At 35.0% G+C, this 72,089-nt stretch overlaps 1 protein-coding gene and 1 pseudogene across 1 annotated transcript; both read left to right on the top strand.

The window, feature by feature from the left end:
- The first annotated feature begins 31,606 nt into the window (after window positions 1-31,606).
- On the top strand, window positions 31,607-58,287 carry LOC119526191 (complement factor H-related protein 2-like). The gene is made up of 5 exons (XM_037825117.1): window positions 31,607-31,782; window positions 35,096-35,290; window positions 36,334-36,510; window positions 55,013-55,195; window positions 58,053-58,287. Exons 1-5 carry the CDS (start codon window positions 31,725-31,727, stop codon window positions 58,247-58,249), a joined length of 810 nt encoding a protein of 269 aa, XP_037681045.1. The 5' UTR covers window positions 31,607-31,724; the 3' UTR covers window positions 58,250-58,287.
- Window positions 58,288-59,838: 1,551 nt separating this feature from the next.
- On the top strand, window positions 59,839-62,120 carry LOC119511786 (annotated as a pseudogene).
- Window positions 62,121-72,089: the final 9,969 nt, after the last annotated feature.

The following is a 72,089-nucleotide window of genomic DNA, read 5'->3' as shown; positions in this document are numbered from 1 at the left end:
TGCGAAAGGTGGAGGTAGCCTAAGGGTACATCGACTGAGGAACCAAATGGTGAACTGTGGTGTATGCACACAAAATGCAATATTGAGCAACAGCATGGAGTGAAGCTGTGAGACATGCAAGGGAGGTGAAAGGATCCTGTAGACAGCCTTTTGACTGAAGTACACCAGAAACAAAGGCAAACATTATAATGCCTCACCAATAAGGACTAATTAAAATGTGTAAACTCAGAGTTGAATCTTAGAACACAGCTTATCAGGGCAATGCTTATTGTAATGGTCCCTAGATTGTAAGCTCTTACAGCAGTCATATCTAATTCTGAATTGTAATGGCTATCTCCAAATTCTGAGATGCTGATACCTTTGTTTATAACCTGATCTGTCTCTGGAAATATGGGTATCTGTGTGACTCCCAAAACTCAGAGCTAGAGCTCAGCAGATATAAATGTCAGTTTTAACACATACAGCAACTGATAAAAAAGCTTAAAAAGGGTCCAGACTTCAATTAGAGATGTGAATGAAGCAGATCTAGTTAGGACTAGGGCAAATCAGGCCAAAGAGTAAAGGACGATACTGACTGTATTTTAAAATGTGAACTTCCTTGTGAGACCAAGGGAAGATATGCTTATTTGGTGTAGGATCTATATTTTCTGTAGTACACTAAAAAATTTAACTTGTACAGTCAGCTTGTTCAAACACCTAATTACATGGAAATTTGAATAGGAAGTGAGACCTAGTAGGGTTGTACAGGTTAGTGTGAAATAGTGACATATTCCAAAGTAATTTGGGCAGAGAATAAAAATAAATATGCAGGGGCCCCCTGGGGAGCTCTGGGGAAATGCAGATGTGTTGGACTCCCTCACCTGGATTGTTGCTGATGTTCTCACAAACATTGACGACTGACCATTTGGTATGCCAAGCTCTCTATCTTGGAGCTTGCCTTATGGAGCTCATTGCTGCAAAGAAGAAGCTATATCTTCTTATAATTGCACCTAAGTGTCTCCCCCTAGTACCTCTTTTTTGCTCAGATGTGGCCATTTCTCTCTAGCTAAACCAACTTGGCACATAACTTGCTGCCCTCCCCAGGTGGAACCTGACTCCCAGGGGCATAAATCTTCCTGGCAATACAAGATGTGACTCCTGAGGATGAACCTGGACCTGGCATCATGGGTTGAGAACATCTGCTTGACCAAAAGGGGGAAGTGAAATGAAAAAAAAGAAAGTTTCAGTTGCTGAAAGATTTCAAATGGAGTTGAGAGGTCACTATGGTGAGCACTCTTATGCACTATATAGATATCCCTTTTTATGTTTTAGTATGTTGGAATAGCTAGACGTAAATACCTGAAACTATCAAACAGCAACCCAGTAACCTTGACTCTTGAAGAAGATTGTATAACTATACAGTTTACAAGGGTGAGAGTGTGATTGTGAAAATCTTGTGGGTCACACTCTCTTTATCCAGTGTATGGATGCATGAGTAGAAAAATGGGAACAAGAACTGGATGAAAAGTAGGGTGAGATGGGAGAGATGATTTGGGTGTTCTTCTTCAGTTTTATTTTTATTCCTATTTTTGTTCTTTTGGTGTAAATGAAATGTTCAAAAATAGTTTGGGGTAATGAATGCACAACTATAGGATGTACTGTGAACAGTTGATTGTATACCATGGATGATTGTATGGTATGTGAATATATCTCAATAAAACTGAATTTTTAAAAATGAGACAGTTTAAAATACTTTCAAACAGACACTGAGACAGTTTGTGAATAAGAGACATGCTCTACAAGAAATACTAAAGGGAGCACTACAGGCAGATAGAAAAAGACAGAAGAGAGGGGTTTGGAGAAGAGTACAGAAATGAATATCAGTAAGGGTTAAAAGAGAAAGAGAGAATTTTGAGTTAAAGTTGAGAGCACACATTATCAGGAGATAGAAAAAGAGTAGATATTGGGTATTGGATGCTGAAGGAGTAAAAAATATTCAACAGGATTGATTGTAAAGGTCCATAAATGGAGAGCACAAATACACTGAGTGAAGTTGAGGGTGAGTATGGTTGAAAGATGTAGGGTAGGGGCATGTATGACACCAGAAGGAAATGTAGAAGATAAAGACTGGTACTGTTTAACTTAGGGAAACCTAGAGTGGCCAATGATGGTGATTAAATGTACAAATGTAAGAATATTTTTATGTGAAGCAGAACAAATGAATGACAACATTGCAAGGTGTTGAAAATTGAATGGTATATGGAAAAATACAATCAACAGAAATTAGTCTGTAGTTAACAGAAGCATTGTAATATATTTCCAAGAAATGTAACAAAGGCAATATTCAGAAGCTAAATGTCAGTAAGAGGGGTATATAAGCATGGGTAGGGGATTCTTTTTGTTGCTGTTGTTGTTTTACCTTTTATTTTATTTTATTTTTTTATGTTTTATTCTTCATTATGTTTTCCTTTTCTTTTTTGTGTAAGAAATGGAAATCACCTCATATAGATTTTGTTGGTGATTATATCAGGAATCATTGATTGTTTACTGAGGATGGATTGTATGGTATGTGAATGTTTAAAAATAATCAGAAAGACACAAGTGCTGGAGAAAATGTGGAGAAAACTGTTGGAGGTGAGTAGAATGTTGCAGCCCATCTGAAGGTCAGTGTGGTGGTTCCACAGGAGGCTAAGTACAGTGTTCCCATTGAAATTACAATCCTGTTATTAGGTATATAGTTGGAAGAATTGAAAGAGGAACATGAATGGACATTTGAACACTGGTATTTATTGCAGCAGTCATCACAATCTGCAATGGATGGAGGTGACCTATAGGTACATTGACGAATGGAAAGTTGAAGTGTGGTGTATACATAAAATGGAATATTGAGCTGCACAAGAAGGAGTGAAGTTGTGAGGCATGCAACCAGGTTAATGAACTCTGAAGATAGTATGTTGAATGAAAAAAGCCAGAAACAAAAAGGCAAATATTATAACACTTCACTAATACAGACTAAATATAATGTGAAATCTCTAAGAATTGAATTTCAGAGCATAGGTTGTTGGGGAAGTCTTGCTGAAGAGGTTCCTAGCTTGTAAGCTCTTACAGCAGTCACATCTATGCCTGAGTTGTTACAGTTATTTCTAAATTCTAAGCAGCTGAGCTCTTTGTTTATAACCTGATCATTCCCTGGAAATTCAGATATCTGTGAGACAACTGAGACTCAGAGCTAGAGTTCTGCAGTTATGAAAGTCAGCATTACCCCATACAGCAACTGTTTAAAAATCTGAAGAGATCAGCCTTCACTTAGAGATATGAATGTAGCTGATCTGATGTAGAATAAGGGTAATCAGACTAGAGGGTAAAGGACAATATTGCTAGTGCTTTAAAACTTCAGCTTCTGTGTAAGACCAAAGGAAGAAAAGTTTATTTGGTGCAAAATCTATATTTTCCATTGCACATTATCTAATTTAACTTGTATGGTCAGTTTATTCAAACACCCTAGTTACATGTAACCTTGAATAGGAAGTGAGATCCTGTTGGTTGTACAGGTTAGTGTGAAACCCCAATACATCTCAGAGTAATTTGGGCAGAGAATAAAAAAGTATTTTCAAATCCCCCTTGAGGGGCTAGGGGAAAGATGGGAATAATAACCTTCCCACTTGGGGAGTTCCTGATATTCTCACAAGCATTGGGGACTACCAATTTAAATAGGTCAAGCCCTTGATCTTGGGGCTTGCTCTTATGAAGTTTCTACAAAGCAGAAACTAAGCATGTTTATAATTGTGCCTAAGTGTCTCCCCAAGAAAACTTCTTTTCTTGCTCAGATGTAGTCTCTCTCTCTAAGCCAACTCTGAAGGTAAACTCAGCCCTTTCCCCAGGGTGGGACATGACTCCTATGGGTGTAAATCTCCCTGCAACATGGGACCTGACTCCTGGGGATGGACCTGGTCCTAGCTTTGAGGGATTGAAAGAGGCTTCTTGGACCAAAAGGGGGATGAGAAATTTAACAAAATAAGGTTTCAGTGGCTGAGAGATATCAAATAAAGTCAAGAGTCATTCTGGAAGTTATTGTTGTGCATTATACAGATGTCCCTTTTTAGTTTTTAGTTTATTAGAATAGCTAGAAGGAAATACCTGAAATATTTTTTTCACATGTAAAATACTCTTTTTATCCTGTCATTTAGTAAGATTAAGGTGGTCTGGCTCCCCTAGGTCCCAGTTTTACCCCTCCAACTTTTCATAGCCATAGTTCCCAGGGACTCTAACATCTGGCTTTTCTCCTCTGACCACTCTCCTCCTCATTATTTTCTGGTGCCTGGAGTCTGGCACCAGAAACACAGTGGGGCAATGGGCTTCCTGGACCCCAGGGTCTCAGTGACAGAGATGCAATGACAGACCTCCAAGTACTGTTGAACTGCAATCCAGTAGTCATGATACTTGAAGATGATTGTTTGACCATATGTGACCACATAGCTTTTATGGTGTGCCTGTGTAATTGTGAAAACCTAATGACTGACACTCCCTTTTATCCACTGTATGGACAGATGATTAAGAAAATAAAGACAAAGATAAATAAATAATAGGGGGGAATAAGGGGTATGGGAAGTTTTGGATGTTCTTTTTTATTTTTACTTTTATTCCTATTTTCATTTTTTGTTTTGAAGTAAAGAAAATGTAAAAAAATTGATTGTGGTAATGAATACACAAGTAAATGATGATACCATGGGCCATGGATTGTATACTTTGGATGATTATCTGGTATGCCAATATATCTCAATAAAATTGCATGAAAACCACAATGAGATATTATTTCACACCTATTAGAATGGCCACTATTAAACAAACAAGAAACTACAAGTGTTTGGAGAGGATGTGAAGAAATAGGAACACTCCCTCTCTGCTGGAGGGAATGTAAAATGATACAGCCACTGTAGAAGACAGTTTGTCATTTCCTAAGAAAGCCAAGTATGGAGTTAACCTGTGATCTAGCAATCCCACTACTTTGTATATACCCTGAAGAACTGAAAGCAGGGACATGACCAATATTTTCACACTGATATTCATAGTGGTGTTATTCACAATTGTCAAAAGATGGAAACCCCCCATATGCCCATCAACTGATGAATGGATAAACAAAATGTGGTATATACTTTCAATGGACTTTCCTTCAGAAGTAAGAAGGAATGAAGTCCTGAAGCATGTGACAACAACCTAAGAACATTATGTTGAGTGAAATAAGTTATCCACAAAAGAACAAATACTGTATGATCTCACTAATGTGAACTAATTATAATTTGTAAACTCATTGACATAGAATCTAGAATGTAGGTTACTGAAGGATAGAATGAAGCCAGAGAATTGGGAGTGGCTGCTTAAGATGTACAGAATTTTTAACTAGCTAGAATTTAAATGTGTGGAAATGGATAGAGAAGATGGTAGCACGTTATTGTGAGTATAATTAACAGTGCTTAATGGTGTGTGAATGGGGTGATAGGTGAAGTTTAGAATCATATGTGTCATCAGATGGAAAGCCAGAGATTATGACATAGAACCATATAGAGCAATAAATCTTGTTGTAGGTGATAACTGTGATTAACAGTACAAATATAAAATATTTCTTCCATGAACTGGAACAAATATACAAAATTATTATAAGGAGTTAATAGTAGAGTGATACATAGCAAAAAAGATACACCTATTGAAAACTATGGACTATAGTTAACAGTAATAACTTAATATTCTTTCATCAAGAGTAACAAATGTACCACACCAATACAAGGGGTCAGTGATAGGGGGTTAGGGATATAAGAACTTTTAAGCTTTTCGTTTTCTATTTTTGGAGTAATGAAAATATTCTAAAATTGTGGTAATGAATGCACAACTATATGATGAGACTGAGTCACGGACTGTATACTTTGAATGGATTGCATGGTGTGTGACTGTATCTCAATAAAATTGTGTTAAAAATAAACTATCATTTTAAAAAAGAATAAATGATCTGGAAAATAAAACAATGCATTCAAGGGAGCAAATTAAATATATAGAAAAGGTAAGAGTATAGGTAAAGATATCTCATGCCAACATTAACCAAGGAAATTCAGAGTAGTTGTATCAATATCAGAAAATGCAAACTTAATAACAAAGAAAATTATCAGCAATAAAAAAGGACTTTATTTAATGATAAGGGGTCAATTCACTAAGAAGATACAACCATTCTAACATGTATTTGCCTCACAACAGAGCTTTAAAATACGTAAGCCAAAAACTGAGGGAACCAAAAAGAGATATTGACAAATTCAAGATTGTAGATACAGACCCTAAGACTTGTCTCTAAGTAATTGATAAAACTGATAGACAGAAAGTCGGTAAGGGTATAGTAAACTTGAACAACACTATTAATTAGTTCACATCCATAAAACACTTCATTCAACAAAAATTATATAACATTCTATCACATGGAAATGTTCTGTTCACTAAGATAGATCATATTCTTGGCCATAAAATAATCCTAACTGATTTAAACCCTTAAATCCATAAAATAAAACCTTAAATAAATGTATTTAAAATTTATTTTAAATAAATAAAGTTAAAGAAATAGAAATGATAGAAAGTATGCTCTCAACCATAATGGAATTAAACTAGAATTTCATAGCAGAAAGAGACTCAGATAATCCTAATATTTTGGAAATTGAACAACTTATTTCTAAATAACCCATAAGTCAAAGTAGAAGTTTCAGGGGTAACTAAAAATATTTTGAAGTGAATCAAAATGAAGACAGAGCTTATTAAAATTTTTGGAATGAAAATAAGCAATGCTTAGAGGAAAATTTGTAGCCAAAAAGGCTTATATTTAAAAAGCAGAAATGTGTCAAAACAATAATCTAAGCTTTCAACTTAAGAAACTAGAAAAAGAGTAAATAAAATGCAAACTAAGCAGAATGAAATAATAAAGGTTAGAGCAGAAATCAATGAAATTGAAAACAAAAAAATAATAGAGAAAATCACTGAAATGAAAGTTGGATACTTGAAAAGATCAATATAACTTGGTCAAACTGATGAAGAAAATGAGATAGAAGTCACAAATTAACAACATCTGGAATGAACAAGGGGAAACCACTACTGACACCACATACATTAAAAGGATAAGAACAGAAAACATTAAACAACTTTATACCCACAAATTTGACAAGGTATGAAATGCACCAATTCCTTGAAAGACAAAACCTACTAAAACTGACCTAAAGAGAAATAGATAATCTGAATCAATTTGAATTTTAAAACTATTCCAAAAAAAGAAAATTCCAGTTCAAGATGGCGTCATCGAAATTCTACCAAACATTTAAGGAACAAATGATACCAATCTTACATAAATTCTTCCATCAAATAGAAGAGGAAGAAAAACTTTCATGTTTTATGAGGCCAGCATAACAAACCAGACAAAAACACTGCCTGATTTCAAAATCTATTGCAGGCCATTACTAGGTATATACTCAGAGGAAATGAGGGATAAGACATGAATGGACATTTGTAAACTTATGTTTATAGCAGCATTATTCATGACTGCCAAGAGATGTAAACAGCCCAAATGTCCATCAATGGACAAGTGGATAAAAAACTGTGGTATACATACATGATGGAATATTATGCAGCTGTAAGACAGAACAAAGTCACACAAAACATAATGTGGATGAACCTTGAGGATGTTATATTGAGCAAAGTTAGCCAGAAACAAAAGCACAAATACTGTATGGTCTCACTAATATGAACTAACATTAATGAGCAAAATTTGAGAGTCAAAAGCTGAGAACACAGGTTATCAGCAGATAGACAGAAGGTAGAGATGGACTTGATGCTGAAGGAGTACAGAATGTTCAACAGGATTGATTGTATAGATCCAGAAATGGATAGCATAATACTGTGTGATGATAGCACAATATTGTAAGTACATGGAACAAAGATATCTATGAGTAAAGCTGAAAAAAGAGTGCTAGGGGCAATTATGGCACCAGAAGGAAAGATAGATGATAAAGATGGGAACTGTATAACTTAGTGAAACCTAGAGTGGTCAGTGATGGTGACTAAATGTAAATACATAAAAATGACAAATGAATGTCAACCTTACAAGGTGCTGAAAAAGGGATGGTATTGGGGGAAGATATAATCAAAGCAAACTGGAGTCTGTGGTTAACAGAACATTGTAATATGCTTCCATTAAATATAACAAAGGCAATACACAAATGCTAATTGTCTATGAGAGGATGATGTAAGAGAGGGGTATGGGATTCTTGGTGGTGGTGTTTTCTGACCTTATTATATTGTATGGGATTTTAATTTTTTATCTTTTTTATTGTGCTTTTTAAAAATTATTTTGAAGTAATGAATATGTTCAAGTGCTGACTGTGGGGATGAATACACAACTATATGATGATTTGTGAACAATTGATTGTACACTGTGGATGAATTTATGGTATGTGAATATATCTCTCAAAAATTACAGGGGAAAATAAAACAGGGATACAAGTGCTGGAGAAAAACATGGAGAGAGGGATGTACCTATTTACTGTTTTGGGGGAAGTAGAATGGTGTAGCCTATTTGGAGGATACTGTAGTGGTTCCACAAGAAGCTAAGTATGTGGTTGACATCAGGTCCTGCAACCTCATTGTGGGGCATATAGTAGAAAGATCTGAGAGCAGGGACACAAATGGACATTTGCACAGTGGTGTTGATGGCAGCAGTACCCAAGATTTGCAATGGATGGAGATGGCCTAAGGGTACATCAACTGATGAACAGAATGGTGAACTGTGGTGTATACATACAATAGAATATTGAGCAGGTGCAAGAAGTAATGAGGCTGTGAGACACACAACTAGGTGAATGGATTTTGAGGACAGCATTTTGAGTGAAGTACACCTGAAATTAAAAGATAAACATTATAATGCTTCACTAATATGGACTAAGTATAATGTGTAAACTCTGAGAATTGAATCTTATAGCACAGCTTTTCAGAAGAATGTTTTTTGTAATGGTCCCTAGATTGCAAGTTCTTACAGCAGTCACATCTATTCCTGAATTGTAATGGATATCTCTAAACTCTGAGATGCTGAGCTCTTTGTGCATAACCTGGTTGGTATTTGTGTGACACCTGAAACTCAGAGCTAGAGCTTGGCAGCTATGAATGTCAGTATTACCTCAAACAGCAACTGTTAAAAAAGCTGAAAAAGAGCTCAGACCTCAATTAGAGATATGAATGAAGTGGCTCTGGTTAGGACTAAGGCAAATCAGACCAAAGGGTAAAGGACAATACTGACTGCATTTTATAACTTCAATTTCTTTGTGAAACCAAGGGAAGAGATGTTTATTTGACACAGGATCTATATTTTCTACAGCACACTAAATAATTTAACTTGTATGGTCAGTTTATTCAAACACCATAACTACATGGAACATTGAATAGGAAGTGAGATCTGTTAGTTTAGTTTTGCACAGGTTAGTGTGAAATCCCAATATATCCCAAAGTAATTTGGGCAGAGAATGAGGATATATTTGCAGGGCCTCCCTGGGAAACTGGAAAAGAATGCAGAAATGTTGGACTTCCCCACCTGGGTTGTCACTTCTCACAAACATTGAGGGCTGACAGTTTGGTAGGACAGATCCTTGATCTTGGGACATGCCCTTGTGAAGCTTGTTGCTGCAAAGGAGATGCTAAGCCTACTTACAATTGTACCTCAGAGTGTCCCCCAGAGAATGTTTCTGTTGCTCTGATTTGGCTCTCTCTCTAAGCCCATGTGGCAAGTGAACTCACTGCCCTACCCCCTATGTGGGACATGACACCCAGGGGTATAAATCTCCCTGGCAATGTGCAACATGATTCTGGGGATGAGCCTGGACATGGTATCTTGGGATTGAGAAAATCTTCTTAACCAAAAGGGGGAAATGAAATGAGAAAAATAAAATTTCAGTGGCTGAGTGATTTTATATAGAGTTGAGAAGCCCCTCTGGAGGGCACTCTTATGCACTATATAGATATCCCTTTTTAGTTTTTAGTGTATTGGAATAGCTAGAAGGAAATATTTGAAACTGTCAAACTGCAACCCAGTAGCCTGGACTCAAAGATAATTGCAAAGCTATGTAGCTTACATAGTGTGACTGTGTAATTGTGAAAACCTTGTGGCTCACATTCCCTTTATCCGTTGTATGGACAGTTGAGTAGAAAAATGGGGACAAACACTAAATTAAAAATAAGGTGGGATGGAGGGGGATGGGATGCTTTGGGTGTTCTTTTTTACTTTTCTTTTTATTCTTATTTTTATTCTTTTTGGGGTAAGGAAAATGTTCAAAAATTGGGGTGATGAATGCACAGCTATATCATGGTACTGTGAACAGTTGATTATACACTATGGATGTTTATATGGTATGTGAATATATCACAATAAAACTGAATTTAAAAAAAAATTTAAAATATTATTACAGAGGTACAGTAATCAAAACTATGTGTGGTATTGGCACAAGGATAGACATATAGACCAATGGAATACAATTGAGAGAATTCAGAAATAAACCCACAGATCTATGGCAAATTGATTTTTATCAGCTGTGCCAAGTCCACTAACTGGGATAATAATAGTTTCAACAAATGGTGCAGTGTAAACTGGATATCTACATACAACAGTGTGAAAGTAGACCCTTACCTCACACCATATACAAAAATTAACAACAAAAAAAATGGATTAACAACATAAATGTAAGAGCTAAAACTATAAAATTCTTGGAAGAAAACCTAGGGAAGTATCTTCAGGACCTTGTAGAAGGCAATGAATTCTTAGACTTTTCCACAAAAGCATGAGCAACAAAGGAAATAATAGATCAATTGAACTTCATCAAAATTAAAAACTTATGTACATCAATAGGCATTATTAAGAAAGTGAAAAGAAAGCCTACGTAATGGGAGAAAATGTTTGGAAACCATTTATCTGATAAGGGCTTAATAATAATGCAGGTAAAATAGGAGCCCTTGTAAATGGTTGGTGGGAATGTAAAATGGTGCAGCAGTTGTGGCAAACATTTTGATGGTTCCTCAAAAAGTTAAACACAGAAATACTGTGTAGTCCAGCAATCCCACTTCTAGTTATATACCCCAAAGAATTGAAAACAGTTACTCAAACAGATATTTGTACACCAACATTCATAGCAGCATTATTCACAATAGCCAAGAAGTGGAAGCAACCCAAGTTTTCATCAACAGATTAATAGATAAACAAAAGGTGGTTTATACCTATAATGGAATATTAGGTGTAAAAAGAATGAAGTTCTGATGCATGCTAAAACATGAGTGAACATTGAAGACATCATGTTGAGTGAAATAAGTCAGGCACAGACAGACACAGAGACAGAAATAAGTCAGAGAGATATTTTATGACTCCACTAATATGAAATAATTAGAATATGCAAAGTCATTGAGACAGAATGCAAAATATAGGTTTTCAGGGGCAGTAGGAGGAAGGGAGAATGGGGACTTAATGCAAGGTCTCTCTCTGTGCCTACAAAGAAGTTTCAATAAAGGATGGTGGTGATGGTGGCACAATATTTTGAATGTGACTAATACCACTGAATTGTATGTTTGAAATAGGAAATTTGATGTTTTATAGATGTTACCACAATTTTAAAAATAGAGAGACTAAATGAACATGACAATTACATGCAATACATGATTCTGAGATAGATCTAATAAGGGAGGATAAAATGCCCCAAAAGTTATTATTGGGGCAGATTAAAAAATGGAATATAGACTGTATGATTTATATCAAAGTTAAATTTTTTCAACTTGATAATTTTACTTAATGTGGTTACATAAGTGAATATCTTCACACTTAAAAATATGCATGGAAGTATTCATAGTTAAAGGAACATAAAGTATGCAGTCAGCTTACAAATGTTATGAAGATAGATGAACGGCTAGATATAGATAGATGATACATTGATAAAAACAAATGTGGCAAAATGTTAAAGTTTGGTAAAACTGGGCATTTGGCACTATATTGGAGTTCTCTGTATTGTTTTTGTATGATAATGCAAAAATTCCCATAAGTTGGAAATAATTTCAAAATTAAAAGTTTTTCAAAATAAGATTCTTTAGGACTTTCTCATAAAGTTGCACTTTTTTTTTGACCAAGCAATCCTACTTTCTAGATATTTACTCTACTGAATTGAAAACTTACATTTACACAGATATCTGTAAATGGATGTTTATAGTTGCTTTATTCACAATACCCCAAAACTGGAAACAACCAAGATGTTCTTTAACAAATAACTGGATAAACAAGCAATAGTACACCCATACAATGGAATATCACTTAGGAAAAAAAAAGGAATAAGCTATTAATTCACAAAATAATATGGATAAACTTAAATGCATTTTGTCAAGTGAAAGAAGCCAGTCCCCAAGGTTACATATTTTATCATTACATTTACATGCAATTATGGAATAATCAAACTATAGGGATGGATACAGGTGTTGCCAGGGGTTAGAGGCATGGAAAGTGGTTGACTACAATTGAAAGAAAGGAAGAAAGGAAGAAATAAAAATAGTTTTTTACTATAACCCAAGGAATATAATTAATATTTCCAAGTCCATACTAATATAAATGATACAATTAGATGAATTTTAGGGTTATGGAATTCTTCTGTAATGTGCTGTGGTGGTGCATACATGATTTTATGCATTTGTCAAAACTGACAGAACAATACATCACAAATAGTGAACTATATTGTGTGCAAGTTTTAAAAAATTAACCAGGATCACCAGCGATACCAGGATAGAATTCTGACTGTGAAAAATATATCTAACTGTATTACAAATTTATGGCATAACTTCATTGAATGGGGAGGGGAAAATAGGAGTTGATAAGTCACTTTGGAAAACTGTGTCTTGACTTGATTCTTTTAAGGCTAAAGATGAAAAGAACTGAATATAAACTCTGTACTCTAATTGCTACTTTGTTTAACATAGGAGTATTTCCTAGAAATTCTGAAACTACTTAACAAGCATATTAGGGTTGAACTAATCAGTAATTAAATTGTAGACAAGGGTAATGTTAGTTTCCTAATTTTGGCAGATGTACCCAAACTCAGTTATGTTAACATTAAAAGATGCTGGGTGAAGGGTACATGGTAACTTTCTATACTATCTTTGTAAATTTTCCTATAACTACAATTGAAAATTGTTTGATTATTCAGATATTGGAGGAAACATATTTCTCAATTAGAAATACTACTTTCCCCAATTCATAAATTTACCGGAAAAAAAAAGATTATGATTTTGGGCTCTGAGAAACAGCAAACTTGCCTGGAATTGCAAAAGGAGTAACATAGCCATCTACTTGGCCCTTTGACCCTAATGCTGAAACGATCTCAGTGTATGAACTACACAGACTCATGCTGATTGTGATCTCTGGAAAAAGCCCATGATTATCAATCAACCTTTGGCGAGGGCTGCAATTTTGTATCAAAAAGCTACTTGATCAACCCACTCATCACCAGTCATCTGACACGTCATTGGGTATTGATTGAAACAACTCCAGTAACAGAAGGATATAAATTATTTTGAATCCTGTAATACTCACAATGTCAGTTTTGTCTGAGAAATATTCCAAAGGAAAAGTTAATACACAAAAGAGTTTACTTAATAAATATAAATTGTATATACAAGTAAATACTGCAGGAAGATACAGCAAGGATCTTGGTCATATTCATGAGCAAATACCTTCTCTTTTCCCAGGACAAACCCCTGAGGATCTTCCCTAGGCTATTGCAGAATGGAACCCTCCAATTAGAACCAGATGCCATAGCTAGATGATCAGCCTGTCTTTCTGATGGCAGTTATGAGCAGAGAGTTACTTTTCTGTCTGGAAAGCTGTGGCACTTTTTATGGGAATTTGAAGAAATAATTAAAGTGAGATATGTTTGTGCTGGCCAAAATAAAAACCCCAGTATCAGAAATTGCCTGGAAAAACAGATACTTTGGTTCATTTCCTACAAGTGGCTACTGTGTACATAAAATGAGTGTACACAAGCCAGCCCAGCCCCAGCAAAGGCACAAACTGTTAATTGTAATTGCCCAGTTTCCAGGCAGGAAAGATAGATTACAAAATGCATTGGGACATCTAGAGGAGTTAAAGACCTGCACACATGTGGCAAATAGATTATTTTGGACCCCTGCCCTTAGCACAGGGAAGAGTAAAGTCAGTTTTGACTGGTGTTTTATTTATCCTGTCATGGAAATTAAAGCTAATAACATAATTTAAAAATTGTAACAAAAAAATAATGCTTTGGCCCAGCAAGCTGTATTTCCTTTGACCAAGGAGCTCAATGTACAGCAAGGGGCAAAGAAACACCACAATCAGTGGACACACCATATCCCTTACCATCCATAGAACAGTGAGAAAATTTACGATGCTTAATTGAAGTACCTCAAAAAACAAAACAAAAAAAAAAACAACTAGAGGAGTAATAACAGACAAAAAGGCTGATTTACATGTTTACAGGACTGTGCATTAAAATTAATCATAATAGAAACCAAAGATGGCTCATTATCAGGCAATTATATACATATATATGTGGGTAAGAGGAAGAAGGGTTTGGGAATAATCTTACCACTTTTCTACTAGTCTTCCCAAACTCATTGCAATTTTTTCTCTCTCTGAGCCTGCAATTCCTGCTCCCAATTTAAAATTAAGAGTGCCTAAAACTGCAATCATTCTCACATAGGATACACTGACTACACATTTTAATTCAGCTGTTTGAATTCAAAAACATTTGCTAGGCTAGGTGAGGGACCTGCAAACTATGACCTAAAGGCAAAATCTGGCCTGCTGCTTGTTTTTGTAGAGGTGTGAGTGATAGATTGATAAGTAGAAGAAACACTCAATATAATTCTTTAGTGGAAAATACTTAGTATAGTCTTCAGTAGCAAAACAAAACAAAACAAAAAAACTGTTTACTGAGATCACATTACTCAAGCAGGCTTTAGTTATTCTAAGCATAAAAAACCATTGTTAAAATAACTTGCTTTGGAAACCATGTACCTGACAAAAGACTGATATCTTGCATATATAAAGAAATCCTACAACTAAATGACAATAGTACAGACAGCCCATTTAAAAAATGGGCAAAAGATGTGAAAAGGCAATTCTCTGAAGAGGAAATACAAATGGTCAAGAAGCACATGAAAAAATGTTCAGCTTCACTAGCTATTAGAGAGATGCAAATTAAGACCACAACAAGATACCATCTCACACCAATTAGAATGGCTGCCATTAAACAAGAAACTACAAATGCTGGAGAGGATGTAGAGAAATTGGAACTCTTATTCATTGTTGGTGGGACTGTATAACAATTCAGCCACTCTGGAAGTTAGTCTGGCACTTCCTTAGAAAACTAGATATAGAGTTACCCTTTGATCCAGCGATTGCACTTCTCGGCATATACCTAGAAGATCTGAAAGCAGTGACATGAACAGATAATCTGCACACCAATGTTCACAGCAGCATTATCCACAATTGCCAAGAGATGGAAACAACTCAAATGTCCTTCGACAGATGAGTGGATAAATAAAATGTGGTATATACACACGATGGAATACTACGCGGCAGTAAGAAGGAACGATCTCGTGAAACATATGACAACATGGATGAACCTTGAAGACATAATGCTGAGCGAAATAAGCCAGGCACAAAGAGAGAAATGTTATATGCTACCACTAATGTGAACTTTGAAAAATATAAAACAAATGGTTTATAATGTAGAATGTAAGGGAACTAGCAATAGAGAGCAATTAAGGAAGGGGGAACAATAATCCAAGAAGAACAGATAAGCTATCATGGGTAAATTTAACATTCTGGGAATGCCAAGGAATGACTATGGTTTGTTAATTTCAGGTGGGTATGGTAGGAAAAAGTTTATAGAAATGTTGCTTATTAGGTTATTTTCTTGGGTTAGAGTAGGAACATGTTGGAAGTAAAGTAGTTATTTTAGGTTAGTTGTCTTTTTCTTACTCCCTTGTTATGGTTTGTTTGAAATGTTTTTTTATTGTATGGGTTTTTTTTTTTAATTTTTTTGATATAGTTAATAGTTAATTTAAAAAAAAAAAAGAGTTAATTTAAAAAAAACAAAAACAAAACAATGAAAAAATATGCAGATCCCCCCTGAGGATATGGTGGAGAATGCAGGGGTGTTGGGCTTGCCCACCACAATGGTTGCTGATGTGCTCACAGACATAGGGGACCGTTGATTTGATGGGTTAAGCCCTCTACCACAGGACTTGCCCTTGGGAAGACTGTTGCTGCAAAGGAGAGGCCAGGCTTCCCTAAAATTGTGCCTAAGAGCCTCCTCCCGAATGCCTCTTTGTTGCTCAGATGTGGCCTTCTCTCTCTAGCTAAGCCAACTTCACAGGTGAAATCACCACCCTCCCCCCTACATGGGATCTGACACCCAGGGGAATGGCAATGTGGAATATTACTCCTGGGGAGGAATGTAGACCTGGCATCATGGGATGGAGAACATCTTCTTGACCAAAAAGGGGATGTGAAATGAAATGAAATAAGCTTCAGTGGCAGAGACATTCCAAAGGGAGCCGAGAGGTCACTCTGGTGGACACTCTTATGCACAATATAGACAACCCATTTTAGGTTCTAATGACTTGGAATAGCTAGCAGTAAATACCTGAAACTATCAAACTACAACCCAGAACCCTTGAATCTTGAAGATGATTGTAAAATAATGTAGCTTATGAGGGGTGATAATGTGATTGGGAAAGCCATATGGACCACACCCCCCTTTGTCCAGTGTATGGATGGAGGAGTAGAAAAATGGGGGGAAAAAAAGGAACCCAGTGGTCTTCTTTACCTTAATTGTTCTTTTTCACTTTAATTTTTATTCTTATTACTTTTGTGTGTGTGGTAATGAAAATGTTCAAAAATTAATTTTGGTGATGAACACACAACTATATAATGGTACTGTGAACAACTGAATGTACACTTTGTATGACTGCATGGTGTATGAATATATCTCAATAAAATTGAATTAAAAAATCAAAAAAATATAATTTGCTGTTGCTCTAATCTCAACAAAAACAAAAGCATGCTTACTCTCTGTTCCCAAAATTTTCCCAACATTGCCTGCAAGAAAATGCAAGGGATATCACCATATGGTCTAATAACCAATGTCTTCTTGAAAAACAATCCTAAATAATGGAAGGACTTTGAGATAACAGGAGATTCTGACCAAACAACTTTTTCTCTTCTATTTTTTTTTCCCTTCTGCTTTCTTCTGGATCCTAGCCATTCCTTTGTCTGTTCGGGGTTATAAAAGTCCAAACCACTCTTTTTACTCTGAACTGGTCTTTGAAAGTTTTTGCATCTTCAATAAACTCACCTTCTCACCAAAGCAAAGAGACTTGTTTCTCTTTTTGAGGTGGGATCAGGTGGGTCTGAATATTTAAGACTGTGTTTTCTGATGGTAACAATTCAGTGACGGCGGCAGGACCCGTGATGTCTTTAGTGCAGCCCAGGTTTCTTGGCTGCAGGGATCCCTGAGCCCCTCAGCTCTGGGTCTAGCAGCTTCCCAGGATGGACACCAGGTTCATCTGCCCAGGAGGACCAGGAATGGAAGGTCCAGATGGAGGCTCCTGCCCTGGGCAGACACCAGGAGCATCTGGGTGAAGGTGACTTTGCAATTGATACTTTTCCTGTGCTGAGTAAGTGTGTGATCTTATGTTTGTTGTGTTCACTTTGCTTCCTTTTATTTCAATTAGCCTATTATGTGAAAAGGCTAATTGAGTTGATTCAGGGATCATGCATACTGACTTGGAAAGTTTGAGCCCCACTATCTGTGACCCCAGATTTCTGGTTCTCCTTTTGAATTTGTGCAGTTTGCACAGTTTTCATTTGTGCGGGGAGCCAGTTGGATTTGAGGAGCTCCTACTCTGATGTTCTGTCCTCATGATTTCAGTTGGTTTTGCCCAGCCATGGGAAACTCTCAAAGTGTGTTGGCTATATCTCCCTTGGGAACTATTCTGAATAATTGGTCTAAATTTGGAGAATATCATTAAGAAATTGTTAGTACATCATTGCAACTCTGTGTGGACACAATATAAGTTAAGTAAAGGGACAGAGTGACCAGAAGGTGGGACTCCTGACCTCCAGGTAATTATCCAATTATAAATATATTACAAGAACAAATGTTTATGAAATTTAGTAAAAATGACAGACAAACCACAGCTGTAGTCAGCTGGCCATTATGTGTGGTACAGCTAGATATAGCAGACTATCTCAAGAAAGAAAGAGAAATCTTCAAGTTAAAGGAAAAGTTACAGTTAAAAAAATATTCAGACTTCCACCTCTGCTTTAGTGGCAGGCCTTCCAGAGCAATTAGATAAGAGACATAATGATATAGAAGCACTAGCCTGTCAGTTTTTAGAATTAAGAAGTCAGATAAAAGGACCTGGCCAAGGCGGGGCAAGATGGAAGACTGGTGAGCTGTATGTTTTAGTTACTCCTCCAGGAAAGTAGGTAGAAAGCCAGGAACTGCGTGGACTGGACACCACAGAGCAATCTGTCTTTGGGCATACTTCATACAACACTCATGAAAATGTCGAACTGCTGAGATCAGCAAAATCTGTAAGTTTTTGCGGCCAGGGGACCCGCGCCCCTCCCTGCCAGGCTCAGTCCCGTGGGAGGAGGGGCTGTCAGCTCCGGGAAGGAGAAGGGAGAACTGCAGTGGCTGCTCTTATCGGAAACTCATTCTACTGATCCAGACTCCAACCATAGATAGACAGAGACCAGACACCAGAGAATCTGTGAGCAGGCAGCCCAGCAGAGAGGAGACAGGCATAGAAAAAAAAAACAACACGAAAAACTCCAAAATAAAAGCAGAGGATTTTTAGAGTTCTGGTGAACACAGAAAGGGGAAGGGCGGAGCTCAGGCCCTAAGGCGCATATGCAAATCCCAAAGAAAAGCCGATCTCTCTGCCCTGTGGACCTTTCCTTAATGGCCCTGGTTGCTTTGTCTCTTAGCATTTCAATAACCCATTAGATCTCTGAGGAGGACCCTTTTTTTTTTTTTTTTTTTTTAATCCTTTTTTCTTTTTCTAAAACAATTACTCTAAGAAGCCAAATACAGAAAGCTTCAAAGACTTTCAATTTGGGCACATCAAGTCAAGAGCAGAACTAAGAGAGCTCTGAGACAAAAGGCAATAATTCAGTGGCTGAGAAAATTCACTAAACACCACAACTTCCCAAGAAAACGGGGGTGTCCGCTCACAGCCACCATCCTGGTGGACAGGAAACACTCCTGCCCATCGCCAGCCCCATAGCCCAGAGCTGCCCCAGACAACCCAGTGTGACGGAAGGGCTTCAAATAACAGGCACACACCACAAAACTGGGCGTGGACATTAGCCTTCCCTGCAACCTCAGTTGATTGTCCCAGAGTTGGGAAGGTAGAGCAGTGTGAATTAACAAAGCCCCATTCAGCCATCATTTGAGCAGACTGGGAGCCTCCCTACACAGCCCAGCAGCCCAGAACTGCCCTGAGGGGATGGCACTCACCTGTGACATAGCACAGTCATCCCTCAACAGAGGACCCGGGGTGCACAGCCTGGAAGAGGGGCCCACTTGCAAGTCTCAGGAGCCATACGCCAATACCAAGGACTTGTGGGTCAGTGGCAGAGACAAAGTATGGCAGGACTGAACTGAAGGATTAGACTATTGCACCAGCTTTAAAACTCTAGGATCACCAGGGAGATTTGATTGTTAGGGCCACCCCCTCTCCCTGACTGCCCAGAAACATGCCCCACATACAGGGCAGGCAACACCAACTACACACGCAAGCTTGGTACACCAATTGGACCCCACAAGACTCACTCCCCCACTCACCAAAAAGGCTAAGCAGGGGAGAACTGGCTTGTGGAGAACAGGTGGCTCGTGGATGCCACCTGCTGGTTAGTTTGAGAAAGTGTACTCCACGAAGCTGTAGATCTGATAAATTAGAGATAAGGACTTCAATAGGTCTACAAACCCTAAAAGAACCCTATCAAGTTCAGCAAATGCCACGAGGCCAAAAACAACAGAAAATTATAAAGCATATGAAAAAACCAGACGATATGGATAACCCAAGCCCAAGCACCGAAATCAAAATACCAGAAGAGACACAGCACCTAGAGCAGCTACTCAAAGAACTAAAGATGAACAATGAGACCATAGTACAGGATATGAAGGAAATCAAGAAGACTCTAGAAGAGCATAAAGAAGACATTGCAAGACTAAATAAAAAAATGGATGATCTTATGGAAATTAAAGAAACTGTTGACCAAATTAAAAAGAGTCTGGACACTCATAGTACAAGACTAGAGGAAGTTGAACAACAAATCAGTGACCTGGAAGATGATAGAATGGAAAATGAAAGCATAAAAGAAAGAATGGGGAAAAAAATTGAAAAAATCAAAATGGAGCTCAGGGATATGATAGATAATATGAAACGTCCAAATATAAGACTCATTGGTGTCCCAGAAGGGGAAGAAAAGGGTAAAGGTCTAGGAAGAGTATTCAAAGAAATTGTTGGGGAAAACTTCCCAAATCTTCTAAACAACATAAATACACAAATCATAAATGCTCAGCGAACTCCAAATAGAATAAATCCAAATAAACCCACTCCAAGACATATACTGATCACACTGTCAAACACAGAAGAGAAAGAGCAAGTTCTGAAAGCAGCAAGAGAAAAGCAATTCACCACATACAAAGGAAACAGCATAAGACTAAGCAGTGACTATTCAGCAGCCACCATGGAGGCGAGAAGGCGGTGGCACGATATATTTAAAATTCTGAGTGAGAAAAATTTCCAGCCTAGAATACTTTACCCAGCAAAGCTCTCCTTCAAATTTGAGGGAGAGCTTAATTTTTTCACAGACAAACAAATGCTGAGAGAATTTGCTAACAAGAGACCTGCCCTACTGGAGATACTCAAGGGAGCCCTACAGACAGAGAAACAAAGACAGGACAGAGAGACTTGGAGAAAGGTTCAGTACTAAAGAGATTCGGTATGGGTACAATAAAAGATATTAATAGAGAGAGGGGAAAAATATGGCAAACATAAACCAAAGGATAAGATGGCTGATTCAAGAAATGCCTTCACGGTTATAACGTTGAATGTAAATGGATTAAACTCCCCAAATAAAAGATATAGATTCGCAGAATGGATCAAAAAAAATGAACCATCAATATGTTGCATACAAGAGACTCATCTTAGACATAGGGACACAAAGAAACTGAAAGTGAAAGGATGGAAAAAAATATTTCATGCAAGCTACAGCCAAAAGAAAGCAGGTGTAGCAATATTAATCTCAGATAAAATAGACTTCAAATGCAGGGATGTTTTGAGAGACAACGAAGGCCACTACATACTAATAAAAGGGGCAATTCAGCAAGAAGAAATAACAATCGTAATTGTCTATGCACCCAATCAAGGTGCCACAAAATACATGAGAGAAACACTGGCAAAACTAAAGGAAGCAATTGATGTTTCCACAATAATTGTGGGAGACTTCAACACATCACTCTCTCCTATAGATAGATCAACCAGACAGAAGACCAATAAGGAAATTGAAAACCTAAACAATCTGATAAATGAATTAGATTTAACAGACATCTACAGGACATTACATCCCAAATCACCAGGATACACATACTTTTCTAGTGCTCACGGAACTTTCTCCAGAATAGATCATATGCTGGGACATAAAACAAGCCTCAATAAATTTAAAAAGATTCAAATTATTCAAAGCACATTCTCTGACCACAATGGAATACAATTAGAAGTCAATAACCATCAGAGACTTAGAAAATTCACAAATACCTGGAGGTTAAACAACACACTCCTAAACAATCAGTGGGTTAAAGAAGAAATAGCAAGAGAAATTGCTAAATATATAGAGACGAACGAAAATGAGAACACAACATACCAAAACCTATGGGATGCAGCAAAAGCAGTGCTAAGGGGGAAATTTATAGCACTAAATGCATATATTAAAAAGGAAGAAAGAGCCAAAATCAAAGAACTAATGGATCAACTGAAGAAGCTAGAAAATGAACAGCAAACCAATCCTAAACCAAGTACAAGAAAAGAAATAACAAGGATTAAAGCAGAAATAAATGACATAGAGAACAAAAAAACAATAGAGAGGATAAATATCACCAAAAGTTGGTTCTTTGAGAAGATCAACAAGATTGACAAGCCCCTAGCTAGACTGACAAAATCAAAAAGAGAGAAGACCCATATAAACAAAATAATGAATGAAAAAGGTGACATAACTGCAGATCCTGAAGAAATTAAAAAAATTATAAGAGGATATTATGAACAACTGTATGGGAACAAACTGGACAATGTAGAAGAAATGGACAATTTCCTGGAAACATATGAACAACCTAGACTGACCAGAGAAGAAATAGAAAACCTCAACCAACCCATCACAAGCAAAGAGATCCAATCAGTCATCAAAAATCTTCCCACAAATAAATGCCCAGGGCCAGATGGCTTCACAGGGGAATTCTACCAAACTTTCCAGAAAGAACTGACACCAATCTTACTCAAACTCTTTCAAAACATTGAAGAAAATGGAACACTACCTAACTCATTTTATGAAGCTAACATCAATCTAATACCAAAACCAGGCAAAGATGCTACAAAAAAGGAAAACTACCGGCCAATCTCCCTAATGAATATAGATGCAAAAATCCTCAACAAAATACTTGCAAATCGAATCCAAAGACACATTAAAAAAATCATACACCATGACCAAGTGGGGTTCATTCCAGGCATGCAAGGATGGTTCAACATAAGAAAAACAATCAATGTATCACAACACATTAAAAACTCGAAAGGGAAAAATCAATTGATCATCTCAATAGATGCTGAAAAAGCATTTGACAAAATCCAACATCCCTTTTTGATAAAAACACTTCAAAAGGTAGGAATTGAAGGAAACTTCCTCAACAGGATAAAGAGCATATATGAAAAACCCACAGCCAGCATAGTACTCAATGGTGAGAGACTGAAAGCCTTCCCTCTAAGATCAGGAACAAGACAAGGATGCCCGCTGTCACCACTGTTATTCAACATTGTGCTGGAAGTGCTATCCAGGGCAATCCGGCAAGACAAAGAAATAAAAGGCATCCAAATTGGAAAAGAAGAAGTAAAACTGTCATTGTTTGCAGATGATATGATCTTATATCTAGAAAACCCTGAGAAATCGATGATACAGCTACTAGAGCTAATAAACAAATTTAGCAAAGTAGCGGGATACAAGGTTCATGCACATAAGTCAGTAATGTTTCTATATGCTAGAAATGAACAAACTGAAGAGACACTCAAGAAAAAGATACCATTTTCAATAGCAACTAAAAAAATCAAGTACCTAGGAATAAACTTAACCAAAGATGTAAGAGACCTATACAAAGAAAACTACATAACTCTACTAAAAGAAATAGAAGGGGACCTTAAAAGATAGAAAAATATTCCATGTTCATGGATAGGAAGGCTAAATGTCATTAAGATGTCAATTCTACCCAAACTCATCTACAGATTCAATGCAATCCCAATCAAAATTCCAACAACCTACTTTGCAGACTTGGAAAAGCTAGTTATCAAATTTATTTGGAAAGGGAGGATGCCTCGAATTGCTAAAGACACTCTAAAAAAGAAAAACAAAGTGGGAGGACTTACACTCCCTGACTTTGAAGCTTATTATAAAGCCACAGTTGCCAAAACAGCATGGTACTGGCACAAAGATAGACATATAGATCAATGGAATCGAATTGAGAATTCGGAGATAGACCCTCAGATCTATGGCCGACTGATCTTTGATAAGGCCCCCAAAGTCACTGAACTGAGCCATAATGGTCTTTTCAACAAATGGGCTGGGAGAGTTGGATATCCATATCCAAAAGAATGAAAGAGGACCCCTACTTCACCCCCTACACAAAAATTAACTCAAAATGGACCAAAGATCTCAATATAAAAGAAAGTACCATAAAACTCCTAGAAGATAATGTAGGAAAACATCTTCAAGACCTTGTATTAGGCAGCCACTTCCTAGACTTTACACCCAAAGCACAAGCAACAAAAGAAAAAATAGATAAATGGGAACTCCTCAAGCTTAGAAGTTTCTGCACCTCAAAGGAATTTCTCAAAAAGGTAAAGAGGCAGCCAACTCAATGGGAAAAAATTTTTGGAAACCATGTATCTGACAAAAGACTGATATCTTGCATATACAAAGAAATCCTACAACTCAATGACAATAGTACAGACAGCCCAATTATAAAATAGGCAAAAGATATGAAAAGACAGTTCTCTGAAGAGGAAATACAAATGGCCAAGAAACACATGAAAAAATGTTCAGCTTCACTAGCTATTAGAGAGATGCAATTAAGACCACAATGAGATACCATCTAACACTGGTTAGAATGGCTGCCATTAAACAAACAGGAAACTACAAATGCTGGAGGGGATGTGGAGAAATTGGAACTCTTATTCATTGTTGGTGGGACTGTATAATGGTTCAGCCACTCTGGAAGTCAGTCTGGCAGTTCCTTAGAAAACTAGATATAGAGCTACCATTCGATCCAGCGATTGCACTTCTTGGTATATACCCGGAAGATCGGAAAGCAGTGACACGAACAGATATCTGCACGCCAATGTTCATAGCAGCATTATTCACAATTGCCAAGAGATGGAAACAACCCAAATGTCCTTCAACAGATGAGTGGATAAATAAAATGTGGTATATACACACGATGGAATACTACGCAGCAGTAAGAAGGAACCATCTCGTGAAACATATGACAACATGGATGAACCTTGAAGACATAATGCTGAGCGAAATAAGCCAGGCACAAAAAGAGAAATATTATATGCTACCACTAATGTGAACTTTGAAAAATGTAAAACAAATGGTTTATAATGTAGAATGTAGGGGAACTAGCAGTAGAGAGCAATTAAGGAAGGGGGAACAATAATCCAAGAAGAACAGATAAGCTATTTAACATTCTGGGGATGCCCAGAAATGACTATGGTCTGTTAATTTCTGATGGATATAGTAGGAACAAGTTCACAGAAATGTTGCTATATTATGTAACTTTCTTGGGGTAAAGTAGGAACATGTTGGAAGTTAAGCAGTTATCTTAGGTTAGTTGTCTTTTTCTTACTCCCTTATTATGGTCTCTTTGAAATGTTCTTTTATTGTATGTTTGTTTTCTTTTTAACTTTTTTTTCATACAGTTAATTTAAAAAAAAATGTAAATTTAAAAAAAAAAAAAAAAAATAAAAACAAGGAAAAAAAAAAAAAAAAAAGATGTAGTGCCCCCTTGAGGAGACTGTGGAGAATGCAGGGGTATTCGCCTACCCCACCTCCATGGTTGCTAACATGACCACAGACATAGGGGACTGGTGGTTTGATGGGTTGAGCCCTCTACCATAAGTTTTACCCTTGGGAAGACGGTTGCTGCAAAGGAGAGGCTAGGCCTCCCTATATTTGTGCCTAAGAGTCTCCTCCTGAATGCCTCTTTGTTGCTCAGATGTGGCCCTCTCTCTCTGGCTAAGCCAACTTGAAAGGTGAAATCACGGCCCTCCCCCCTACGTGGGATCAGACACCCAGGGGAGTGAATCTCCCTGGCAACGTGGAATATGACTCCCGGGGAGGAATGTAGACCCGGCATCGTGGGACGGAGAACATCTTCTTGACCAAAAGGGGGATGTGAAAGGAAATGAAATAAGCTTCAGTGGCAGAGAGATTCCAAAACGAGCCGAGAGGTCACTCTGGTGGGCACTCTTATGCACACTTTAGACAACCCTTTTTAGGTTCTAAAGAATTGGGGTAGCTGGTGGTGGATACCTGAAACTATCAAACTACAACCCAGAACCCATGCATCTTGAAGACAATTGTATAAAAATGTAGCTTATGAGGGGTGACAATGGGATTGGGAAAGCCATAAGGACCACACTCCACTTTGTCTAGTTTATGGATGGATGAGTAGAAAAATAGGGGAAGGAAACAAACAGACAAAGGTACCCAGTGTTCTTTTTTACTTCAATTGCTCTTTTTCACTCTAATTATTATTCTTGTTATTTTTGTGTGTGTGCTAATGAAGGTGTCAGGGATTGATTTAGGTGATGAATGTACAACTATGTAATGGTACTGTAAACAATCGAAAGTACGATTTGTTTTGTATGACTGTGTGGTATGTGAATATATCTCAATAAAATGATGATAAAAAAAATTGTCCAGTGCTAGTGCACATTTTGCTTCATCTGCAAAATGGAGATGACTTTTTTTTTACTAACTTTTTTTCTGCATGGAGCTAAAATGCTCGAAACCAGAATTTTGTCGTAGTATGCAAATATAGTGCAGTATATTTGGCACTCAGCAGTATCTGTAACCTTTACCATCATTAATATTATTCATTGGATAAAGAAAACAAGTTATATGGAAACTGCTTTCTTTCCCTACACCCCTCTTTATAATAAGAAATGTTTTCTCAAGCACATTGATCAAATGAGTAAACATTAGTGAGATGATGGAAGCCTAAAAATATAATGAATATGAAACTCCTACAGGAAAGACATATAAAAAATAACTACAGCAATATAATATACACAGGAATAGAAAAAGTGTCATACATTTGAATCTAGAGAATAAACAATTCTTGGGACACCAGGAAATATATCTGAGAGGAGGTTGTAGAGTGAGTTGCTACGTGATGTGTCAGGAACACAGGCTCAGGCGCAACAGAAACTTTCAGCAAATGACCACTTTGTTACTTACACAGCACAAAGGTACAAAGGAACAGGGGAAGAGATCCCATTATGACTGGTCTCCCAAGGAGGCAAACTGCTGGTATCAGAGTCGGTGGATGGCAGCTACACATTCCACACTTCATGTTAGAGGAAAGAGATACCTGTGCTGTGTGGGGACGGGGTATTTATACAATTCAGTGGGAGGGGTGCCTGCCAATGAAAGTTCTTGCCCTGATAAACAGCTGGGGCTACTTGTTACTGGTTTCTGGGTTTAAGGTTTAGTCAGCCCTTTTCATTAGACCTAACATCTCCCTCAGGCTGTGGAATTGCAGAATGGAAACATACTGAAACATCTGCACACAATAGAAAAGGAGATGAGGATAGGTGAATGCTGGGAGAAGGCCATTGGTGTGTCCTGACTTCTCCAGAAGAGGTGATCTGTGATATGAGATTTAATCTGGCTTTTGATTTTAACAGGTGGGTAGAGGAAGAACTGCCATTTTAGGCAGGAGAGAGAGACTGTGAAAAGACAAACAAGATAAAGTAACAACACAACAGTAAACTACAAGGAAATCAGCATAACTAGCACATAGGGAATATGTGATGGGTTTTGTGGAGTAGGAAGAATCAGAGAAGATTTTCTAGATCTGACAAGGAGACTGAGCTTTACCTGGAAGATCATCAGGGATCCATTGATGGAATTTAAGCAAGTGAGAGGCCTGGACCAACTTGTCTTTTAAGACAGATTTGCCACCATCTCATGAGTATGGAGCCTAGGTTACATGGACTCAGACTACAATCAGGAATTAGAAATATTTAATGTTCCTATTGAAAATGATTTTTATTAAGTTTTTTATTAATACAAAAAGTGTTAAGTTCTTATTTCACAAAGCTTAAAACGTTAAAATATTTGTGAATACAAAAAGTAAGCACTTGCCTCACAAATAAACATAAAATTCAAAAAGAAAAGCAACTGGAAATATCATTTATATCAGATGCAATAGGAAAATTATAATTAGAAGTTAAAATTAGAAAATCAATGATATTCCAACAAAGAAATAGGTATGAGCAAATACAATTTATGCAACAACAGTACAATGGCAAACAAACATACAGAAACTGTTCAAATAAATTCTAAATAATTTTGAAAATAAAGCATAATTTTCAGTTACATTTTTAGATTAAATAGCTAAAGCCTATAAGATTGTGTGTTAAAAGCGGCAATCACATACATTGCTGAAGTCAGTTTAAATTGATAGATATGTGTGTTAGTTTCTCAGCTGTTAAAATAAATACCGTACAATGGGTTAGCTTAAACAGGAATTTATTGACTTTTATAGTTTTGCTAATGCTTTGAGGCTAGGAGAAGTCCAAAATCAAGGTGTCAGCAAGATGATGCTTTCTCTCAGAAGACTGTGGCATTCTGGGGCTGCTGCCTTTGACGGCTGGTCTTTGGCTTTTCTGGCACATGGCAATGCTCACGGCAAGGTCATCTTTCTCTTCCAGTTCTACTGACTTCCAGCTTCTGACTGCTCCCCGTGGCTTCTCTTTCCATCGGACTTTCACTCTGTTTATAAAGGACTCTAGTAATCCAGATTAAAGCTCACCCTGATGTAGTTAGCCACACTTTAACTGAAGAAACATCTTGAAGAGATCTTATTGACAATGGGTCCAAATCCACCAGAATGCAGACCAAGACAGAGAACATGTCCAAACTGGAGTACACAATTCAGTCCCCAACAATGTGATATTGCAAACAGCATGCAAGATTTAACCAGAGTCATATCCAAGCATGAACATTTTGTCATAGTCTTCCCTCTATTGATAATTTATGTACATTTTGAAAAAAAAATTACAAATAATTTTTCTCCAATTTCACTATGGTAAGAACAACTGAGAGCAGTTTTAATAATCAGGAAAAAGATGATAAATTGTGTTACAGAAATTGGAAGAAATTAAGCATCGTTTAAAATAATCATCAAAAACCTGTTAACTATTTTGAATACAATATAAAATAAAAATATTCTGATTCCAATCTGATAATATTGTAGTGTTAGCACTTTAAATGCATTTAAAACTTTAAGCAAGCTGTGTGTGTAAGTTTTAGTCTCACAAAGAAGCAAAATGTAGAACATGCACCAGTCATGAAAAGACAGTTAAGCTATGCATTAATCACTATTGTTTGTGTTCTCTCATCTATTGCCCCAGACTTGGAGGCACCGTGCTCCATGTATCTTAAAGGATGTGAGGCAGATTAGAGAGGGAAGGAGGGAGGGGAAGGTGACTCTAAGACCCATAACGAGAAGTTCCTCTTGACACACACACCTAGCCCCGGCGCACCTAGCCCTCACACAGGTCTGTACCTGAAAAGAACAAATGAAAAGTGCAGCTCATCAATCCCTTATTAGCATAACCAGAGAGAGAAGGGCCCCTCCAAGTCCTTATAGTTTAGGAATCCCAACCTCAGAGGGCTTCTCGTTTGGAGAACACCTGTGCTCACCCCCATTCGCGTTCAAGTTTCAGGCTGTACATACTGATTAGCCCTTGGATTTTTGACTGTACTAGTCCTTGAGTTCTTTCCTGCAAGAACCTGCAAGAACCTTCATGGTGTCAGCTCCTGGTCTGGGTCTCAACTTCTTTGAGAATTCCCGGGGCTCTCCAGCATCCAGCCAAGAACTCTCAGGACTCTCCAGCATTGAGCTTATTAAGCTATTTGGCTGTATGCACTGAGTAGTCCTTACAGCTATGGGAAAGCAGATTTTCCTCCACAGCCCAATCAGTGTGTCTGTGCATTAAGCCATGCCCAGAAATAAGCCCAGATTTGTGTGTGCAGGGAGGGGAGACCTTCAATATGACAAAAACTATTGCACACATATGTGAGAAAATGGAGAACCTGTGAAAGTGGTTGAGAGAAGAAAGAAGAGAGACATTGAAATGTAAAGCATGTCTATTTTGTAAACAAAAGGATATTCAGATTGAATTGAAAAGAGGCTGAAAGAGGAAATTAGACACTTTCCAGTAGGGACTGTTCATAAATTGACTTTAGGACACAAAACACAGTATAAAGCATCTGAGAGTTTCATTAGTAAACTTGCCCAACTCTGCTATGAATCATATTTCTAAAATGGGTTAGCTGCCTTAAGCATCCATAAGAAGAATATACTCTACTTAAAAAAAGGATGGAATATATATTAGGGACTTGGCTGTGTCATAAAACTGGAGAACGCAGGAGATTTGAAGGAGGAGGGTACTATGGATTAGATAAACTCTTGCATGATCATCTCTAGGCAGGGTTAGATTATGGCAGTGGCTGGATGATGAGCAAACGACAAATTCCAGAGAGCGATCAGGCCACAAGGAGAAAAATATCTCTGAGGAAAATGGGAGTAAACAACCTCTGGCAGCAGTGAATAGCACCTGGCGCCTGAAGGAGTTATTTAGGATCAAACTTCAGCAAAGGAGAAAGACGGGGAAAGCAATAAAGTGACCTGTAAAAACATTACAAAAAGAACAGAAAAACTATAAAAACACATACGTCCCACAATATTGCACACCTCTTGCTCATTGCAAGAGGTGCTGCACTTTCTTCTCATGTGGGTACTAAATAAACTTTCTACCTGCTTGCTTAATCTGTGCTGTGCCCTTAAATTCTTTCTCATAGCATAGCCAAGAACCTGAGAACTCAAATCTGGCAACAATCTCACATGATCTCTGGGGGTGAATAGCCTGAATAGGATAGCACAATCTGAACCTGCTCCATTTCTTTGTGGAGTCAGGATGTGAAGGTTGAGTGATTTCGCATTAAAACATATCTACTGATGGAAGGCAACTAGTACTGAAAAGAAACACAAAACTAACCGAGGATAAGAAAAAATAGAATGCATTACTGTTAATCAGTGAAGATAGAATTTCAAAAACTCTTTAATATTTTTATTCTGAAATGTAAATTAATCAAAGGAATTAGCTACCTATCTTTGAAGATTGATTTGTTTTCTCTTCCTTTAAATAAATAATTCAGGTTTTAGTCTCTTTCTAAATAGATAAGTTGAAAGCAATTTTCATCTTATCAAATGATATCTTAAAACCATGGCAAACACTAATTATAGAGTAAATTACATAAACTATGAAGAAAAGGGAAAAAAATACATGAGTCAGTCAGTGAGTATCTGGACACTTTTATCAATACTGACTACAACAGTCAGAAGTCTGTTCTGGTCATCAAGAAGGCTGGGGTGACATTCTTATCAGCTGAAGAGGAACCATTCCGTCTGTCAGAATAAATCATATCTCCAAAGTAAAACGGTTCTACAAGGACCTTGGTTGAAGAAAACTCAAATATCTAGAATGTGCTAGAAACATTGCAGTAATAATTGTTCTAAGGCAAATTTAAAAAAAAATCAAGGTTTGCTCTCCTAAGCCTGAAAATATAGAGGTTTTTGAATAAGACCCAGACATTAATTCACTTTCAAAGAGAAGCAGGGTATAAAGTTAGATGAAGTGACTTTAGGTTAAAAGAGAAGGTTTCAAACACATGGACTCAAGGCATCATTCAGCTGATCTAACTGGCTGAGGAAGGACCTCATCGGTCCTGAGGAGATTTTTTTATAAAAATTAGTACTTCATAATAATTTCAGAGCCAGTTCAGTCTTTTGTAATCGCAGAGAATCATGCAAATATCTATCAAGCTATGAATTTAAATAGTTGTGAAATGCTGATAAGGTATTTTAAAATGATATTGCGCAAACTCTGTGAACTTTGATATTTGTCAAAGAAAATCACTAAACTAGCTTCACTGTAGCGCACTGAAATTGAGCTACACTCTTTATCTGTCAAGGGAAGCAGAATTCAAAACAAAACACAACTGGAATATATTTATTTATATACCATTGTGATTTACTAACATGCTTCTCCTAATCAACATCTTTCTAGTCCTGTGGACTTCAGGTGTTGGGGGACAAGGTAAGTTGAAGAAAAGCTTGAATATTCAATCTCTCTTTCAAATATGGTTTTATGCATTGTCTTTTTTATGCATCTAATTTTTTGTAGAAACAATGTGTGGGTATATTTTAATTCTGAGATCATTATCTTTATCATTATCATCATCATCCCATAGGAAATATTGTCTCACAGTCATCTAAGGAAAAATGTAAATAAAATGTGTTCTTTCTGTTTTCAGAGTCCCAAAGTATGAAAAGTCACCAAATTCTGATTATGGAAAAATATTAAAACATGAAAAATCAGAATATACTTACCATGACATGGCACTGCAATCCCATATATGCTCATGAAAGCTCAGCTGAAAAACAAGGCAGGAAAAGCTGGATTCTGTTCCTGTAATGTTTGTAGAAGTATTATTTGTCATACAATTAGTATCTTCAAATTTTAAATACCCCTTATAAATCACTCTAAATTTAATATTTCTACAAACTTAGCAGAAATTTAAAAATATATGTTTTAATAAAAAGTATTCTTAACTTTACCATGTAAAAACAGTGAACTATTATTTTATTTTTTGGAGGCTATCAACAAATGTTGTAAGCCAAAGAGAATTTCACATCACTTCTATTGTTAAAAATATAATATCTCCTTTAAAGTATTTTTTAAATTTTACTATCATAGTTTATGCTCAATTCAATCCTTTTCTATTTATTGCAAATTAAACCTTTACTTATTAAATAGTATGCATAAGTGGAAGAATCACTGTGTTTTACTGTTTCTTTTCCAGTAAGAATTTAATTTACTACTTTGCTTCATATTATTTTTTGGATCTTATATAAGGGTATTTGGTGAATTCCCTTCCACTGACATAAGGAAAAAATATTAGAAGTAAACATTGTGTTCTACCCTTTTAAAAGTTAAAAATAATATTTTTACAGATTTAAACCTTTTCTGCTCCATCTTAATATTGAATTGTAATCAGTAGATTATAATCAGCTGATGGGAAAAATAAAAACAATTATTTCCTGTGAAATACTATGCAGTTTCAATCACAAGTAGTCTAATTCTTCAGTTAGTTTGTATCAAGGAATCAGTTCTTATTTCATGCCCATTGAAAAAGTGTGGGGATGTGTACATTGATAGACTTTTCTTTCTGTATGTAACTTATATGTTAAATAGCCCAGATATCTGTTAGTGATGGTATCTTTAAAAGATTTCTACATAAGCGAAATAGCAGAGGAAGGAGTATGATATGCAAAAGTGGTTATGCAGAATTTAGAAAAATTCTTAGTCAAAGCCTACATCCAAGTTACAAACCAGGCTTCTGCAGCATGTTCAAAGAAGCACTTCCTAAAAGTAGTTCCTTGAGTTAAGCATCCTATAAATTTATTCTGCATTTGTGTTTACAAGTCTATTAAGAGAGCTTTCAAAAGCAAAGGAAGAAAAGAGCAAATATATAAGATCACTTTTGTGCATGTAAAAGCATGTACATTATTCACAAGTAAAGTATTTATTATAGTTTATTATGCTTCATTCTACAGCAATGAAATTGGAAAAGAAAGAGAAAGAAAAAAAGGAAGGGAGGGAGGAAGGAAAGAAAGGAGAGAGGGAGAAAGAAAAAAAGAGAGAAAGGAAAGAAAGAACACACATGCTACCTTATGACAACTATAATTCTATGGGGGAAAACATGTAAACAAATATAATACGACAGGCATAAAAAGTCATGATATATATATGGACAAGGTTTTATTAGAATTCATAGATAAGATAATTTGCTTTCAACTCAAAGTGGGTGGTTGAATAAAGGATACAACATAGAGAAGTTGACATCATGACAACTCTGTGCTTTGTCTGACCTATAAAGGCTCTCAGTAAATATTTGTTGAATGTTATTGAATGACTTTTTGAAAGATAGGTAGAATAGGGACAAGAGGATAATGGATGATATTATTCTGGGTACTAGAAACAAGAAGAGCAAAACAGAGAGATACGAATGTGTAACAATTTATGAAGCACTCAAGTATTCCAACTTTAAAACAGGACATTTGATCAGAGTAATGGGAGTAATGGGGACTAATACTGTAAACCCATTCTTAATATATGAGTGTCTCTTTGCCTGCATCCTTGCCAACATTTTCTAACACGCATTTTTAGATAGTTAGATAAATAAATTGTGATTCCACAATACCCCGTATTACCTGAATTATTAGTTTAAGTTACTGTACATTATCTCTGGAAAAATGAAGAGAAATTTGCCTGTTTGACTAGTTCATCAGCAGGAATTTTGTATGCAGTACTTTTTTAAAGTGGAAAATAGTTCTTTATGAATCATCAGTGCTATTTAGCAGAAATGGCTCCAGCTAAGAAATAAACTTAAATATTTTTTTCAAAAGCTGTGTAAAGAGTAATATATATTTTATAATACATTCATATACTATGTATTATTTACAAAATATGTTGTGTATTTATTTGTTTATATGAAAATTATTTTCATTTATATTCATTTATCCTTTATTATATACTGCATATATATTTAAATATTTATTTACATATTTAACTGTTTATATTTTATTTATTTATTATATACAGCATTCTGTTTCTATAGGGACAATGATAATTCTAAATTTTTTTCATATTTTCCCACCATGATATATTTACAAGTAATCATACATAAACCCATACATACATACATATTTCTTTTTCATCAGAATCTAGTTGTAAACATACCTTGGATTTTTTGTTTGGGGTGATTTTTATTTGGGGTGATTTTTTTATTTGCTTTATGCTTCTTTGTTCATTCTAAATTTTTTTCACTGAAAATACATTTATAATCATAAAAATGACTAATGATATAAAAATCTTACCGATGTAATATCTTGGCTGGATTGAGGGGATCAGATATGCCTGATATTTCTGGTGGAACAACTCATGATAGGCAAAAGAAGGAAGAGAGGAAGGGAATAAATGGAGAATTAAATTCAGCACTCTCATCCCAACAACATATATCTTAGATCAGTGAGGCCTACTTGATAAAACTACTCTTACCTTCTACATTAATTTTTTAGTTGTTCTCTATTGTTTGTTATCTTGTTGGAGATACTTCAAAAGAGTGTACACTTCATTTGACTCCAAAAATTGTTAATAGCATCTCTTTGACAATGACCTATTTAGATATTTTTGTGCTCTTCGTTATAAATACTTCTCTGTTTTTTAATCACTAATAGCAAAAGTGTAATGGGTTAAATAATGAATGAAATGCATCAATGATATCATTGAACTTGAAGTTATTTATTTTTATTGCATATTATTATTTGTTTTGTTTTGTTTTCCCAAGAGAAACTTTGTGAATTTCCTGAAATAAAACATGGAAACCTATATGATGAAAACAGTTACAAACCATTATTTCCAGTTCCTGTGGGAAATTTTTTCTATTATTCCTGTGAATGTAGTTTTATTTCTTCTTCAAAACTCTATTGGACTCGCATAACATGCACGGAGGAAGGATGGTCACCAACACCAAAGTGTCTCAGTGAGTAAAGGCCTCAATCATTATTTGGATGATTTATTCAGTGAATGGAGGGTCACAGCACCTTGACACAGTCACAGAGGTGGGGACTGGAGGAGACAACAAAGATGAGGGATGTTGTCCTTTTCTGAGGAGCCTTTTATGAAAACTAAATGACAAATAAAGATATGAACTTTGGGGAAACATGTAAATGTGCTCTACAAACAGAAATATTTAAATTTTACAAATGGTCAACAACTTTGACAGTTCATAGCTCTTTTCCAATATTTCTAATATTTCCTATAACATCATTTTACAAAATGTTTCATTAAATATGGAATCTGTTTTGAAGTAAACCATAACATTTCTATTTCAAAGAGAAATTTTAGCTTACTATTTTAACTACATTGAAATTTTCTATTAATCTTGTCTTTGTCCCTTAAATATTCATCTATGGCAGGGTTTCTCAACTCTGACAGTATTGGCATTTTGGACCAGATAATTCTTTGTTGTGGGACACTGTCTTGTGCACAGCAGGAACGTTAACCTCTACCCAGTAACCCTACCCAAGTTGCATCAACCAACAGTGTCTCCAGACATTGCCAAATGTCTCTGTAGGACAAAATTGCCCCAGTTGAGGACACTGGTCTATATTAATTCTTCAGTGAGTAGAGAGCAGGTCGAAAATGACAGCAGAATCCAGAAAGATGAAAACAGAGGGAGGAAGACCAGACAAACTCTCAAAGGAAAGAAAAGTGCCCATCTTCTGTGAAGAGTAACTGATGAGAGTAAATACGAAATCAAAACATAAACTGAAATATTAACAATTTTGAACTATCTGGAATAGCTTTTGAATGCAAAACAGTTTCATTTAACTAATGGGTAATAGCATTGACTATTACTTTTCCTCTTCTTATATGTATATGGTAGCATAAATTAAAGTTTATTTTTGAAATTTATTTTATACTGCTTTGTGATTTGAATCTCGACATTCCTTTTGAATATTTCAAAGTTCAAATGTAATTTCCCATTTTGAATACATACAAGTTTGTCTTTTGCATCTTTAGAACAGTGCTTTTTCCCTTGGGTGGAAAATGGTCATTCTGAATCTTCAGGACAAACATCCCTGGAAGGCACCACTGTACAAATTACGTGTGATACAGGCTACAACCTTCAAAATAATAAGAGCGCCATTTTGTGTACAGAAGGTGGCTGGTCCTCTCCTCCCAAATGCAGACCCATCAGTAAGTAAATATATATTTTATGATTTAAAAAAAATCTACTAAATATATGTACCCCCTTGTTTTTCTTGCCATAGTTACCTTTTTTGATTTATAGTTCTAAATGTGTTTTACTGCATATGCAAATTTCTGGATGATAGTTGCAGTTTAATTTGCCTATCTATGTAAATGAAATATAGGTAATAATGGGAATTAATAGTCAAAAATGATGATAAGCTTTAAGACAATAACTAATATTTAAGTAAAACCTACTAAATGTTAACTTGAGATTATGAAAATTCAATTAAAATCCTACAATTATAAAATTAAGTTTTGAACAGAAAATAATATAATAACCATTAAAATATCACATTTAAGGCATTTATGTAATATTTATTTTGTTGATAGTAAATTTGAACAATTTACAGTTATCAATAAGCAATTATTGCTAACTGCAACATTATAAGATACATGTTCTTTTTGAAAGTTAGATTTTGTACATTATTTTGAATATAAAAGACAATTTTTAAAGGAATCCAGGTTATGATTGATTATATATTACATCTGAACTCTGGAGTTTTCTTATGATTTTTACATAAAATGGTTGCTGGTATCCTTCAAAGTAAACACAAAAGTTTTCTCTTTTCACATCTAAATAAGAACTAAAATTCAAGTAATCTGCAAACAAAAGTGATAAAAAGAAAAAATAACCACTTGGAAATCAATAATGATATTCCTGTCAGTAAGAATTAGGATCTAATGTGAACAAATTATGCTTAAAGTTCAAATTTGTCATATTCAGAAAGCAAATATATATATATATATATATATACACATATATATCCATCCCAAGGACAAGAAAGGATTTTTCAGCAGAAAAAATCACCTGGCTAAGGTAGTCAAAGGCAGTAAGAAAATATGGTGAGCTGATATAAGATTGATTTTAATTTTGTGGCAAGAATGAATAATCTGGTATTGCATTTATCTACCTCTCTTTAGTTATTATAATTTAACTTTTATGAAGCTTGAATGAATCTGTGTAGTGAGAAAACAAAGCTAAAATTTTTCAGCTTTGACAAAAGATGGTTTGATCATGTGAAGCTCGTTATGATGCATCAGATTTATAAAAATTTGTGAGAATTGGTTCAAAAGCATTGCAGAATTTTACAGAAATGTTTGTCTAATGATTAAAGCAGTCTAAATTGCTGAAAAATAATGAACTTACTAAGATGGAATGTCAAGGAAAAAATCAGAAAAATCAGGTGAAATGAAGCTGGAGGAAGATATTAAGGAAATCATACATTTAATATGTTTTATTATAAAATATAATATATATTTCATATTATCCCTCAAGTATTACAATTTAAATATTTAATTTAAGTGGTATAATGTGATGACTTGAATCCAGTTTGAAGATACTTGGAAAAATAGAAAATTCATTTGTTTGGGTCAAGAATATTTATTGGCAAAGGAATAAATTAGAGTAATTTTAATGGCTAAATCTCATTGGTTCAGAAATTTAATAATTCCAAACATTCAAGGCTATATTTAAAAATTATTCCAAAAGCATATGTGCAACACACAGATTTTTATTAATTGCTTAGTTTTGTATTCTTAACACATTTTAAGAAGATATACAGATCTGTTTCAATTAACTTCATTAGTATTTTAAATTTTATTTTAGTGTTTTCAAGCTATAAATTGTGTTCCCAGATATCTTTAGAACCAAAAAGAAATATGTCTACATTAACAACTTGAGATAGCACAGCTATATAGCATCCACATAGGTCATGTAATATTTGGGAATCTTTTAGTACCAAATGAGTTTTCCTAACTTTTGTTAAATGAAATATGCAATTGATTCCATATCTGAAAAGATCAGTGGTATAATTGGTATAAGGCCCAGTGGGATCCAGGGGCTTCAAGTATGTTATAATTGTTCCATTGTTCTCTCCATCTTTTGGACAAGCCCTCTTCATTTTGTGAACATGATAACCACTGCCAGCATGACTCGCATCTTAGAAAATCAGCATACCCAAGTAAGAGAATAATTCCATCTCTGGAAACTCCTTAGGGAAATAACCTTGGATGACAATGATTGGTGCTCTGTGGATCATATCTTCATTCCTGTGTGAATATACCCAAAGAGATAAAGTTTTTGATGGGCCAAGTTGGATACAAATCACATTGACTACTTATTTCATAGGAGAATGACTCAGAATTCTAGACAAGTTAAAGAAACAAATTATTTCTTAAGTAATTATTAAAAGTTAGGATTTGTGCTTACTTTATGAAAAAGTATTTAACTGTTAGATAAATTTTGCTTCTAATCAAATTATCATGCCAATTTTTCCTAACATTTTATTATGAGAATTTTCAAACATTCGGTAAAATTCAAGGAATTTTACAGTAAGCATTTGTCTACCCACAAACTAAATTATACCAGTAACATACTTCTATTCATTTCATCTCATTTCTATCTATCCCTCCTTCTGTCCATTCATTAACCCATCTTAGTTTTTGACATGTTTCAAAGTAAATTGCAGACCTCTATGATATCTCCTATATATTTCATCATGTATATCATTAACTGTAGTTCAATGTTTGCTCACAGTTTTTTCTTTAATATACAATTTATATACAATGAAACACAGAAATCTTAAGTGGACAGCCACCGAATTTTGACACATGCACACAACTGTGTAACCCAAAACCCATCAAGTAATAGAACACAATCATTACTACAGAAAGTTGCCCCATAGCAACCCTCCTAAGGCAGCCACTGCTCTGAATTTTTCCACCTTAGATTAGATTTGCCTGTTTTAAACTTCATATAAATGAAATAATGAAATAGGTACTCTTCAGGTAAGTCTTTTATTCAGCATAGTATTTTTTGAGATTCATCCATGTCATTGCATAAATTAGCAGGTCACTTCCTTTTATTGCTGAGTAGCATTCCATTGTATGTATATACCACAATTTTTTCATCCATTCTTCTATTGCTAGGCATATGACTGTTTCCAATTTCAAGCTATAATGAATATAGCTGTAAAATCCTTGATCAAGAATATATGTTTTTTATGGGTATATGTTTACATTACACTTGAGTAAAATGCTTAGGAATGGAATTGCTGGATTATAAGGTAAATTATATGTTTAGTTTTATAAGAAATTGAAAGATATTTTTTCAAGGTAAATGTACACTTTATACTCTCCCCAACAACGTTTCAGAGTTTTGCTTGCTACACACCCTCACCAACATGTGGTGTTACCAGTGCCAGCCCTTGTTTAAACCTGCCCAGACAAGAGTGGTAGCTGCTTTTGTTTCAAACTGCCCCAGACAGGGGTGGTGACTGTGGAGATATAAGGATGCTAAGCTTACTCAGGGCTACATGGGACAGTTAATTTAATGGCTGCATTTGCTGGGCAGCCCAAAAAAGCTCAGCTTTGGGGAGCTGTGCAAGAAGGTCTTGGCACCCCCTTGTGGGTCACTAGTCCTGTTTCTGCTAGGAATGACTGATTTGGGGAAGTTCTCTCCCACATGCCCCTCCAGGCAAAAGCAGATTGAGACAACCAAAAGAGTGTAATAAACTATAGGTGAACGTGGAAGTCTGGAGCAAAGTCTTGCCTGCTTCAAACACCTGGGAGAGGGAGATGTGTCTCCTGAGAAACAGATGGAACAACCAAACTCCTGTAAGCAGGGAAATTCCAAAACAACTAACAAGCAAAAGCCTAGGAAAAGACACGAGACTAGACAGACAGGGAAAACCCTGCATACTGCATTCACCTTGGGCAGATCTTCCTGAAGCTAATTATGAAATCAAGAAACAGACATCTCAGGGAATAAATCCCAGAGTTAACATTTTAAAATATTAAAATGTAGATTGTGTAACAAATGGCAAACAAACAAACAAAACAGCAAATGATGGCCCAGCCACAAGAGGATAAAAATCCACCAACAAAGAAGACAGAATGTGGACATACTGAACAAAACCCTTAAAGAATTATCTAAAGATGCTCAAGGAGATGAAAGAAAATACAGAGAGAGAGCTAAAAGATATTGAGAAAACGAGTGAGCAGTATGAGAATTTTAGCAAAGAGATATAAATTTTTGAAAGGAACCAAAAAGAACTACTAGAATTGAAGACCACAATAACTGAAATGAAAAATGCCCAGAAGGGATCAAGAGCAGATTGGAACTGGCAAAAGATAAATCAGTGAACTCAAATAAGACATTTGAGATGAGTCAGGCTGAGGAGCAAAAAGGAAAAAGAATTATAAGAGGTAAAAATAGCTCAGGAGACTTCTAGGACAGTATGAAGCATTCCCATATACTATGGGAATCCCAGAAGGAAAAGAAAGAGGCAGAAAGAAGGTGCAAATAAATAATGGCAGAGAATTTCCCAAACTGAGCAAAAGATGTGAATATGCACATCCAAGAAGCCCAGAGAACACCAAACAAGGTAAACATGAAGAAAAATACTCGTATATTGATCACACTGTCAAATGCAAAGGATGAATAGAGAGTCCTGAAGGTGCAAAGGCAAAGCAATGTGTTATGGACAGCAAGTCCCAATTAGATTGAGTGTTGATTTTTTTCATCAGAAACCATGGAGGCAAATAGGCAGTGGTTTGAAATAGTTAAAATTCTGAAAGAGAACAATGACCAACCAAGAATTTTATATACAGTGAGATTTTCTTTCAAAAGTGAAGGGAAGATTAAGACATTCACAAACAAGCAAAAGCTGAAGCAGTTTATTACCACCACTAGACCTGTCTACAAGCAACACTAAAGGGGGATCCCCAGTCTGAAAGGAAAGGATACCAGACAGTGATCCAAAACAGCATAAAGAAGTAAAGATCTGCAGTAAGGGTAACTGTTTGGGTAATTATAAATACTAAAATCATTGTATTATATTGTTTGGAATGTAACTCCACTTCTTACTTCCCTTAGATGTTAAAATGAAAATGCATAAAAAGTAATCATAGATCTATGATTATGGACACATAATGTACAAAGGTATAAGGGACAACAAGTACAAAAAAAAGGTGGGAGAATGGAGGGGTATAAGAAAAGTATATGTGCATGCTATTGAAGTTAAGCTGCTATCAAACCAAATATGATTGTTATATATATATATATATATATATATATATATATATATATATATTTAATGTTTAACCTCATGATGACCACAAGGAGAACAGATGAAAAACCTATCCAGAGATAAAAGTTTTACACTATTTACAAAATATGGTAAAACACACAAAAAATCAAACAAATATAAAAGGAGACATTAACTGAAGAATTGAGGGATGAAAAAGTTATAAAACATACAAAGGCTAAAGAGTAAAATGGCAGAAGATGCTCCTGCATTATTAGTAGTGACTTTAAATGTAAATGGATTACACTCACCAATGACCTAACTATATGCTCTCTGCAAGATACTCATTTAAATTCAAAGACACATGTAGGTTGAAAGTGAAAAGATGGAAAAAATATATATACCATGCAGGTAGGAACCAAGAGAGAGCAAGGGTAGTGTGCTGGTTTGAATGTATTACGTACCCCAGAAAAGCCTATGTTCTTTTAATCCATTCTTCTGGGGACAGACCTATTGTTGGGTGGGACCTTTTGATTAAGTTGTTTCCATGGAAATGTGACCCAGTCCAATTAAAGTGGGTCTTAATCCACTTTCTAGAGTCCTTTATGAGAGGATAAAAGAAAGATGAATTCAGAGATCTCAGGGAAGCTAAGACCAAAGTCCAGAGATATTTTGGAGAAAGCCACAGAAAGCAAAAGCTAAACCCATAAGAGAAAGACCCACAGACATCAGCCATGTGCCTTCCTATGTGACAGAGGAAACACAAGTACCATCAGTCTTTCTTCAGGGAAGGTATTACCCTTTTGATACCTTAACTGGGACATTTTCATGGCCTTAGAACTGTAAATTGTGAACCTCCATTATAAAAGCCAATCCATTCCTGGTATATTGCACACCAGCAGTTTTAGCAAACTGAAACAGGTAGTTATACTCATAACATATAAAATAGACTTTAAGTAAAAAACAGTTATGTGGGCAAAGACAGTCATTATATACTGTTAAAGTGAGCAATTCAACAAGAAAATGTAATAATCAGAAATATATATGCACCTAACAGCAGAGCCCCAAAATACATGAAGCAAATATTGACAGATTTGAAGGGAGAAACTGATGTTAGGAAAATTTAATACATCACTTTCAATAATGGATAACTATCTAGACAGACTATCAATAAGGAAATATAAGACTTGAATAATACTCTAAACCAACTAGACCTTGGAGATATATATAGAACACTTCACCCAACAACAACAGAACACACAATTCTTCTCAAGTGCACATGGATCTTTCTCCAAGATAGACAATATATTAGGTCACAAAACAAGCCTCAATAAATTAACAAATATTGAAATCATACAATGCATATTCTCCAACCACAACAGAATGAATCAAGAAATCAAGGAGAGGGGAAAATAGAAAAATCACAAATATGTGGAAATTAAACAATTCATTCTTAATCAACCAATGGGTTAAAGAGAAAATCACAGACAAAGTCCGAATTTATCTTGAGATGAATGAAATTGAAAATACAAAATACTGAAACTTATGGGATGCCGCAAAGGCAGTGCTGAGAGGGAAATGTAGAGCTCTAAATCCTTACATTAAAAAAGAAGAAAGATTTGGAATCAGAAACCTAACCTCAAACCTAGAAGAACTAGGAAAAGAAGAGCAAACTAAACTTAAAGGGAGCAGAAAGAAGGAAATAAAGATTACAGCACAGATAAATGAAATAGGAAACAAAAAAATAATAGAATCAACAAACCAAAAATTGGTTATTTGAAAATATCAATATAATTAACAAACCATTAGCTAGACTGAGTAAGAACAAAATAGAGAAAGGGTACAAATAATGAAAATCATAATTGAAAGGGGGACATTAATACTGACCCCACTGAAATAAAAAGGACTATAAGAGGATACTATGAACAACTATATGCCAATAAATTAGATAATCTAGAAGAAATGGACAAATTCTTAGGAACACACAAACTGCCTTCATCAACTCAAGAAGAAATGGAAAATCTCAAGAAAACAATTACTAGTAAAGAGAGTGAATAAGTAATCAAAACCTTCACAACAAAGAAAAGCCCAGGACCAGATAGCTTCACAGGGAGATTTCACCAAACATTCCAAAAAGAATTAATACCAATGCTGCTCAAACTCTTCAAAAAAATTGAAGAGGAAGGAACACTCTAATTCCTCTATGATACCAACATTACCCTCATACCAAATCTGATAAAGATACCACAAGAAAAGAAAACTACAAAACAATATCTCTTATGAATATAGATGCAAAAATCATCAACCAAATATAGCAATCTGAATCCAAAAACATATTAAAAGAATTATACACCATGGCAGTGGGATTTATCCCAGTAAGCAAGGTTGGCTCAACATAAGAAAATCAATTAATATAATACACCACATTAACAGAAGGAAGGGGGAAAAAACACATGTTCTAGGAATAGAAGGAAACTTCCTTGATATGATATAGGGCATATCTGAAAAGACCACAGCTAACATCCCTCTTAATGGTGAAAGACAGAAAGATTTTTCTCTAAGATCAGGAAGAAGACAGTTATGCCCACTGTCACCATTGTTATTCAACACTGTACTGGAAGTTCTTGCCAGAGCAATTAGACAGGAAAAAATCAGGTATCCAAATTGGGAAGGAAGTAAAACTTTCCCTCTTTGCAGATGACATGATCCTGAACATAGAAAATCTTTTAAAATACACACAAAAAAAGTTATTAGAGCTAATAAATGAATTCAGCAAAGTGGTGGGGTACAAGATCAACACCCCAGAATATGTAGTGATTGTATATACAAGCAATGAACAACAATAAGAAGAAATCAAGAAAAATATTCCACTCACAAAAGCAATGAAAGTAATCAAATATCTAGTAATAAATCTAACCAAAGAAGTAAAAGACTTGTAAACAGAAAACTACAAAATGTTACTAAAATAAATCAAAGACCTAAATAAATGGAAGGACACTCTATGTCCATGGATTAGAAGATTAAATATCATTAAGATATCATTCTTAACTAAAGCAATTTATAGATTCAATGAAATATCAATAAAAATCCCCAAAATCTTCTTCATAGAAATGGAAAATCCAATTTTCAAATTTTACATGGAAGGGTAAGGGGACCAGAATACCTAAAGCCATTCTTGAAAAAGAAGAATGAAGTCAGAAGACTTAAATTCCAAATCTTGAAACATATCACAAAGCCACAGTAATCAAAACAGTATGGTACTGGCACAAGGACAGTCAAAGAACAATGGAATCAAATTGAGAGCTCAGAAATCAACCCTCACCTTTATGGCCAACAGATTTTTGATGAGTGGGCAAAGAACACTCATTTGGGAAATCTTGAATTTTGAGCCTCTTTTGGGAACACCAGATCTCCATTTTCAAAAAAAAAAAAAAAAAAGGACCTCTACCTCACCACACCTTGTACTAAAATCAACCGAAGATGCATGTATCAAAGAACTAAATATAAGAACCTGAACTATCAAACTTCTAGAAGAAAATGTAGGGAAGCTTTTTCAAGAGTTTTGTGTTGTGCAGTGGTTTCTTAGACTTTACACCCAAAGTACAAGCAATAAAAGAAAAAAATATATACATGGGACCTCACTAAAATTAGAAACATCTTTGCCTCAAAGGACTTTATCATGAAAATAAAGCAACAACTTATGCAATGGGAGAAAATATTTGGAAACCACATATATGATAAAGATTTAATATCCAGAATATTAATATCCTCAATTTAACAACAAAAAGACAACCTAATTTAAAAACGGGCAAAAATCTTGAGTAGACCTCTTTCCAAGAGGTTATACAAATGGCCATGACGCACCTGAAAAGATGCTCCTCATCATTAGTTATCAGGGAAATGTAAATGAAAACCATGATGAGATACCATTTAACAACCATTAGAACAGGTGTTATTAAAAATGAAAAATCACAAGTGTTGGAAAAGATGTGTAGAAATAGGAACACTCATTCATTGTTGATGGAAATGTAAAATGATGTAGCCATTTTGGAAGACAGTTTGGCTGTTCCTCAGAAATTTAAGTTCAGAATTACCATATGTCCCAGCAATCCCACTACTAGTTATATACCCAAAAGTACTGAAAGCATGTACTCAAACTGATATTTGCACACCAATGTTCATACAGGAATTATTCACAATTGCCAAAAGATGGAAGCAATTCAAGTTTCCAATAAGCAATGAATGGATAAATAAAATGTGGTCTATACATACAATAGAATATTATTCAGCTATAAAAAGTGAATGGAGTCTTGATACATATGACAATGTGTATGGACCTTGAAGACATAAAGTTGAGTGAAATAAGCCAGACACAAAAGGACAAATATTGTATGATCTCACTGGTTTGAAATAATTTGAATAAGCAAACTCATAGAGTCAGAATCTAGAGTAAAGGTTACCTGGGGACAGATGAGATAAAGAATGGGAAGTTAAGGCTTAAAATGTACAGTTCCGATTTTGAATGATGGAAATGTTTTGGTAATAGATGATGGTAGTAGCAGTACAACATTGTGAATGTAATTAACAGCACTGAAACATATGTATGAATTTGATTTGAGTGGGAAATGTTAGCTTGTATATATGGTAACAGAATAAAAATTATAAAGTCCATGGAAGTATACTACAGAAACAGTGAATCATAAGTCAAACCATGGACTATAGTTAATAGTACAATTATAAAAATGTGCTATCATCAATTGTAAGAAATGTTCCACACCAATGAAGGGTGTTAATAATAGGATGGTATATGTGAATCCTGTATTTTATGCATGATTGTTTTGTAAGCCCACAATTTCTCTAATAAAGGAAAAAAATAAAGGAAGTTCAAAAGACTCCCAACACAATAAACTCAAAGAAAGCCACAATGAGACATGTCATTATTAAACTTCTGGAATTAAAAGCAAAGAAATAATCTTGAAAGCATCAAGAGAGAAATGAAGTATTACCAATAGGGGAACAACAACTCAAAAAAGTGTAGATTTCTCATCAGAAACAATTTAGGTCAGAAGGAAATGGTACAGCATTTTTCAAGTGTTGTCATCCCAGAATTCTAACAATAGTAAAATACAGATATTCTTGGATAAAGAAATACTGAGAGAATCCATTGCACTAAAGTCTGTATTAAAGGAATTTGCTAAAAGATTTTCTTGCTGCCAAAGGAAATATCAGAAGAAAAAGTGGAAAATAAGGAAGGAATAAAGAGCAAAAGAAACATTAAATATCTTAGTAAATATAATGGGCCATTACTCTCCTCTTGAGTTTTTAAATTACATTTGACAGTTGAAAGCAAAAGTTAAAAGTCTGAGTTTTAAATGCATATAAAGGTAATATTTTAAGCAATTATGTCATAAAAACGGGGGTAAAGAGACTTAAATGGTAGTAAGGTTTTTATATTCCACTTGAATTGATAAATATTGATTTTAATGAATCTAGCAAGTTAACTATGAATACTGTAATCACTCTAGCAATCAAAGAAAACTAAGCAAAACTAAAAGAGAAAGATATTTAAAGACACTATAAACACATTAAAATGAAATATCAATGGAAAAAGCTAATTCAAGAAATCCAAAATAAGTCAGGAAAAGGAAAACAGAGGAATGAAAAATTTAGAGAACAAATGAAACAAATAACAAAATGGCAGTCCAAAATCCTAGATATTAGTTATCCTATCAAATGTTAATTGTCTGCATGTACAACTAAAAGACAGAGATTTTCAGAATGGCTAAAAATCACCCAGCCATCTGCTGTCTACAAGAAATTCACTTTAAATATGATGATATAGGTAGGGTAAAATCAAAATAATGGAAAACATATAACATGCAAACATTAATCGGAGGCAGTCTGGAATGGCTGTATTAGTATCAAACAAAAAAGACTTCAGAGCAAAGAAATTATCATGGATAAAGAAAGACTTTACATAATAATAACAAGTCAACTCACCAAGAAAACATAACAAGCCTAATTGTATTTGCACCAAAAAACAGAGATTCAAAATGCTTGAAGCAAAAGCTGATATAACTGAAAATATAAATACACAAATCTAAATCATGGAACTGGAAGACAGAAAATCAGCAAGGATTTAGAAAAACAACAACACCGTAAAACAATGGGTTTAACTGACATTTTCAGAACTCTTTACCACTACCCACAGCATATATCAAAGAGACCATATCCTAGGTCATAAATTAAATGTTTAAAACTTTTAAAGAATAAAAACTTGCAAAGCATATTCTCTGACCCTAGTGAAATTAAATAAAAATCAGTAACAGAAAGTTAATGGAAAATCTCCAAACACTTAGACAACACACTTCTAAATAATTCATGGGTCAATGAGAAAAATATCAAGGGAAATTAGAAATATTTTTAATCGATTGAAAATGAAAGTGAAAATAAAACATCAAAATCTGTGAGGTGTAACTAAAGTAGTGCTTAAAGGGATATTTATAGCACTAAATACTTATATTTGAAAAGAAGCTGGTTCTCTAAGAGATAATCTGAGGTTCCAATTTAAGAAACTAAAAAAGAAGAGCAAAATAAACCTAAAGTAAGTAGAGTTGTAAATAGTAAAAAGACACAAAAATTTAAGAACTTGAAAACATAAAAACAATAAAAGACAATGTAATCGATAGCTGTTGCTTTTTTAAAAAGCCAATCAAATTGATAAAACTGAAGTAAATCAAAGAACAAGAGAGGAGACATGGGATTATCAATATCAGGAAGGAAACAGAGGATTTCTCTACAGACCCTAGAGACATCACCATGAACAACTCTATTTCCATAACTTGAAAACATAGATGAAATGAACCAATCCTTAAAACAACATAAGCAACCAAAAGTCACCCAAAATGAAATAATCTAAAAGTCATACAATTATTAAAGAAACTGTATTCACAGTGAAAAGCCTTCCAAAAGAAAAATCTCCAAGACCCTACTGATTTCACCGGCAAATTTTACCAAACATTAAAAGAGAAAATGACACCAATTTTACAAAACTTTCTCCAAAAAATAAAAGTAGAGAGAACACTAATTATTATATGAAGCCAGGATCATCCTGATATGAAAACCACACAAAGACATACCAAAAGGAAAAATAGGGAAAGAAAATAAATCTACAAACCAGTATCCCTTATGAACTTGGAAACAAATATCCTCAGCAAATTATTAGCAAATTGTTCATATATAAAGAAAAATAAACCATGTACAGGTGAGGTTTTACTCCAAGACTGGTTCAATATTCAAAAATCAATTTGAATTTAATCCACCATATTAACAGTCTAAAGAAGAAAAAGCACATAACCCTATCAGGTGATTTAGAAAAAGCATTTCTTAAAAATTCAACATCCATTCATGATAAAAAACAAAAAACTCTCAGCAAACTAGTAATACAACAGAAAACTCAATCTGTTAAAGCACATCTACAAAAACGTGCAGCTATCATCATACTTAATGGTAAAGCTCCGAATGCTTTCCCTGAAAATTAATGAGGCAGGAATATCTGCTTTTAACAATGTTACTCAGAAAAGTATTCAAAGTCCAAGCCAGTTCAATAACCCTTAGGCAAAGAGAAAAGTGCATACAAGTTGTAAAGGAAGACATAAAACTGTTTTTATTCACAAGTAACTAGATTGTCTACACAGAAAATCCCAAAATATTTACAAAAAAAAAAAATTATTGAGCTAGTAAGTAGGTTTAGCAATGTTACAAGATATATGGTCAACACTGCAAAATAAACTGTATTACCATTTATTAGCAATGAACAATTGGAAACCAAAATTAAAAACATTTATGATGGCTCCAAAAATCAATACATACTTGGTTACAAATCTAAAAACACACTGACAAGATTCATATGCTGAAAATTGCAAAACAGATAAATGAAGTATCCTAACACATTACTGAATTAGAAGACTCAAAACAGTAGATATCCATTTTCCCCCAGTTGATCTATAATTCCTATCAAAATCCCAGCAAGAGTTTTTGTATGTATAAGCTGACTCTAAAATGTATATGGAAAGGCAAAGGAACTAGTACTCCATTTTGATAAAGAATAAAGTTGGAGGAATCATACTACTCAATTTTAAGTCTTAATTATGTGACTACACTAATGAAGGCAATGTAAAATTAGTGGAGATATAGGCACATAAATCAATGGATTATATAGAGCATCCAAAAATATAACCATGCAAATACTCTCAATTGAATTCTGAAAAGTATGCAAACCCAATTGAATAGGAGGGTTGTCTTTTTCACAAATACTGTTGGGGCAATTGTACATCTTTAGCCATAAACTTAATTTCAACTTACTCCTCATACCTTATACAAAAATTAACTCCAAACTGATTCTACATCCAAATGTAAAACATAAAATTAGAAAACCTCTAGAAGAAAACAGGAGAAAATCTTTATGACCTAGGGTTTGGTGAAGTTCTTACAGGACACCAAAAGGATGGTCCATGGAAGTAAGAATTGATAAATAAGACTTCATCAAAATTTTTTAAATTTGCTCTATGAAAGACACTTTTATGAGAATGAAAGATAAGTTATAGACTGGAAAAACATTTTCAAATCATATATCTAACATAGGACTTATATACAGAAGTATAAAGAACACTCTAAATGCAAATAAAACAATCCAATTAATAAATGGGCCAAAGGCATGAACAGACCCTATATCAAAGATGGTATATAATGGAACTTCACACACATTATAAAATGATAAGATACCACTACACACCTGTTAGAATGACAAAGGTGTGTGTGTGTGTGTGTGTGTGTGTGTGTATATATATATGTTATATAATATGCATATATATATATATATATATATATATATATATTTGTTATATAATATATATAAACAAAAATATATTTTTTGACCTGGTAATAGCAGGTACTGGTGAGCGCACAAAAATTGGATCTCTCACATATTGCAGGGTGGAATGCAAAATAGGACAGCTACTCTGGAAAATGTTTAGACAGTTTCTTATAATGTTAAACATTTATTTTACATATGATATATAACTCCTGGTTATTTACCCTAGAGCAAGAGTTGGCAAATTACAGCTCATGAGCTGGCAGCCTGTTTTTGCAAATGAGTATTGAAACAGAACCACACACATTTATTCATATGTTACCCATGGCTCTTTTTGTGCCAAAACAGCAAAATTTAGTAGTTGTGATAAAGGCAATATGGTTCACAACCCTAAAATATTTGCCATCTAACCCTTTAAGGAAAAGTGTGCCAACATCTGTCCTAGAAAAATAAAAAACTTATGTGTATACAAAAATCTATACATGAATTTTTATAGTAATTTTATGTTTAATAGCCCCAAAATGGAGACAACCCAAAGGACATTAGAAGGATGAAAGGATAAGCAAACTGTGATACCACCATACAATGGAACACTATTCAGCAATAAAAAGTAATGAACTATTGAAATCCGCAGCAACTTGGCTAGATCTCAAGGGTATTATGCTGAGTGAAAAATTCAATCTTGAAAGATTATAAAATTTTAGTGATAGAGAACAGATAAGTAGTTGCTAGATATGAGAGGTGAGGTGATGACGTGTCTATAAAAGGATAGCACAGGGGAGTTTTTTGGAATGATGGAACATTTCTGCATCCTGACTGATTGTAATGGGGCTAATATGAATACATGTGATATAATTAATATAACTATATGTGCACATGCATACACACACACGAAAGAAGCATGTGCATGGGGAAAAGGGTAAAATCTGAAGAAGGTTGTGACTATAGTTAGTAGTATTGTAAAAATGTCAATTTCCTTATCTTGGTTATTGTACTATGGCCACAAAAGATGTTATCAGTGGGAAAGTTAGGCAAAGAGTACATGGGAATCCTCTGTACAGTTTGGCAACTTTTCTGACTCTAAGATTATTTCAAAACAAAAAGTTTAAAAAAAATGTTATGGGCTAGCGCTGATCTTTACAACACTCTTGGGGATGAAGATATTCAATACTCAGTGCATTATAAGCAATTTCAGCGATTATTCTTTGGGACACTTAAATCCATCCCGAGGTTTGCCAGTAGTAACTTCTGCAAGCTGGTTCCTGTTTGTGTTGAATGCTACAATTTGTAGTTTAACGCTTCCTTATTTTCTGACACAACAAATCATCTGAGATTTACATTAACTTTCTCTGCCCTGAGCTGAAATCCTCTTTTCTTCAAAGGTCCCTGGTTCTTAGTTACCTACTTTCATGTGAAACACATAAAACAGCAATCATTTCTATGTTCAGGAATGATGTTGGTGAGGAATTCAGACAAGGTATAGCCACTGTATAAGGTTTGAAAAGGTATGGGTGACTCAAACAGCTGGGAGTTGGAATCAGCCGGGAGACTTCTGTACTCAATGCCTGATACTGACGCCTGGAAAGCATGTGGCTTCTCCACGTGGATTGAGCATCTCACACAGTGGCAGCCAGCTTCCAAGATAGGGTGTCAGGGAAATAGCATTCCAAGATATCAAGACAAAAGTGTCTAAAATCATGCAGAGTCATTTCTACTGTATTGTATTGGTCACAGGCAAAACACTAAAATCAGCATACATGTCTAAGAGGAGAAAAATTGACTCTAGCTATTGATGGGATGGTGGCAAGTTTACGCTGCAGAAGAGTACATAAGATGGAAGAGAGTGTAGTGACCATCTTTGGAAAATAAAATCTGCCACAATAAAACTTCATTTATTTAGACAAAGGCTTTTTCTAACCTGTTTTTTTTTAAATCAGTTATAGTTGGCTACTTTGTTGATTTGTTGCTAAAATATTCCACAATCCAGGCATAGTCTCCTGAAATAATAGAAAAGGAACTAGAAAAAGAAAAGGGAAATCTGAGTTTTCAAATTACACTCAAGAAATGCACAACAGAAAGCTAGATAATCATTTTTGAGTGCTGGATTGAAAAAAAAAAAAAAGGAAAACTTGTAAGATTCAAAGTACTCAGGCCAACTAAAATCAGGCATTAGTCGATTTATTGAAAAGGCACTTCCATATTGAAAGGTCCAAAAAATGAGGAGGAGCCAACAAAAGAGACTTAGATGGTGAAGCTTATGAGACGCAAAGGAAACCAGGAAAACACGGTGTCCCAAAACCATGTGAGGTGTATCAAAATGGAAGGACTGATCACCCATGATAAATTTTGCTGAGTATTTGATTTTGATCAATGGATTTTTGACTAAATGGAAGGCATTGGTTTCAGTGTAGTGGTGAGAATGAAAAATAAATTGAGGCAGTGATTAAAGAGAAACTTTGCAGTGATCTTTTTTATAAAAAGCAAAAAATGGGGGATGACTGGAGAAAGATGTGAGTTCTGTGGATGCTTTTTGGAGTTGTTTTTTAATTCTTTCAAGATGGGAGAATTTTACTATGTTTGCATATTGGTGGAAGTTAGTTAGAAAAATGGAGAAATTAATGACATAGTTGAGAAAGGATAATTGAAAGAGAAGATTGCTTACCTAGAAAGAGGGGTTAAAATCTGGGGCAGAAGTTAAGCAGTTTTAATTAGATCAGAGCAGGTGTCTTCATCCCATGTAATAAAGAACACAGGGATAAGATGCATTTGATTGTTAGGTTTCTTATTGATAATATGAGGTAGTTTTATTATTATTGCTTCTATATATAAATGAACTATTAAATGAAGTTTTTAACATAGCAGAGAGTTGGAGTTAGTGGTTAAGGAGAGAGATAATATAGTAGGAGAGGGAAAAGACCAAGCAGTGGTAAAGTCCCTTTTGGGTTTAATAATTAATTTAAAGTGAGACCAGTCAGGACTGTCACATCTGTTTTTCTTATAGTCACATTCTGATGCTCCAGTCCAGGGACAGGGTAGGCAGAGAATTTATCTGAAGAAGATTGAGGTTTTCCAAGACTTGAGCTACAGACGGAAAGAAAGGCATTGGAACTGAGAGTGTATGCAAAGGGAGTAATTACAGTGATGAACCATGGAATCTTTTGGGTACAGAAGAGAGAAGAAACAAAGGCAGTAAGAACAGTGCAAAAGTGACAGGGTCATTGGATTGTTGGGGCATATTTAGTAGTGCAAGTGAGCTGAAAAAATGGTAGAAAATGATATATATGTAATGATTAAAATTAAGATACTGTAAGTAGTATAATATTTGGAATGAGAAAATCTAGATAGAACAGGATCATTAGTAGCTCAGTATGGTTGTGAGTGGGGAAGAGCAGAGACCATAGTCTGAATGAAAACATTGTTGATTCTTGCTTCATTATTTGTTAAATGATATCCCATTTTCTATTCTCCACTCTTTAGCCAGAGTGTTATTTGTAACTCACAACTTGATTATGTCACTGTTCTGCTTAAATTGCTTCATTGGTTTTAATATTAATTTCCAATTACTCAGCATTATTCACACAAGCCCTCATTTTCTTGACCTCTTCAAACTCATCTTCTGCAGCTTTCACTGCCTCTTGACTCCATATATATTGTTCTACTTTTAATTCCCACACATACTAGGATCTTTTCTAGCTCATGATCTTGCTCAAGATGTGCCTTTAGCCTGGAAGGATCTGAAAGCCTACCTTTGAAAGATGAATTGCACTCCCCCTTTAGGTCTTAATTTATACAGTACTCTCTCAAGCAAAGTTCCTTTATCCTCTAAAAGTGGTATAGGTTCCTCTTTTATGTAACTCCACAATTCAACCTTGAATTGTGCAAAAAGTGGTTAAGTCCAACACTGCATTACAACTCTTCTACTAAGAAAAATTAGGTACAGATAGCATGTTCTGACCTGAAAAAAACATCCATAATATATTTTTTAAATTTTTAAAGTAGGTCATAATGAACATTATCCAATTTTTATGAAAATATAAATGTACAAGTTTTCAGAAATATTTCATATATCTCAAAGAATAATAACAGGGAGCAGACCATGCAAACTTTACCTTGGAGAATTTTGTATTGTTTTTCAAGGAGAAAACATAACAAAAATATTTTATTGATTTTGTTTTAAAAATAACAATCAAGAAAAGGTGTCTAAAGACCCAATACATAGTGCAGTGTGTTATTAAGGAGAGTATGGTGCTTTCTCACTAGCTGAATTTTCTTCTCAACACTTTTTTCTGGCATTATTCATACAATATTAATATTTTGATCTATACCCTGCAAGCCTCTGAGATTTATCACCAAATATGTTATGTGTGTTTTATTTTAGGGTGAAAGGAGGAACTCTAAAATTTGTTGCTTTCAGACTGTATAAATGAAATTCTGTAATAAACCATTTAAGAATTATGGATATAATATTTGGTGCTTTATTTTTATTTACTGCTTCCATTTTACCTATGCTCTGATTTTCCCTCTCAACAAATCAAATGATATTTTTCAGAATCTGCAGATAAGTGTGGACCCCCTCCAACTATTAACAATGGAGATATTACATCCTTCTTGTTAAAAGAATATCCCCTAGGAGCAACAGTTGAGTACCGTTGCCAGTCTTTCTATGAACTCTGGGGCTCCAGATATGTAACATGTAGAGATGGAGAATGGTCAGAAACACCAAGATGCTTAGGTAAGTTCTTAATTTATAATTATTAGCATCTCCATAAAGATTTTTCAAAGAGAGAGTTTGGTATATAGTAGTCAAGGCAAGATATTCTGAAGCAATATAAAATTCTCCACTTAAAAACCTGAAAAGTACATCATGTAGAACACTAAGCTGGAGGTCCTTGGCAAGTCTTTTCTTGATAATATCTCTTATATGCATTTGTCATAAAAACTTGCAAGGATAGGAGACAAGATGGGAAACCCAGCCAGCTTTCAAACCACTGCCATTACTTCTTTCTCTCACCCTAGTATCCCAATAAATATAATCAGGAACTTCCAGGAATATCATTCCAAACTCAGTCCCCAAATTTTGGTAATTTGTCACATTTGATGGAAATCTTTAAAAGAAATCTACCCCTTATTAAACGTTAGGGAATAACAGACTTTTTTTTTTTAACTTTAAACTGTAAGCTTGAAGAGATAAAGTCAAGGAATAGGGTTTAAAATAGAAATGGCCAAATATGAGCAACATTTCCTATCAGTAGCTACTAGCCAGAGATGTTGTTGTCTCTTGTTCAAACACTCTTTGAATAGGATAAAGTCAATAGTTCCTCATAGCCATGTGACTCCTTTCCTCTCTGACTCTGCTGGTTTCACTTTTGCATTAACAAATATTACTTGTGGAAATTGTTGTCCTGAATGTGTCTCAAGCCTTAATCATTGTCACTCATACCTGTCTCCACAACTTGGGTTATAACAATAATAGTCTGCAGATTGAATTCAGGCAGTAGCATTACAGATAGAGACACATTTGTATTTCTAAGTCCAAATAGGCCAGAAATGTCACCTGAATATATTGGATTGGATTAAAAGGTTATAGGTTCCAGATAAGAGTCTAAATTTCAAGTTTGGATGACTGTGTATACAGAAATGCCATTGGCTAAGGTATGTAACTCAGCAAAATAATTGTTAAATAGTCCAATAATGAAAAATAGGCACTCTGGGGAGTGGAGATAGGTGGGGTGAGACTTAAATTGTATCCAAAAGAATGTTTAATATGTGGAGAAACATAACATTCAGGAAGTACATGCTAGGTAGGATGTCAACACTTTGAAAACACTCCATATTTCTGTGGCTATTTTAGGATTAAGGAGTGAAACTTTCCCCTGGAACAGTAGATTCAAGTAAGAATGTTCAGGAATATAAGTTTGGAGAAGTAGAACGAGGGCAAGCTTGTAGACATTGTTAAATAATCCCTAAATGCAATGTGGAGCTCTTAAAGGATTTGATGTTGGTGATGACATGTTGTGTTGTAACAGTAGTAGTCTAGTAACAGTGTGTAAAATGTGTTAGAATAAGGAAGTTATATAATATTGGAATTTTGTTTAAGATTTTACCAAAGACAAGGTGGCCTATATTGTGATTCAAGAAAATTTGGCTCAAATGAAAAAAAGAAGAGTCAACACACACCTTTGAATATTCCTTAATAGTTTAAGAAAGAAAAATTAATAAAGTCCTTAAAATGTAAGATATCTACACCCATTAGAAAAATCTACAAAGAGCTGTTTTATCAGAAAAGAAACAAATATGATCAATAAACAAATAATCTCCCCTAAATACCCTCCACTAAAGAAAAATATCACTGAAGGGTCACTTTTCAACTATTAGACTGGCAAAACAAGAAAAAGTTTTGTAATAATAGTTTGAGGCAAACTTTAAGAAACAGGTGGTCATACACTCAGTAAATTGATAAATGGGACAAACCTCTTTGAAAGCACTTGAGAATACCTACATAAATGTAAAAAGCATATATCCTCTTATTTTAAAATTCTATGTTGGGAAACTAAGTTACAAATATATGCACACATATAAATGAAATTTTAGAAAAAGACATTTCCTGCTATATTAAAGCAAACGGAAACTATCTAAGGTCTATTGTTAACTTCTGATAGAGGTAATAATATTATCCTGATTCCAAGTTGAGTGATTAATTTATTCAAGCCCACACAGCTAGCACATGTTCAAGTAGGATTCAAACCTAGTTCACGTGCTTACCCATTAATTTATGTTACTCTCTTTACTGTGGAAAGCCCGAAAAGAGTGAAGGTGATCCTTAAAATATGATCAGATATCAGGGGTAAGACAGTGCCTGGACTTCCTGAGTTATGTGGGATGCTTCTTAGAGTTTTTGGAAAATATAAAACCACATATAAATTATCTATATTATATATATTTTGTGTGTAATAGAGCTAAATGTCTTCTGGACAGAGAATAAACTAGAAAGAGTTGAATTTTAATAAAATATTGGTTGTTAAAAAGTTTAAGACTCTCTATATACTCTTTCAGCAGTATAGTTCTAAAAGCAGGATATATAAATAATGTATTTTAACTAGTAATAAAACATTAACCAACTTAGTGTGTACATTGTTGACTAGTAATTTGAAAGTAGATTCTGAATGGGGCAAGAATGGTGAATATGCATGATCCTAAAATGATATTTTACATAACCCTATTTGATATGTAGGCTTTAATTTCATACTAAAATAGCAGGAATAGCACAGGCTCTGGATTAAAACTGTCAGGTCTATAGTCATCTCTTAGACTTGATAAAAATCTTCACCTTGGGTAAGTTTCACTTAATTTTATGCCTCAATTTCATCATTTGTAACTTCAAGATAATTAAACATGATTTAATAGAGGAGTTTTGAGATTTAAATGAGAAAAATAGTGTAAGGACAAGCCTTGGAATTGCTAATTAAATATTAGTTATTGCTGTATTTTATTTAGTCCCAAAATATTCATTAGAATGCAATTTTAGGAGACTATGAAAAGTTGCATTAGAGTGATTAATTAATTGACTGTGTTTATTTTTCTTATTTCAGATGCATGTGTAATATCTGAAGCAAACATGAACGAAAATAATATAAAGTTAAGATGGATATCTCAAAGAAAACTTTATGTAAAAACAGGAGATATTGTTGAATTTGAATGCAATTTTGGATATGAGAAAAAGACATCAAGACAATCATTTCGAGCAACTTGTAGGGAAGGGAAGCTGGAGTATCCCAGATGTGAATAAAATAAGCATGTTTATCCTGAATGTGCATATTTAAAGTATGTACATTTATTCTTTTATTTTCAATTCAATTTTATTGATATATATTCGCATACTCTACAGTCATCCACAGTGTACAATCGATTGTTCACAGTGCCATCATATAGTTGTGCATTATCACCAATATCAAATTTTGAACATTTTCATTACGCCCCCCAAAAAATAAAAATAAGAATAGAAATATAAGTAAAGAAGAACACTCATTCCTCCCATCCCCCTATTATTCATTTAAGTTTTGTTCCCATTTTTATACTTATCTGTCCATACACTGAATAAAGGGAGTGTGAGCCACAAGTTTTCACAATCACACAGTCACACCTTGTAAGCTACATGGTTATGTGATCATCTTCAAGAATCAAGGCTACTGGGTTGCATTTCAACAGTTTCAGGTATTTCCTACTAGCTATTCCAATACACTAAAAACTACAAAGAGATAGTACATAATGCATAAGAATAACTTCCAAAGTGACCCTTCAACTCCTTTTGATATCTCAGCCACTGAAACTTTATTTTGTTTCATTTCTCTTCCTCTTTTTGGTAAAGCAGACCATTTCAATCTGAAGAAGCTGGGTCCGACTCAATTCCAGGGAGTCATGTCCCATGTAGCCAGGAAGAATTACACCCCTCGGAGTCATGTCCCATGTAGGGGGAAGGCAGTGCATTTACCTGCCAAGTGGGCTTAGGAGAGAAAGGCAACATCTGATCAACAAAACAGGGTCTCTGGGGGAGACTCTTAGGCACAATTGTAAGCAGGCTTAGGCTCCCCTCTGTAAACAAGTTCATAGCATCCTTTCTTGAAGAAATACTTCAAAGGATAGGAATAGATAGAGGAAACTTCCTCCACACAAATAAAGAGAATTTCACATCATAGTCAATGGGTTAAAGACTGAAAGCTTTCCCTCTAAGATCAAGAACAAGATAAGGATGCCCACTGTCACCATTGTTATTCAACACTGTGCTGGAAGTTCTAACTGGAGAAATTAAACAAGAAAAGAAATAAAAGGCAATCCAAATTGAGAGGAAGAAATAAAACTTTCACTGTTTGCAGGTGACATGATCCTATATGTAGAAAATCCTGAAAAAAATCTACAGCAAAGCTACTACAGGGTAATAAATGTGTACAGCAAAGTTTCAGGATACAAGACCAACACACTAAAAATCAGCAGTGTTTCTTTAGTAAGGGGCAATCTGAGGAGGAAATTAAGAAAAAAAATCCATTTACAATAGCAACCAAAAGAATCAATATTTAGAAATAAAGGTTAACCAAGACATAAAAGAGCTATACACAGAGAACTACAAAAATTGCTAAAAGAAATCAAGGAATAACTAAATAATGGAAGGATATGCCATGTTCATTGATTGGAAGACTAAATATAGTTAAGATGTCAATTCTACCCAAGTTGATTTATATTCAATGCTTTACCAATCAAAATCACAACTTACTTTGCAAAAATAGAAAAGCAATCAAATTTGTTTGGAAGGGCAAGGTGCCCTGAATAACTAAAAATATCTTGAGAAAGAAAAATGAAGTGGCGGCCAGCAGCAGGGCAGTCATGGAGCGGCGAGTGCTTGTGAAACTGAATGGATATGGAAAACCAACACCTTCTGTTAGTAGGGCTCAGGAAATCCAAAAAAGAAGTAAAAAAGAATAGTAACAGCAAGTAATTGGCTTCAATGGTGTGGTCAGACAACAAGAATTACAAGACTGGAGAGAATTCTAAGGAAACAGCTTTTAGAAATAGACTCCATAGATACCAAAGGAAAGGTGATACTCATCAAGCTAGAAAGAGGGTGGCACAAGAGACAGAGTGTCTTCTCAAAGAATTGAAGGCAGAATGCACCCACCCGCATGGGGTGGAAATACAGAACATTTTAAGGAAGCTCAGTCCCTCGTGAAGAGAAGATGTGCCATTCTATAGTGGAGGCAACTGTGTAACTGATGAATTGGAAGAAGGCATCCAGGATATCATTCTTAGGCTGACACAGGTTAAAACTGGAGGAAAGATCTCACTGCAGGAAGGCAGGGTATCACAATTTAACCAAGATCTGTACAGTGCAAGAGATCATTGAAGACTGCATAAAGAAGCAGGCTTCCTTGCTGCTTTCCACAGATGTACATCATTCAGTAGCCAAAATTAACTCCGTGATGTGTGACGTGAACAAGGCTAGAGGCACTCTTATGGGCGTGAACAACAATAACAACGAGACTTGCAGGCACTTATCTTGTGTGCTCTCAGGGTTGATTGCCAATCTGGGTGCTTTAGACATGTTTGGGTGTACAGAAATCAGGAATTATTGAAGGGAAGTAGTAGAAGATATCAACAAATTATTGAAATATTTGGATTTAGAGGAAGAAGCAGACACTATGTATGCTTTTGGCCTGGGACTGAATCATTCCATTTTAAAAATTGAAAAGGTCCTCAAGAGAATGAGAGAAATAAAAAACAAACTTCTTCCAAGCAGAGAATCCTTCTAAATTGTACCTGAGCTGCAAAACAGAATTGCAGGGTTTGACTGGACAGTCGGATGAGGTAAATCTTGAGAAAAACCCCTGCATTCGAGAAGCCAGGAGAAGAGCTGTGAATGAAATGCAGGCGCTTATAACTTACATGGACTTGAAGGAAGCCCTTGAGAAAAGGAAGTCCTTTGTTTCTGAGGAGCCCCATCATGTAAAGCAGTCTGGGCCATCCTTGGAAACTTGTCAGAGACCCAGGAGGAAGTTCTTTCGTTTGGCGGAAATTGGACTTTTAAGAAGTACATTCGGTTGGAAGAGCTGCTCACGAAGCAGCTGCTGGCCCTGGATGCCGTCGATCCGCAGGGAGAGGAAAAGTGCAAGGCTGCCAGGAAGCAGGCGGTAAAGCTCGCCCAGAACATTCTCAGCTATCTTGACTTGAAAGCTGATGAATGGGAGTACTAAAATGCCAAGAGAGCTCACGTGTGATATCGCTTGTTTTTCACTTTGTATATACTTCTATGTATTTATAGAGAGCTTTCAGTTCATTGAGCCTAAATATGATTTATTCCTGCATATTTCAACCTCAGTATTTATGATTTAAACAAATTATATTCAGTATCTCTGCCACTTTTGACATTGCAAAAACAAATATCATTACAGCGCATTAACTTTTCCATTTGGGTCCTTAACTGTATACTGTGGTATGGTTTTGTTCGTTTGATTGTTTGTTTGATTTTGGTTTGGGGGTGTTTTTTGTCCTCTTATCAAAATGTGGAATAGAGGCAGCTTTTGTAATTAATTTTTTTGATGGGTTGTACAAACATTAAAATGCAGGTATTTCAGAATCTAAAAAAATAGATGTAATACCTTACACAATACTAGAAAAATTATGAGGAAAGAAGAATTTTTCATTAATTAGGAGTAAGGTCCAAGCACAAAAGCAGCACAATGAGACATAGTGATATGCTGAGGAAAGTGGAAGGATCTGTTTCATTTAGAAATCCAGATTTGGTCCCACTCTATTGACAGGGTGGGTTTTTTGTTGTTGTTGTTGTCGTTCATTGGATGGTTTTGATTGAAGGTCTATTCTTTCATAAATGTTTTTTGTTTGAAAAACTGCCTGCACCCCCCCCATACTCTGCATTTAGAGGGGGGTCTCCTATTTTTGTGCGTGTGATATAGGAAAATTATGAAAACTAATAGTGAAAAAAAAAACAGTAAAACTGCATTGAAAGGATAAAACATCAACTAGTAAGTACCTTCAAGTTGTTCTTTTTGTTTATAAACTAATTTTTCCTTTGTAATTAGTACAGATTAGAGCATTTAAATGAAGTTAATGGATCTTTAAAAAAAAAAAAAAGGAAGCCGATAGTTAGAAAATGAAAACTGAAAACTGGTTCCCAAAGCCACGTTACACAAAAACTAGCAGAACCATTTGAATGTAGTGTGTAAGGTCTTCTGTCACTCAAGGCTGTGTACTGGACATGCTTGTTAAACATGCCCAGTGCTGTTTTACAATGTGTTATAGTAGAAACTGTCAGTTGGCCCACAGAACCAGATCTTCATACCTTGTCAGAGAAGGTAGATATCAACAGCCAGCATCTTAAACCTCCTACTCTGGGATTAAGAAGCAGAACTGCTGGCTTGCTCCAGATGCCTGGAGATCACATTTTGGAGTGCAGAAGTTTCTTTATTGTCTAAAAAAGCCATTAATTTAAATATATTGGTGCATGAAATATTTTTCTTCTGCCACAGGGGTATATATATTTCCATCAATACTTTCTGAGGATCCAGTTTTAGGCTTGCCTATGAATGCAATGAAAGAATCAGAAGTTCCTTTGTAACATCTTAATCCTGGTATTATAACTGATTAACAGATTGCTCTTTCTGCAGTCACTTTTCACAGAGTATCCAATCACATTATAGTACATCTTTTGAATTCTATAGTAATCTCTCATTTCCTCTCAGAGATTCATATTAATCTGGGAACTTTATTTAGGGAAGTTGTCATTTTAAACACCTAAAATCTGGTAGATAAAGGAATAGCCCTAAAAACCTGAATGATGGTAAAAGCATAGCCCTAAACAAAGCCTCACTTCATCTCTCAGTATTGCCCCTTAATTAAAAGCCCTTGATATGTCTTCCTGCTGGAATGTTCTAGAACCATTGGAGAGTTGGGCAAAAGGGGAAGCCGGGGTCTTGGGGCAGTGAGCTCCTCCCTCATGCAGGTCATAAGTGTTCTCATTTTGGCCATGGTAGTTTTAGGATTTCTTTTCTATATCATAATTTTAGAGTGCTCTTACTGTCTTGAGAAGCTTTTAAGTTAGAGCACTGTCTTAATTATACTGCTGGGAAATCAAGGTGATAATTCATTTTGGATACATCCTTTGCCAGGTTATACCATTTAATTTTTAATTTTGCTCTTGAAAGTTAAACATCAACACATCCTTTAAAAGTATCCATTGTTCTTTGAAAGCAGATTTTTACCTGTACTCTTTTCAAACAATTTTTTTTATAGCTTTTACAGAAATATCACTATTCCTAAGCTTCAAGCATTGTCTGCGACTATAGGACACTGTACTCATCTGCAGTCATTTTGAAATTTTTGCATGGTTATTTTAGTAACCTAAGCTATCACACTGGCCTGGAGTGACTATCGAGGCATGATGTTTTTCCTATTTTCAGTGTGTTCGTGTTGCTTGTACCCGATCAGTCTCTCACATAATGATCCCTGTTACACCAAATTTGGCTAGTCTCATTCTTTGTTGGGAGCTCTTTGTGTTGACACAGGCTGCTGCATGTAATTTTTAAATTGGACTCTTCACATTGTATTGTGTTTTATGGACTTACATGAAAAGACTCTGTAATGGAAGTAAAACCTACCCTAAAAAGGATGGCCTTGGGTCCGCATTAAACAGTACAATCCATGTTCATACAAAAAAATGGCTGGGAACATTGCTTTGTTCACCTTACATTGTCAGCATTACTTTCAGATATTCTTTATCCAAATAGACTATAGTCAGTTGACTATAATGAAGTAGTTACCAAAATAAATGTAATGAATATGTCTACTAAGTAAATTTAATGCTTTATTTTGCTAAAATGCCTTGGTATGTATTTGATATAATGACAATTTAGTATCTTTGAGAGCTTAAACCCCATTTTTCTCATTTTACTTTGCTGATTTTTATCTTTACTTTTTAAGGCTCTAAGTTTAACCTGTACTTGCAGTTTTTTTAAGCAAAGTTTTCAGCTTCTAACTTGTCAGATATTTTTTCTTAAAAATAATTTGGGAAACATTTGCTGCTGATGTGTAATACAAAAATGTTTTTCCAGGGGAAAAAGAGAACACCATGGTACTGGTGTAAAGATAGGTACTTACAAGTGGAATCCAATTGAGGGTCCAGAAATAGGCTCTCTCATGTAGACAATTGATCTTTGATAAGGCAGTTCATTCAACTCAACTGAGACAGAGCCAGCCTCTCTTCAAAAAATTGTGCTTGGGAGAAATAGATATCCATATCCAAAGAATGAATGAGGACCCCAATCTTGCACCTTGTACAAAAATGAACTCAAAATGGATCAAAATTCTAAACATTACAGTTGAGACCATAAAACTTTTAGAAGAAAATGTAGGGAAATATCTTAAAGATCTTGTAGTAGGAATTGGTTTCCTAGACCTTACATCCAAAGCACAAGCAATGAAGAAGAAATAGATAAAGCAGTCCTCCTGAAAATTGAATACTTTTGCACTTCAAGGATTTGTCAGCAAAGTAAAAAGGCAGCCTACACAGTGTGAGACAATATTTGGAAACTGCATACCAGATAGGAGTTTAATATCCAGATATATAAAGAGATCCTACAAACTTAACAACAAACGACAAACAATCTAGTTAAAAGTGGGCAAAAGAAACTGACATACACTGTTCCTAAGAGGAAATACAAATGGTTTAGAAACATATGAAAGATGCTCAACTTCACTAGCTATTATAGAAGTTCAAATCAAAACCAAATGAGATATCATCTCACACCTACTAGAATGGTCATTATCAAAAGAAAAAGAAAAAAAAAAACAGAAAACTACTACAAGTGTTGGAGAGGATGTGGAGAAAAAGGTACAATTATTCACTGTTGGTGGGTATGTAGAAAGGTGGCAATCCCTGTGGAAGACAGTTTGGCAGTTCCTGAAGAGGCTAAGTATAGAATTGCTATATGCTTCCATGATCCCATTACTAGGTATATACTTGGAGTACTGAAGGCAGGGACACAAACAGACATTTGTACACTGAAGTTTATAGAGCATTATTCACTATTGTCAAAAGATGGAAACAACCCAAATGTCCATGAACAGATGAGTGAATAAACAAACTGGTATTACATACGATGGAATATTATGCAACTGTAAGACAGAATAGTCATGATGCATGCAGCAGTGAACCTTGAGGACATTATGTTAAGTGAAATTAGCCAGAAACAAAAGGATAAAAACTGACTGGTCTCACTAATAGAACTAAGTATTATGAGCAAACTCTGAGAGTTAAAATTAATAACCCAGGCTATCAGGAGGTAGAAAGAGGGTAGAGATTGGGCATTTGATGCTGAAGGAGTACAGAATGTTCAACAGGATTGATTGTGAGGATCCAGAAATGGGCAGCACAATACTGTGTGATGGTAGTACAATATTGTAAGTTTAATGAACAAAGTTGGGTGTAAGTATGGTTGAAAGAGGAAGACTAAAGACATGTATGACACCAAAAAGAAAGACAGAGGATAAAAGCTGGGACCGTATAACTTAGCAGAATCTAGACTGGACAATCATGGTGTTTAATTGTATAAATATAAGAAAGTTTTTACATGAGGGATTACAAGTGGATGTCACCACTGCAAGGTGTTGAAAATGGGATGGTATATGGTAAAAATACAATCATGCAACTAGAGTCTATAGTTAACAGTAACAGTAATGGAATAATTCTTCCATTGATTGTAACAAAGGCAATATACCAAAGCTAAATGTCAATAAGGGGGGGATATAGGGAGGGGTGTGGGATTCTTGTTGTTATTGATGTTGTTTCTCCTTTTTATTTTCTATTCTTCACTTTTTAAAAATTTTTTCTCCTCTTTCTTTGTGGAAGAATGGAAATGTTCTCATATAGATTTTGGTGGTGAATGCATAACTATGTGATTATACCAGGAGTGATTGATTGTTCACTTAGGAAGGATTGTAAGGTGTGTGAATAAAATTGCTTTTTAAAAAAGTATATTGTTTTAATATAATGTTGATGTAAAAGAATGTAATAAAATGTGAATTATTTTTAAAACTCTAAGTAATGATCTTTCAATCTAATAATTCTTTTATAAGGTACAGTGGTTATTAGAAAATATTGAACAGAATGATTTTCTAAACGGTTAATTTTTAAAGATCTACCTTCAAGTTTGTTGTTTCTTCTGCCAGCTCAAATCTGCTGTTGAGTTACCTACTGAATTTTTTTATTTCAGTTACTGTAGTTTTCAAATCCCCATTTGATTCCAATTGATAATTTCTATCAACTTATTGGCATTCTTTATTTGATTTTTCATTGTCATAACATTTTCCTTTAGTTCTTTAAGCATGATATTCTTTGAACATATTTATAATAGCTATTGTGACATCTTCATTATCTAAATACAATATTGGACCCCTGCAAAGAAAATTTCTATTGTCTATTTTGTTTTTGTTTTTCCATAGGTGTGGGGTATACTTTCTCATTTCTTCTCATATGCACATTTTGTTGAAAACTGAACATTTTAGATAATACATTATCTAAATATAGAATGTCTGGATTCTGAATACCCCCACTGAAGGGCATGTTCTTGTTGATTAGTTTTGTTTGCTTGTTTACTTGTTTAGTGATTTGCTTGGACTAATCCTTTAAAGTTTGTTTCCCCTGCAAGGTGTAGCCTTTGATGTCACTGCTCAACTTTTATTTTTTGTTTTTATTTCTGGGTCTGACTTCCTAAGGTTCATTCCTGAGTCAACATAGCTTATTAGTTGACCAATAATTCATTAGATGCTGTGTTTAGACTCTTTGAGCTACAAAGCATCCCACAATTTACCATTGGATCTGCATGTGGCTTGGGAAATCCTTTCTAAGTTCAGGAAGTTTACAAGTCTGCCCCTCATTTAGACAGGGAATAGCAGCTTGTAAGAGCACTCTCTTCTCTAACAGGTAGAGCTGTGTCTATATGCATAGCCTTTGAGATCATCAGCACAAAATACCATCTTGGTAGGGACATTTTGGGTTCTTGCTTTCTTCAGTTCTCTCTGTTAAATTTCTGGCTTGTCTGCCATTTTGTTGCTTTCCCCAAATTAGTATTATCTATCATGGAGAGATTTTAGCCCTCCATGGTTTTTCCCACTGTAATCTTCTTTTCATTCAACAGTGCCCTGGAGAGTGCCCAGAGTTTTCAAACTCTGCTTTAAAGTGATCCCTTCAAACAGTGCAGCAGACTCTCCAGTCTTCAGTTGGAATGGACCACCCCACCCACATGGGGTACAAGTGTCAGAATTATGCAGGGGGAGCACTGTGGATGGGAAAGATTTTTATTATATAACATATATTCAACTTGAATTTTCCCATTTTAACTACTTTCAAGTGTATACTTCAGTGGTAGTAATTACATTCACAAAATTGTAAAGCCATCACCAACATCCATTACCCCAATTTTTTCATCACCTCAAACAGAAACTCTGCATCTATTAAGCAATACCTTCTGCTTCACCTTACTCCTTGCTCCAGCCACTGGTAACCATTAATCTACTATCTGGGCCTACAGATTTGCTTGTTTTAGTATTTGTTCTAGTTTGCTAATGCCACCAGAATGCAAAACACCAGAAATGGATTGGCTTTTATAAAAGGGGTTAATTTGGTTACACAATTACAGTCTAAAGGCCATAAAGTGTCCAAGGTAATGCATCAACAATTGGGTACCTTCACTGGAAGATGGCCAATGGCATCCAGAAAACCTCTGTTAGCTGGGAAGGCATATGGCTGGCATCTGCTCCAAGTTCTGGTTTCAGAATGGTTTTCTCCCAGGATGTTCCTCTCTAGGTTTCAGCTCCTCAAAAATGTCACTCTTAGTTGCTCTTGGGGTGTTTGTCCTCTCTTAACTTCTCCAGAGCAAAAGTCTGCTTTCAAAGGCCATCTCCAAAATGTTTCTGTAAGCTGAAGCTCCTCTCAGTTCCAGTGCATTCTTCAAAGTGTCCATCTTGACTGTAGCTCCTCTTCAAAATGTCACTCTCAGCTGCACTGAGTTCCTTCTGTTTGTCAGCTCATTTATATGGCTCCAGTGATTTAATTTAGACCCACCCTGAATGGGTGGGGCAACACCTCCATGGAAATTATCCAATCAGAGTCATCACCCACAGTTGAGTGGGGTGCATTTCCATGGAAACAACCTAATCCAAACGTTCCAACTTAATCACCACTAATATGTCTGCCCGACAAGATTGCATCAGAGAATATGGCTTTTTCTGGGGAACATAATACATTCAAACTGGCACAATATTACATAAAATTGAGATCATACAATGTCTTTTTGTGTCTGGCTTATTTCATCTATGTTGTAACATGTATCAGAACTACATTCCTTTTAATGGCTGAACAATATTCTATTGAGTGTATAAACATTTTGTTTATCTATTCTTCTGTTTAAGGACAATTGGGTTGCATCCATCTTTGGCCATTGTGAATAATGTCACGATGAACGTTGGTGTGAAAATATCTCTCCAAGTCTCTGCCTTCAATTTTTGTGGTATATACTAGTGGAATTCCTGAGTCATATGGCAATTCTTTGTTCAACTTTCTGAACAACATCCAAATTGATTCCCACAGTGACTGTACCATTTAGAATCCTACAGACAATGTGTAATAGTTCTAATTTCTCCACATCTTCACAAACACTTGTTCCTTTTTTTTTTTTAATAATAGCCATCCTACTGTGCATGAAGTGGTATATCTAATTGTGGTTTTGATTTTCATTTCCCTGATGACCAATGATCTTGAACCTCTTCCCTTGTGCTTATTGGCCATTTGTATCGTCTTTGAAGGAAAGTCTATTTCAGGTCCTGGGTCCATTTTAAATTTGGTTATTTGTCTTTTGTTCTTCAGTTGCAGCAGCTCTTTATGTATTCTTATTATACCTTATCAGATATACAGTTAGCAATTATTTTCTCCCATTCTGTAGGGGTTTGTAACTTTTATGATAATGTCCTATGACATACAAGAGCTTTAATATTGAAGTCTATTTTTTTCTAATTTTTGTTTCTGCTCATGCTTTTTGTGTCATATTTAAGAAATCATTACCAAACCCAAGGTTAAGATTTTCCCCTATGTTTTCTTCTAAAAGTTTATAGTTTTAGCACTTTGTTAAGTACTTGATCATTTAAACTTAGTTTTTGCTTGTGGTGGGACTTGTGTCCAAATTCATTCTTTTAAATTGTGGATATCCAGTTTTTCAGCACCATTTGTTGAAGAAAACTCTTCTTTCCCCAGTTAATGTACATGGCACCATTGTTGAATACCAGCTGGCAATATGTGTATGGGTTTATTTCTGAACTCTCAATTCTATTCCATGGTCTATGTGTCTATATTTATGGCAGTCCCACACTGTCTTGATTACTATAGAACTGTAGTCAATTTTGAAATCAGGAAGTGTAAGACCTTCAGCATTGTTCTTTTGCAATATTGATTTGGCTGTTTTTGGCCCCTTGCAATTCTATATGAATATGAGGATTAGTTTTTCCTTTTCTGCAAAAAAGGCTGTTGGAAATTGATAGTTACTGTGTTGAATCTATAGGCCACTTTGGATAGTATTGACATCTTAACAATATTAAGTCTTCCCATCCATGAATGTGGAATATCTTGCCATTGATTTAGGTCTTCTTTAATTTCTTTCATGAGTATTTTGTAGTTTTCAGTGTACAAGGCCTTCAGCACCTTGGTTAAATATTTGTCTAGGCATTTTATTCTTTTAGAAGCTATTGTGAATGCATTGTTTTCTTAATTTCCATCTTATAAATTTATTTGCTGTTGAACAGAAAAACAACTGATTTTGCATGCTATTTTGTTGCTTGCAAACTTGCTAAATTTGTTTATTAGCTCCAGTAGTTTTTCTTGTGGATTCTTTGAAATTATCTACACAAAGGATCATGTTATCTGTCAATAAGATAGTTTACATCTTCCTTTCCAATTAGGAGGTCTTTTATTTCTTTTTCATGCCTAGTTGCTCTGGCTAGAACCTCCAGTACAGTTTTGAACAGCAGTGGTGAAAGTGGGCATCATTGTCTTGTCCCTGACCTCAGGAAAAAGGGATTTCAGTCTTTCACTGTTGAGTATAATGTTAGATGTGGATTTTCATGTATGCCCTTTATCATGTTGAGGAACTTACCTTCTGTGCTGCTTTTTCTGATTGTTTTTATCATGAAAAGTTGTTGGATTTTGTCAAATACCTTTTCTTCACCAATGGGGATGATGATGTGTCTTTTCCTTCATTCTATTAATATGATATATTTCATTGATTGGTTTACTTATGTTGAACCACTCTCATATTCCTAAAATAAATCCCACTAGAATGTGGTGTACAATCTCTTCAGTGTGCTATTGAATTATGTTTGCTAGTATTTTGTTGAGGATTTTTGCATCTGCAGTGTATTTATAAGGAAAATTAGTCTGTAGCTTTTTTCCTTGTGACGTCTTTGGTTTTGGTGTTATTGTAATGTTGGCCTCATAAAATGAGTGAGGAAGAGTGCCCTTCTCTTAAATTTTTTGGAAGATAAGGATCAATGTTAATATTCTGAATGTTTGGTAAATTCACCAGTGAAGACTTCTGGCTTAGATTTTTCTTTTTGGGGGGAGGTTTTTGATTACTGATTCCATCTATTTACTTGTTATATGTCTGTCAAGCTCTTCTGTTTCTACTTCAGTCCATTTAATAAAATGTGTGTTTCTAGGAATTTGTCCATTTCATCCAGATTATCTAATTTGTAGGGCTATACTTGTTCATATTATTCTCTTGTAATCCTTTTAATTTCTGCAAAATCAGTATTTGTATCTCCACTTTCATTTTGAACTTTAGTTCTTTGCATCTTCTTTTTTTTTTTCCTTTTCTTTGTCAGTCTCATTAAATGTTTGTCAATTTTATTGATCTTTTCAAAGATACACCTTTTGGTTTCGTTGGTTCCCTATTATTTTTCCATTCTCTATTTCATTTATCTCTGCTATAATCTTTATTATGTCTTTCCTTCTACTAATTTTAGGCTTTGTTTCCTCTTCCTTTTCTGATTCCTACAGATGTGAAGCTTAGTTATTGATTCAAGGTCTCTCTTCTTTTTTAATATAGGCATTCATAGCTAGAAATTTCTTTCTAACCTTGTCTTCACTGCTTTCTAGAAGTTTTGGTATATTGTGTTTTCATTTTAATTCATTTCAAGATATTCCTAGTTTCCCTCATGATTTCTTCTTTAAGCCATAGATTGAGTGTTTTCTTTAATTTGCACAATTGATGAATTTTCCAGTCCCCCTTCTGTTATTTATTTCTAGCTTCATCCCATCATTGTAGAAGATCCTTAGCATAATTTCAATCTTTGTAAATGTATTGAGACTTATTTTATGGCTGTTACAGTTTCCTAGTTGCTGAAACAAATACCATACAGTGTATTGGCTTAAACAACAGAAATTTATTGGCTTATGTTTATTTGTTTTTTGTTTTTTGTTTTTTTTTAGGGTGGAATAGTTTATTTGGGTGTCAGTTACATGGATGTCTTCACTGTGAAAATCCGTCAAGTCATATACTTCTGATTTGTACACTTTCCTATGATGTTATTTAATTTTGTAAAATGAGAGTATTTGTAAGTTTACAGAAAAATCATGCAGAAAATAGAGATCCCATATTCCACTCCCCCATGCAGTTTTCCCTATTATTAACACCGCATTTTGTGGTACTTTTGTTAGAATTGATGACAAATTATTATAATTTTACTAATGTTAAACATAGTGCATTAGAGTCCACCATTTGTGGGTTTTTTTTTTTTATTTTTAATTAGAATAGTTGCAGGTTTACAGAAAAATCATGTAAAAAATACAGTGCTACTATTTAAGCCCCCTCCCATATTGTTAACACTTTTCGTTAGTGTAGTAGCTTTGTTACAATTGGGGAAAGGATGTTATAATTTTACTATTAACTATAGTCCATAGATTACCTTAGGGTGTATTTTTTCCTATATACCTCTCTATTAGTAACATCTTTCATTAGTGTGGATACCTTTGTTATAATTCATGAAAGATCATTTTTATAATTGCACTGTTAATTGTA

This window comes from Choloepus didactylus, chromosome 2 (genome assembly GCF_015220235.1).
Source record: "Choloepus didactylus isolate mChoDid1 chromosome 2, mChoDid1.pri, whole genome shotgun sequence".
In the NCBI taxonomy this organism is placed as follows: domain Eukaryota; kingdom Metazoa; phylum Chordata; class Mammalia; order Pilosa; family Megalonychidae; genus Choloepus; species Choloepus didactylus.
This window is presented reverse-complemented; position numbering and strand designations above follow the sequence as displayed.

What these genes read in the sequence shown, in the direction of transcription:
- LOC119526191 (XM_037825117.1), top strand. Translation starts at nt 31,725, where the DNA reads ATGCTTCTCCTAATCAACATCTTTCTAGTCCTGTGGACTTCAGGTGTT. An exon ending in TTCAGGTGTTGGGGGACAAG is followed by an intron (nt 31,783 to 35,095) that starts GTAAGTTGAAGA and finishes TGTTTTCCCAAG; the next exon opens with AGAAACTTTGTGAATTTCCT. An exon ending in TCCCAAATGCAGACCCATCA is followed by an intron (nt 36,511 to 55,012) that starts GTAAGTAAATAT and finishes GATATTTTTCAG; the next exon opens with AATCTGCAGATAAGTGTGGA.